The following is a 72089-nucleotide window of genomic DNA, read 5'->3' as shown; positions in this document are numbered from 1 at the left end:
AACTACCCGAAAACCCGAAAAATCGATCCGTAACCGTTCCGAAAATTAGGGTACATGTAGGGAATATTTCAAGCATTATCCCTATCTTGAACCATACAGTGATCATACACTAAAATACAGTAGCGTCCAAAGGGAAAGAAGATAGAGCAAAATAGTCGCCAACAAGTTTTAGGAACTTGTAAACCGTTCACGAAGTGAAGGTTACACCCCTTAACGATCCAGGAGATCGTCAACTCCAATAGGTCTGAAACCATGACCGGTAGTTTGGGGATGAAGGTACAAATCCAACCTAAAAGAGATTGAACCTGCCCTAATAATAGGCCTCTACTTTATTCTGATCGTATTTATGTGCGCTTTTTGACTAACATGCAATCAATAGGTTAACCCTAAACCTCTTTATCTATGTTGGTTGAATATTAATGCACAAATAAACCTATTATTGGCGATCACTTGAATTATAATCAAATTAACCCTAAACAAGATTATTAATTATCTTATTAAGCGTGATTACAAGTACCGATTCCCTTTAAATATGCATAAAAGGTGTGATCAAGCAATAAAAATAAATATGATCAAGCAACATAATAATCATAAATAATAACAATTAAAATCATAATTATAACAATAATAATAATCCTGTTAAAGCATAATAATAATAATAGCAAGATCCTAGGCATGATACTAACAAGATTAATAACAAACCCTAGCATGTCACTAAACAATAAAAATCAAAGTTTTATCCCTAACATGTTACTAACAAGAATATTAGAAAAAAAATAGGAAGCATCGCATAAATCACAATTGTCATATTTGATATTAGAAATTATAGTTGTTACCCTAAACATGATACTAGAAAGATCAAAATGCCCTAACATGACATTAGGAATCATAATAGTAACCTAGACATGATTTCTATATCATAATATCAATAAATCAATTAAAGCACTTACTTGGATGCCTCGTACCTCTTTCTATTAACAAAATACACACGTTAGTAACTTCAAGGAAAATAATAAAACAAACAATTAAATTAAATAATTGAAAAAGAGATTTGGGACCAAACCCTCAGAAATTAAAACCTTTCACGTCTAGGGCAAAGGCAACGTCGAACTTGGCTAGGTGTTTCTTGGTCTTGTGAATGCGGAATTTTGTATACGAAAGCTAGAGAGAAAGAAAGAGAGAGAAATCTTGAAAACTAGAGAGAATAAGAAAACTAGAGAATTGGTTATTGAAAACGGAGATTTTAGGAGGCTATTTATAGAGAAAATCAGCCGAACGGATAGAAAAACAAATCAGAGTTTCGACGAGAATAAAACTCGATTAGCGCTAGACGCTGGACACTAGCGTCGGGCGCCAAACATTAGCGCCAGGCGCTAATCCTTGTCGTCAGGCGCTAGTAATTAATTTCACGCGTTTTCTTAGTTTTGATAAAATTTAGCCGTACAGAAGGGCAAAATCGTATTTTCCTTAAAAACATTCTTTTATTCTGATTAAAACTTTAAAAATTCAACTAAAGTCAATTTATCAATGCTAATTGAATTAGGAATGAAAAGAACCTTCTAGAAGAATCTAGAAGACTAAAATCAATTCTAATTGCATTAGGAATGATAAATCTATATTAGGCCCTCCTCTAGATCATTGGCCGCACATAAAGATCAACCGGGCCTAGTTTAGTAATTTGGCCATAACTTCCTCATTATTCATCGGAATTGGGCTTATAATATATCGTTGGAAAGCTCTTTTCAAGCCCCATCCAATGATACCATTATTGGACCCTTGCCATGGACCAAACCGAAATAGATTGGCTGTTTTATTAAAATAGGTTAGAAAAGAAATATTTCCAAAAACAGAAAGAAGAGATATTTTAATTAAAAACATCCTCATCACTAGACTTTTCACACTTTCGCTTTATTCGATAATCAAATGACATGAAAGTCATTCATCACTGGGTTTGGTTTTGGGGAGACACATTTGGGTGTCTACAGAAGCCCCCACTTTGACTGAGTTTGGAGAAACGCAAGTTTCGAAAACAAAAGTCAAAGTATCGATAGGGACGGAGAATGATTCAGAACGTTCTGCGATCCTAAATCATTCTTGTAACGCCGACACCTGCAAAACTAGCGTTAGTTAAAACAGATAAAAGATTTAAGAAACGCGTATCTTGCACTGTCGAGCACGCATCTCTAGAAGTAACCGATTTGTTGTTGTTGCTGTATTTGTTGTGACAACCTTCCACAAGCCAGGGAACGCCATCCTGCTGTTTGTTTTGACGGTCTTCTGCAAGCTAGAGAATACCACCTGAAGACTGTTATGCTTGTAACTGCCTCCAATTCCGCCGTGATAGACTTTTCCAAGCTAGAGAACCCCATCAAAGATTGTTTCGCCTGAACGACCTTCTAGCGCTTTGTGACCATCTTCCGCAAGCCAGGGAACACGATCGAAGATAACTTCGCTTGAAATCACCTCCATTTGTTTGTGACAACTCTCCGCAATCTAGGGAACGCTGTCAAAGACATCCTCGCCTGAAGCTTACCGAAGACCCACGCATGTCGATCTTTTGCTTTTGCCATGCCTGTATGTCGGCGCTTTTGCTGCTTTTGAACCTGCACGTCGGTGCTTTCTGAATTGTGAACCAGTATGTCGGTGCCTCTGTTGATTGAACCATTACGTCGGTGCCTTTGCTGTATGAACCATTACGTCGGTGCTTTGCGATGAGCCAATGCTTAGGCGCTTTAAGCTAAGTGAGACGATCATTTAGCAGGTCGATCACTTTATGAAATTGTAATCAAGCCGATCACTAAATCATGTCAAATTTCTTAGAGGGGCTAACTGGCGTACCAAGGAACCCAAAATTGCCGTACGAGGTCAAAATAACTGCTCTAAGTAGCTGAGTGTGCCGTCGCCACTGAAATTCTACTGGCGCCACAAATTTGGCTCTAGCGCCAGGCGCTTGAACTAGAGCCAGGCGCTAAACCTTATCGTCTGGCGCCAAAGCCTGTCACTTGGCGCTAGAGTCGGGATTTCCGTATATATCCCTTTCTTCGTCATTTCCGCTGCTGCTGCTTGCTTTTGTTCGAAAAATCGCCGCTGAGCTTCAATTCACTCGTTCTTGCTCGTTTCTCAACCAAATTCACTCAAGTTTGTTGCAAATCGAAGCTTCTTTCATCTACTTTCCCGATCTATGTAAGTTTCCTTCAAACCCACTCCGGTTTTGATGAACTTCGCACATATTAGTTTACGAATTTCTTGAAAATTCAAAACTCATAATGCTTAATTCACTTTGTTTGTCAAATTTTATGCCATGAAATTGCTTGATTATGTTTATATATTGCCTTGGGAGTAATTTGAGACTTGTTTGACTCAATTTGGTGAAGAAACGAACACATCACCATTGTTGGACCTCTTAAGGTCGGGAATACAATGTAGCTTGTTCTTGATGTTTTTTCTAGAAATTCTTGTCCAATTTGTCACAATAATTACCATAGTATTGCAAGAAATTGTTTGGATGCTTGAAAAATGTCGTGCTTAATTTTAAATTGTGCTCTGTTTTAGTACCACATACTCTGTTTTTTTACGAACATAGTATCATGCGGCAAGGCGAACCTTAGATTCTATAGAACCTTAATTTATGATGATTTTGCACAATGTAGTATGGCTAGAAAGCGAGATTCGGGTTCACGGTCCCGAGACACACGACGGGAGCATGAGGCCGTAGAGGAGGACGCCGACCCATCCACTTCTCTCGGTCCCTTCCCTGAGTGGGATGAGCGGACTTTGTACTTCTCCCGCGTCCACCACATCTCTGAGAGGGTGCGACGTGGGAGTTGGTAGGACGCGCTACCATGGCTCGGGCTGCGATACCCTAGGCGACCTGTACAAGATGCACATCGGCGTCGATGGAGAGGTGAGACTTCTATGGGAGTCTTGCGGGTTGGCTGCGCTGTTCGAGACCTCGGAGGCCATGATTGCCTCTAACGGGGGTCACCACGTGGCTTGCGCCCTGGTGGAGTTCTTCTGGGACACCACCAACACTTTCTACTTCCCTTGGGGTGAGATGATGGTCACTCTGACCGACTTCAGTCTCATTACGGGACTGGAGTTTAGTTCCACTACGCTGTCGTTCGACAGCGACACCAGTGTCTTCTCTCTTGAGGTTGAGGAGCTGTTGGTTCTGATTTCTGTTCGGGATCGTGCTAAGGTAGAGTCGACTCAGTTCAGCGCTAAGAGCATTCGCCGATCGACTCTGGTGGCAGCTTTCGAGGATGATGCGACCACCCGAGAGCAGCGGGTGCGCATATTTGTGCTTATCTTGCTGTCAGGGACGTTTTCCCCTAACAAGGGTAGTAGAGTGCTATTTTACTACCTGCCTGCGGTCCATGATCTTCACCTGATCGGGACCTATGACTGGGCCAGCCTGGCCCATGCTGATTTGTCCGAGCGTTGCGAGACTCGTGCCGACACCGGTCCTTCACGGGGAACGTTGCTCTGTCCGGCTTCTGGAGAGTAGTAGAGGTATACTTTACCTCCCATAAAGTTTAGCTCTAAGATTTTGGTTAGCACTTGCTGATACTGTTTCCTTTTTTAGATCTGGTTTTACGAGTACTTTCCTTTAGTTGCGCCGGCGAGACCGTCGCCACGCGGGTTTCCGGTGAGCGCCTGTTGTGGGGGCCGCCGCGTTGGGACGTCTACTGCTTATGTCCGAGATCAAGTCCTCTCGGTATGGTTCTTTGCATAGTTGAACACTTTCGTATTACCTTTAGTAGATTCTTATCTCATAGGCGTTCTTTTCAGGAGCCTGACGTGTAGTACCGGCCGTGGAACGGCTTGGTTATCCCGAGATTAGCTGCGCAGTACACCGCTGAGCGTCGTTACTTTTTAGGGACATATGGAGCGATCGCATATCTTGGATAGAGGGTTGCTATTCAGCATTCCTCAGACACTTTCGTCATTTCTGCTCCTCCGCCACGTCATATGTTCAATGGCGCGAGGCTGGTGAGCATGTTAGAGAGGGCTGGCACCCCTTGGCGATCTTATGCGATCTCTGGGCGGTGCTATGAGGAGGAGCTGCTGCCACTGTTAGCTCCAGCCCCTGTTCTGGCTGAGGAGGTGGCGGTATGATTTTCATCTTTTACCTTTGGTTAAGTAGCCCCCAAGTGATATTTTACTTACCTTGATTTGCTTTCGTTAGGCTGGGCCTACTGAGTTCGTGGCACCTCATATGTCCATCCATTACTAGGGGACATACGGGCCGATCGAGGAGATGATTCCTCCGGCTCCTGAGGATGAGCGCTTCGTGGAGCGGTCGATTCCTCGCCACCAGTCTCGGGTAAGCTTTATTTATTTGCAATTTATTCATGTATGTTATGCATTGTTACTGATTTCATCTCTTTGACAGTTCTCGCGCGAGGTGGTCACGGCGATGGCACGATGTGTAGACGCCTTCCGGAGCCAGCTCGTTCGGATGAGGATTATAGCTACGTGCCGTCGCGACGACGCGGTTCAGGAGGTAGCCTTCCTTCTTATTTCTGCGTTATTGCTTCTATTTTTATTGTTTCTGACTTAGTTTCTTCTTGTAGGGTCAGCCCATTCCTTCTTGTACCCAGACAAGAACTGAGGTCCGGAGAGACCCGACGAGGTCTAGCTCGAGACGTCGCCGTACTGGTTCTGGCGGTCGGGGTGGTCGCTCTAAGGCTGCTCGGACCGAGGCGGTGGAGGGCTCAGGCTCTTCATCTGAGGGGGCACGTGCTGAGCCGGTAGGCCAGGAAGAGGCTACCTCGGCTCTTAGGGGTGGTGGGATGTACGAGGTCGGCTCGTCATCGCAGCAACCTCCGCAGCCTCAGCCTCATGGCGATCTTGGGTGGACGTGTCCTTTGTTGAGTTTTCCACCACCCGAGGAGACTGGAGCTGGAGCTGGTGGAGAGGTTACTCCTCGTACTGCGCAGTTTTATGATATTAATGGGCGTCTCTCATCATCTGCGTCCTCCGACGCCGTAGTTTATGCCTGTGTTTTTTTATTTTTGACTTGTATAGAACTTTGCCTTTATTAGACTCATTTATTAGACATATTTGTATATACTTATCATTTTGAGTTTATTTATTTAACATTTATTTTTCATTTTTATGTGCATATTTGTGTGTGCAGAGAATTGTGATAATTAATAATTTTGCACAAAAATTCCATCATCTTTATTATTGATGGAAGGTATCCGACTTTGTCCCCCAAAAAATGAAAAATGAAAAATAAAAATATTGGACTTACAAAAAACTTAAAATTAAGTTTAAATAAAATCCAAAAAATATAATTAAGTGTAGGCGTCGTTCGAAGTGCGCCTATGTTAAAGCATGTGGTGAATATGCTTGGAACTCATAGGAAGTGGGAATTGACATAATACGATTAGGGACAAGGAAAGTAGGGAGCTGCCAACAAGTTTTTAAGGAACTTGTAAACTGTTCACAGATCATAAAAGGCAACCACAATTAAAGGGACAACGATAGGCAACAACGATTGACCCGTGAAGGTTACATCCCATTCATAATCCATGAGATTACTAACTCCATATGGTTCGGAACCACGAAAGGAGGATCGGGGATGATGGTACGAAGTGAGTCATGGAGTCACATTCGCCCGTATTGGCCTCTACTCGATTCTTATTGTGAAAAGTGATTCCTGCGATCTCAAAGGCATGCAAACAAAGATTCAATTTGCTCCAAACTATCATTAAGCTAAATTGATTGAACATTAATGCAACATATAATTTAAAATATTATTGATCACTTTAACTAATAACAAGATTAAAAAGGAACCTAAACCGGTTGTCCAAATTATCTTATTAGGTGTGATTTTCAATTACATATTTCCTTTAAACATGCAATATGGTGATTAGTAATAACATTAGAATAAACATTAATATTGGAAGCAATTTAACCATAATATCATTAGTCAAATCAAATATAAAATAACCTAATCATGATACTAGCAACAAGAATAAAAATAAGAGTAATTAAGTGAATCAATTACTCACTTTCCGCGTTTCCTTGAATTGCTACATCGTGAATAACTGTTAGTAACTTCTATATAAAAAATATAAATCAAATGAAAATTAAATTAAATTAGAGTTGATTTGGTCCAAATCCTCAGTCAATTATACCTTTCACGCCTTGGTTTAAGTATAGAACTTTGGGTATTGTATGAACTCCTTGGAGTGCTTAATTAGGGAAAGTATTTTGAGAGAATAGGATGGCTAGTATTTAGGCTAAAGAGGGAGAAGAGAATTATTTTATGATCAAGCTTGTTGATCCTTGTAAAAAGGGTGATTTGACCTCTATTTATAGAGAAAAAAAAGGGTCGAAGAATTAAGATAAGATCCGAATTAAATCGGAATAAAACTCAATAGACAACAGTTTTTGTGGTTTTTGTTTTTATCATATCTTTTGATCCAGAAATTAGAATAAGATGAATAAGATATCGTTGGAAACCTCATGAAGTCTACTTTCTAAATCAATTAGAATCAAATTAAAATATTTTATAGAACAAAATATATGGCCGAAATAGTGGGACGGTGTCAGTTTTGGATAGAGTTTGACATTTTATTCATATCTTTTCCGTTATAGCTCGGAATTGATATTATAATATATCATTGGAAAGATAATTTCAAGAGCTATCCAACCATATAAAATTTGGATAAAAACTATGAGGTAATAAAATAATATCTATCTATCTTTAAACGTCTTTCAATTCTGATATAAATAGGATTTTCAAAAAAAGGAGTTTTATTCAATTTCAAACTCTTTAATCTTATCTTTTCAAAACGGATAATTAAGATCTTTTAGAAACTTATAGAAGTTTCCAATGAATCCTAATTGGTTTAGGAATGGGATTAAATAGTTTGGACCCTCCACACGATCATTGGGTCGTAGGTATGATGGGCTTAGGTTCGGTTTAATATTTTGGTCATACCTTATTCGTTATAACTCGGATTTGGGCTTATAATATATCGTTGGAAAACTCTTTTAAATCCCCATCCAAATATTCAATCATTGGACCCATATTATGGACCAAAATAAACTGGATTAAACGTTTTTATAAAAAGGACACGAAATGAATGATTTTAAAGGACACGAAATGAATTATTTTGGGTTTAAAGGCACGAAAAGAGGAAAATAAGTTATGGTTTGGGGAAATGGGCTAGGAATTGGTTTGGTTTATGAAATGGAAATATGAATTTAAGAACTCCAAAAATTAAATACTCAACCCGACCAGTAATGGCGGTGAAACGTTGTTCATCATCGGGTTTGGTTTTGGGGAGACATTTTTAGGTGTCTACAGAAGCCCCCACTTTGACTGAGTTTGTAGAAACGTCAGTTTCAAAAACGATAGTCAAAGTAGTCAATAGGGACGGAGAATGATTTAAGACGTTCTGCGATCCTAAATCACTCTGTATACGCCGATACTTGCAGAAAAATGTTAGTTCCACAGATAAAAGAGTAAAGGAATAGAATTCTTATCTGACACCAGTGTATCGGTGACAAATGAGTTTGGTAGCTTCTTATGCTTGAAGGAATCCACCGAATGACGTTTGTTGAAATGCTTTCCATGCTTGAGGAAAGCCGACATATGAGTTTGGTAGCTTTCTAAGCCTGAAGAAACCTACCGGATGACACTTTCCATGCTTGAGGAAAGTCGACATATGATTTTGGCGTTTTTATATGCTTGAAGAAATCCACCGATAATGCGTTCCATGCTTGAGGAAAGCCGACAAAGGAATTTGGCGGTTTTCTATGCTTGAAGAAATCCACCGGATAATACTTTCCATGCTTGAGGAAAGTCGACAGATGATGAGATTGCAAGTCTCTATGTATCGAGAACCTTGCGTCATGAAATGATGGTGGTTCGATTGTCCCCGAACGTGGGCTATAGATGGTCCGCTTGTCCCCGTACGTGGGCTGTGGTTGGTTTGCTTGTCCCCGAATGTGGGCTGTAGATGGTCCGCTTGTCCCCGGACGTGGGCTGTAGATGGTTCGTTTATCCCCGGACGTGGGCTGTAGATGGTCCGCTTGTCCCCGGACGTGGGTTGTATATGGTCCACTTGTCCCCGGACGTGGGCTGTAGATGGTCTGCTTGTCCCGGACGTGGGCTGTAAATGGTCCGCTTGTCCCCGGACGTGGGTTGTAAATGGCCCGCTTGTCCCCGAACGTGGGCTGTAGATAAAAACCTGCAAAATAAAATTTGCCAAGGGACTCGTATATATTGTGATTGACTTGACCAACTGACTTGACCAAGTTTGACTTGACATGACATGACATGTGTATGACTTGTGATTGTGTGTGTCTTGAGTGAGTGTGTGCACTGACACAAGCAATTAAAAATGCAAAAGAAAAAATTTCCCGTCATTTTTGTCATGAGTGGAGGGTACCGACTTTCTTCCGAGAAAGAAAGACGTGAAAAATGAAGTTTTGTTTTTGAACTTCCCCAAAATAAAAGTCATGATAAGAAAAGGGAAGAAGTTTTGAACTTCCTTGTTGAGCAAGACGAAATGAATCACATGGATTTTCTTCTTGTCATATTGAACTGCCCGTCTTGAGTATAATGTATGCATGATGTATGTTCTTAGGCTAGGAGGCTAAGGACAATTACGTCATGTGACACGATAGATGAATGAACTTAGGTCATGGAGCTAAGCATCACATATGGTGTAAAGAAACGATCTTGAACGTTACTTAGGTTTGGAAGCTAAGCACGTATATAGATGAAGTGATCGATGAGTATCTCATAATGAATGTCACATAGGTCAAGGAGCTAAGCACAATATGCGATGTATGAAACAATGAACATTTCTTAGGTCTAGAAGCTAGGCAAGTATACAATGTCTCTTTTGATGTTGTCTTGAAAGATGACAAAACATGCGCATCGTTGAAGTAAGATTTCATGATAGAAGGTTCCTAGAAGGAAATATGATATGGATATGTATGTGTGAGTGAAGTGTGTGAATGTGATACTAAGGATGGCTGCAAGGGTTACAGTGATGGAAATAGATGTGAGAAGAGTCAAAGATGATGACTCTTTAGGCTGGGTAGGCTAAATGATGTGGGTTCAAGCCCCCAAGTCTAGCTCTAAATGGGTAGGGGTAAGCATTGGATATTCTTTGACTCGATCATGCATGGATATGAATATGATTGTGGATATGAATGTGAATGTGGTCGCACCTTGATGTGAGGTTGCCTATGTATCCGTTAGGAATCAAGCCAACGTAGCTCTAATCAAACTTTGCACAAGTGTATGTACACCTCAAAGAGGTCTTTCAAGGGTTGTAATGTGGTTAAGATGATGGTTTAAGGGAGAAAAGGGGTAAAAGGCTCAAGACCCGAGAGAATCCTTAAGACGTGTAATTGTGAATTGGACTTTGCAAGTTTTATTTTCAACATTTTTTTGTTTTGAATTTCTTTTTTTTCTTTTTCTTTTGAATCAATGTAGGCAATCTCAGATCATGCGGTCCATCACTCACTTAGCATTCATGTTTCTCAGGCACGGTACCAAGCACTCGATGAGAGACGAAATTTGAGACGTTCATGTCAAAGACATTGGAACACTTGCCTTTAGACATTGTTTTATTGTTATTTTGCTGCTTTTTTTTTTTTACTTGATTTTTAAATGTTATACAAATTGCACATCTTCCAATTCCAGGGTTGAGTGAATGTGGGTTGAAAAATTGAAGGCCAAACGTTAGACGAGGCTCAAAGTGGTTGATGAAAAATGGATATGTGACTGAATGGTTAATTGGGAATGAATGGGTTGCAAAGGTGCCTCAAGTCGTTGGTGTACCTTGTGTTTAGTTCGCCATTTTTTTTTTTTTTTTTTGCTAATCACATGATCGAATGTAAGAAAGAGATGCTCATTTATGAAGAAGGTAAGAAATGTGACACATAGACACATGAATAAGGAGCCCTATGCTAGACTTTTTAGGGGGAAGGGTTTGAAACAAAAGAAGAAGAAAACATGAAATCTTGGTGAGAAGCTTGCATCGTGCTTTGTCTTCATGACTGTTTATGAGTTACTTCTTGCCGCCTACTGAGGAAAAAAGTTTCTTGTTGTTGATGCTTTGATTGGAAGGAAAGAAGAAAGGAATGACGTTCCCCTTATTCTTCCAACTATTGCCTATTGATTTTAAACTCAAGTACTGTGTAAGGACGAACTCATCTAATGCATTAACTCAATACTCAGATTGGAAAGGAAGAGTGTATGAAATTTTTTTGAAAACTTATGGGAAATACTCCACTCATTCCTATTACGACAGAAAGCGATGCATGCATGGTCCTAGTATATGATCATAAACAATATAGTGCATTACTCGAAGACAAAGTGTGTAAAATGACTCAACATGTGTGATTGGATGAGTTTATTAAGACTCGTGGTATGATCGCATGGCTAGACATGAGGACGCTGTGAAAAACAAAGGACCCAATGACCAAATAGCACGGAAGACTAAAAGACAAACTAACTTGATTAATTTTGTCCAATTTTAATGTTTATGCTATTTACTAGGTGAAAACGGTCCATTGGCAATCATTAGTCATAAATAAGATCAACCACAATCAAAGACAAAGAACACATGTTAAGGTTAGCACTAGGAAGAGAACTAGAATTCTAGAAGAGTTATGACTCATGGGTATAAAAAAAATAAATAAATAATTCTATAATTCTATGTTATACGAGTTGACACGGATTAAAGGACTTGTCTAAGACTAGCTTGACACGATTTTTTTATTTTTTTAAAAAAAAATACAAAAGGTAAAGCTAAAAAGACACCTAAACCGGATAGGATGTAGTATATTAGTTATAAATTTTGATCTGTGACTTTTATTTGGACGAAACCAACTCTAAATCAAAGATAAAACTCGGGGCTACAGATCCATAGGTGGTACGACACGTAACTCTTTCTAGAACTTTGGCTATGACCAAAACAAGTTGACTCTTGTGCAGTATACGGGAATTAAAATCCGGGTGACTCAAAAATTAAAAAAAAAAATCTATGGCTCGACTCTAATAATTAAAAAAAAAAAGGGTTTGATAAGAGAAAAAACAAATTTTAAAAGTAAAAAAAAAATGCACACATAAGCATATCGTCACGCATGATGCAATGAAGTTCGCAACCTAAAGTCAAGTTCTATGTTTGACTATGGTCAAGCTTTTGGGTGTCAAAGGGTACCATGGTTAAGAGTTTGGACGCGTTAGCAAGGCAGCCTCCCTCGAGGGTGTATGCCAACGGGCGGCTCCGCAAGTTCGTGATGAAATCGAACTCGACTCCATGGTTTGGGTGGATTTAAAAACTCGGATGAACCCTTATTGCCATGAGCGTTTTCGGGTTTATAGAGCATAAATCCCCCGGTCTAGCCACATACGTAGAACACGTACTATTGTGGCAAAATAGGTAACCTAAAAAAAATAAGAATATGTGACAATGCCAATTAAATCGTAGGAATACAATTCAAGAATATTTCAAGTCTCATCCACTCATCTCAATAAAATACCGATCACTCAAATCGATAAATAACCAAGAATCCTCCCCAGTGGAGTCGCCAAATTGTAGGCGTCGTTCGAAGTGCGCCTACGTTAAAGCATGTGGTGAATATGATTGGCACTCATAGGAAGTGGGAATTGACATAATACAATTAGGGACAAGGAAAGTAGGGAGCCGCCAACAAGTTTTTAAGGAACTTGTAAACCGTTCACGGATCATAAAAGGCAACCACGATTAAAGGGACAAAGATAGGCAACAACGATTGACCCGTGAAGGTTACATCCCATTCATAATCCATGAGATTACTAACTCCATATGGTTCGGAACCACGAAAGGAGGATCAGGGATGATGGTACGAAGTGAGTCATGGAGTCACATTCGCCCGTATTGGCCTCTACTCGATTCTTATAGTGAAAAGTGATTCCTGCGATCTCAAAGGCATGCAAACAAAGATTCAATTTGCTCCAAACTATAATTAAGCTAAATTGATTGAATATTAATGCAACATATAATTCTAAAATATTATTGATCATTTTAACTAATAACAAGATTAAAAAGGAACCTAAACCGGTTGTCCAAATTATCTTATTAGGCGTGATTTTCAATTACATATTCCCTTTAAACATGCAATATGGTGATTAGTAATAACAATAGAATAAACATTAATATTGGAAGCAATTTAACCATAATATCATTAGTCAAATCAAATATAAAATAACCTAATCATGATACTAATAACAAGAACAAAAATAAGAGTAATTAAGTGAATCAATTACTCACTTTCCACGTTTCCTTGAATTGCTACATCATGAATAACTGTTAGTAACTTCTATAAAAAAAAATATAAATCAAATGAAAATTAAATTAAATTAGAGTTGATTTGGTCCAAACCCTCAGTCAATTATACCTTTCACGCCTTGGTTTAAGTATAGAACTTTGGGTATTGTATGAACTCCTTGGAGTGCTTAATTAGGGAAAGTATTTTGAGAGAATAGGATGGCTAGTATTTAGGCTAAAGAGGGAGAATAGAATTATTTTATGATCAAGCTTGTTGATCCTTGGAAAAGGGGTGATATGACCTCTATTTATATAGAAAAAAAAGGGTCGAAGAATTAAGATAAGATCCGAATTAAATCGGAATAAAACTCGATAGACAACAGTTTTTGCGGTTTTTGTTTTTATCATATCTTTTGATCCAGAAATCGAAATAAGATGAATAAGATATCGTTGGAAAGCTCTTGAAGTCTACTTTATAACTAAATTAGAATCAAATTAAAATATTTTATAGAATAAAATATATGGCAGAAATAGTGGGACGGTGTCAGGTTTGGATAGAGTTTTACATTTTATTTATATCTTTTCCATTATAGCTCGGAATTGATATTATAATATATCATTGGAAAGATAATTTCAAGGGATATCCAACCATATAAAATTTGGATAAAAACTATGAGGCACGAAAATAATATCTGTTTATCTTTGAACGTCTTTCAATTCGGATATAAATAGGATTTTTTTTTAAAAAAGGAGTTTTATTCAATTTCAAACTCTTTAATCTTATCTTTTCAAAACGGATAATTAAGATCTTTTAGAAACTTATAGAAGTTTCCAATGAATTCTAATTGTTTTAGGAATGGGATTAAATAATTTGGACCCTCCACATGATCATTGGGTCGTAGGTAAGGTGGGCTTAGGTTCGGTTTGGGCTTGGTTTAATATTTTGGTCATAACTTATTCGTTATAACTCGGATTTGAGCTTATAATATATCGTTGGAAAGCTATTTTAAAGCCCCACCCAACTATTCAATCATTGGACCCAGATTATGGACCAAAATAAACTGGATTAAACGTTTTTATAAAAAGGACACGAAATGAATGATTTTAAAGGACACGAAATGAATTATTTTGGGTTTAAAGGCACGAAAAGAGGAAAATAAGTTATGGTTTGGGGAAATGGGATAGGAATTGGTTTAGTTTATGAAATGGAAATATGGATTTAAGCACTCCAAAAATTAAATACTCAACCCGACCAATAATGGCGGTGAAACGTTGTTCATCATCGGGTTTGGTTTTGGGGAGACAGTTTTAGGTGTCTACATTAATATAATTAATATATGTAATTTAAAAAAGGTTATAAAAAGGATAAAGAATCGTAAAGCATTGTTCAGCTTCGAATCAGCCAGAAAAACGCGGTTTTTGAAAAGCTCACTTAATAAGAAACGTCAGCTTCACCTGGCGCCACGCGTATTGCGTTGGCGCCAGACGCTACTTCTTAGCGCTTGGCGCCAGGTTCTGGCATTAGGCGCCAGACTCTGGCGTCTGGCGCTGATGAGCGCTGACTCCGAATCCTTTCTGGATTGAAACTGTGCCAATGTTTTGTATAAATATCCCCCCTGGTGTACCGATTTTCTTCATAATTTCAGCAGATTGAACATAGTCTTAGCTTTTGAAAAAAAATAGATAACCATGCCTTTAATCACTAAGAGTTTTACCAACTTCACTCATGAATGGTGTCGGTCTCTAACTGCCAAGGAGAGAAAGGAATTAGACTTTTTTCATATGGGGGGTATTTATGGTGTCAAGGGGGTAGATCTTGATGTATACTTCATTCATACCGCCTTAGAATATTGGGATATGGATACTCATTGTTTTAGAGTATGGTGTGATGAAATTAGCCCTTTGCCGGAGGAATTCGGTGCTATCTTAGGATTCCCTGCATTAGATCTTGCAATAATCCCTAGAATAACTGAATATTATTATAAGGATTTTGAGCGCTTCTTTAATTTAAAAGACAAAGATCTAACAAATATAGTAGATGGTAGCATAGTCAATTTGAAAGAATTTGCACGCCATTATTTTGATAGACCTTATTCTGAATCTTTTCATGTTTATAGAAGAAGGGATTTTCTCTTTTGCATGCTTGACCAATATCTTCTCACTAGTGGTAGAACTAATGAGGGTCAAGCAATTATATTAACTGTTTTGGAGCGGATTGAATCTGGAAGAAATCTAATGCCATTAATTGTTGGAGAGACTGTGCTTAGTCTTGATGAATTGAAGAGAAATTCAAAAGCACCTTTTCGAGGCTCTCCAATTTTATCAGGTAGAAAAATTACATTTTTAATTACAGAAATCAAAAATATATTTTTGTATAGTAATATTAATTTATTTGCATTGAATTTTTTTTGCAGATGTGGCTAATGGAGAGACTAGAATTAATTAGTCCTCCTGACAATGTTGAAAAATACACTCCAAATTGCTTTGTGAGAAGAAAGAAACACTTCTCTAAGATGGGGTGCCATGAATGGAAGAAAGTCTTTGCCTCTTGCAACTTTGCCATCAAGTGGATCATCCCTTGGTGGAAAATAGAGAAGATGGTTGGTGTCAACAAGCAACCCTTCTGTCGTCTTCCAAGCTTAACCAAGATTTCTTTTTATTATCCCTACAGGGTAAAAAGACAATACGGCCTACTTCAAACAATTCCTTCTTACGAATTCCCTATTTCTCAAGAAGTAGAAAAATTTGATGCTTATTGGAGCGCTAGACCTTTATGGGAAGTGATTACCAAAAAGATTCCTCCTTCCTTGCCTAATGATGTGAAGAGGTGGCTTCTCAATAAACCTTCAAAGGACATGAATTAAAACCAGAGTAAAACTGATGTGAAGAGTCGTCTAGGTGACAAAGTGATTCCCGTTAAGGAACACTTGGGTGAAAAGGTGAATTCAAAACACCTACGATGCCTAAGAAGAAGAGTTCTACAAAGGATAAAGGGAAAAAAAAGTTGACACTTCAGAGAAGAAGGCTTGGGTAGAGAAGAAACATGGAGTCCTAGCTAAGGGAGAAACTATTTACTCCAAAATTGAATGTAGATCCTCTAAAGGATGCCTACTAGCTAAAGCCATGGATGATGAAGAGGATGCAGACAAAAATTGGAAGAGAGCAAAGAAAGAGAAGAAAGATTAAAGCATTGCTTAACTTTCAACTATTAGACTTAGTTTTAAATTTAAAGTTAATTTGTTTTATTAAGCTTTATTTAAATTTCATCAATAATGTAACTTGTTAGTTTATTTTATTAATAAAATTTCAGCTTTTTAGTTAAATCATCTCCTTTAAATTTAATTTATTAAAGCAATGAAAATAGAAAATTTAATTTTCCAGAAATTTTTTCGAGTACGGAAGTCGAAAATTTTCCGAAAATCACCAAAATATTCCCAGGTGCTCCTAGAAAAAATGGCGCCGCTTCTGCACGATTGGCGCGAACTGTGGCAGTCTGGCGTCAGACGACAGACACTGTTGCCTGGCGCTAAAGTTAATCGGTTGGCGACATAACTTTTTCTGTGACGCCGATGCTTCGTCGAATTTATTTTTAAATCTGGGATGCGAGGTTTGCAAAAAGTAAAGTGGCCGCACCCGTAAAGGGTTGCCTACGTATCCTTTCTTAAGGAATCATGCCAAACGTAGCTCTCTTGAGTATCCTACTCAAGTACTTATGGGTAGTATTTTTTAAGTTGGTCAAGATTTGTCATGTTCGAGAACTCATTGCCATCCATATCAGTTAATTTTGCTGCACCTCCTGATAGGATTGTTTTGACAATATAGGGTCCAAACCAATTAGGCCTAAATTTACCCCTTGGATCTAAAACATTTTTCCTTAATGCTTTTAACACCAAGTCTCCTACTTTGATGCTTCTTGTTTTGACCTTCTTATTAAAATGTCTAGCCATGCGAGTTTGATAGCATTAAGTATGATGTAGAGCTTCTAGTCGTTTTTCATCAAGTAGAATTAGCTCCTCATATCTTGCCCTAGTCCATTCAACTTCATCGAGTTTACTTTCTAATGCAATGCGTAGAGATGGTATCTCTAGCTCTACAGGTTGTACGACATCCATTCCATAGACCAAGGAAAATGGCGTATTTCCTGTTGATGTGCGAATTGACGTGCGATAACCCCATAGTGCGAAATGGAGTTTGTCAGGCCAATTTTTGTAATTTTCTGTCATTTTCTCGATGATAGTCTTTAGATTTTTATTAGCCGCTTCAACTGCTCCGTTTGCTTGAAATCTATAAGGAGAAGAATGATGGTGTTGAATGCCATATTTTTGTAACAATTCTTCACACTCAGCTTGAAAGTGAGTTCCATTGTCACTTATCATTTCATGTGGGACTCCATATCGACAAATAATATTTCTTTCGATAAAGAGTGCTACATGTTTTGCAGTGAGTTTAGCATATGATTGTGCTTCGACCCACTTTGTGAAGTAATCAATTGCTACTAGGATGTATTCATGACCACCTGTTCCTGGGGGAGTAATTTTACCAATAATGTCAATTCCCCATGTAGAGAATGGCCATAATGAAGTGTAAGTGTAGAGTAGAGATGGAGGAACATGTTGTAAATTGGCATAAATTAGGCACTTAGGGCATCTTTTTACATATTGATGACAATCCCTATTCATGGTATTCCAATAGTATCCTTCTCGCATTATCTTTTGGACTAGCATTTTGTCATTTACGTGAGTTCTACAAATGCCTTCGTGGCCTATTCTCATAGCTCTTTGAGCATCCTTTTTTCCTACACATAAGAGAGCTTGATCCTTAGGTACCCTTTTATGTAACTCGTTGTCTATGAGTACGTATTGGGAAGCCAAGAGTCTCAATGCTCGTTTTGCTCTTTTATCAACATGAGGAGGGTATTCTCCTTTGGTGACATAATTAAGTATATCTGTATACCTCGGTTCTTCTTCTTCTTCTTCTTCTTCTTCTTCTTCTTCTTCTTCTTCTTCTTCTTCTTCTTCTTCTTCTTCTTCTTCTTCTTCTTCTTCTTCTTCTTCTTCTTCATCTTGGATCACTTCATCATCTTCTATAGCTTGAATATAAGCCGATTTATGCCTTTTTTCTATAGTTAGAGGCATTTGCTCGATTTTCGTAGGAATCCTAACCATCGAGGCTATTCTTGCCAAGGCATCAGCAAATTGATTTTCCTCTCTAGGTAGATATATGTATTCTACCTTTTCTAACTGATTGGTGAGAGTTTCCACATAAGTTTGGTAAGGGGCTAGACTTTCGCTCCTTACTTTCCATTTCTTAGAAATCTGGTTGATGATTAAGGAAGAGTCCCCAAATATTCGTAATTTCTTTACTCCCAATGCCAAAGTTGTTTCAAGGCATACCACGCATGCTTCGTATTCAGCAGCGTTGTTGGTAACGTCGAAATCTAGCTTTATGGAGATTGGAACATTCTCTTCTTTAGATGATACTAGTAATACTCCAATGCCACATCCCTTTTTGTTTGAGGCTCTATCGAAGTATAAGGTCCAAGTATCATCTTCTGTGACCATCAAGTCTTCGTCTGAAAATTCATTGTCGTGTATTGGCGTTGGATCTTCTATTGGAAAGTCAGTTAGAAAATCTGAGACCACAAATCCTTTGATAGCTTTTTGAGGCATGAATCTTACATCGAACTGGGCTAAGTTGACTATCCATCTTGATATGCGCCCATTGAGTGTAGATTTCTCAAATAAATACTTGAGTGGATCCGTTTGGGAAACTACAAAGACTGTATGCACGAGCATGTAATGTCTTAACTTAGTTGTGGCCTACACCAATGCGAGGCACAATTTCTCAAGTGGTGTATAGCGTACTTCATACTCGAGCATCTTTTTACTTAGATAGTAGATTGCATTTTCTTTACCTTCTACCTCTTGTGCAAGCATGGCTCCCATTGTTTCTTTGGTGATTGTTAAGTACAACCTAAGAGGTATTCCTGGAAGTGCTGGTGCTAATAAGGGAGGATTTGCGAGATAGGATTTGATCTTTTCAAAGGCTTTTTGACACTCATCGTCCCATATTACTGGTACATTCTTTTTAAGCTTCTTGAATATTGGTTCACATATTGCTGTCAATTTTTATATGAACCTACTTATGTATTGCAACCGGCCAATAAATCCTCAAATTTGCTTCTCGGTTTTGGGCGGTGGCATTGACATGATTGCCTTGATCTTGGTTGGGTCTATCTCTATTCCTCTAGAGCTTATGAAGTAACCCAAAAGCTTGCCTGAGGTGACTCCAAAAGCACACTTGGATGGGTTCAACCTCATGTTGTATTTCCTTAGCCTTTCAAAGAATTTTCTCAAGGATACTTGATGGCCTGGGCGATCTTTTGACTTCACAATCATATCGTCCACATATACTTCAACTTCTTTGAGCATCATGTCATGGAGCAAGGCAGTCGCTGCTCGTTGGTAAGTAGTTGTAGACACCCATTTGTGTCTCCTCAAAACCAAACCCGGTGATGAGTACCTTTCGCGTCGAATCATAATCGGATGAAGCGAAAGTGTGAAAAGTCTAGTGATGAGGATGTTTTTATTAAAATATCTCTTCTTTCCGTTTTTGAAAATATTTCTTTTCTTACCTTATTTATGAAAAACGTGCATTTTAGTTTAGTTTGGTCCATGATATGGGTCCCATAATGGTGTATTTGGATGGGGATTGAAAAGACCTTTCCAACGATATATTATAAGCCCAATTCCGATGAATAATGAGGAAATTATGGCCAAAATACTAAACTGGGTCCAAACCGGATCTTACCTACGACCCAATGATCATGTGGAGGGTCCAAAGGTCTAATCATATTCCTAAGCTAATTAGTATTAATTAGAACCTTCTATAAGTTTTTAAAAGATCTTAATTATCTTTTTTGAAAAGATAAGATAAAAGAATATGAGTTAAATAAAAACTTTCCTTTTAAAAACTTTCCTTTTCTTAAATCCTAATTCTATTCGAATTTAAAGATGTTCAAAGACAGTCTGATATTATTTTCGTGCCTCATAATATTTATCCAAATTTTATATGGTTGGATAGATCTTGAAATTATATTTCCAATGATATATTATAATATTAAATCCGAACTATAACGAAAAAGAAATGAATGAGATACAAAACTCTATCCAAAACTGACACCGTCCCACTATTTCGACCATATCTTTTTATCTACAAAAGATATTAATCGGATTCTAATTGGGTTGGAAAGTAGACTTCAAGATATTTCCATTGACATATTATATTTTTTATTTGGACTTATGGATCAAAAGATATGATAAAAACAAAATCCGCAAAAACTGTTGTCCGTCGATTTTTATTTCGATTTGAATTCGGATTCTTTTCTTATTCTTCAACTCTCTTTTTTCTCTATAAATAGAGGTCATATTTCTCCTTTTTCAATAATCAATTCTCATCAAGAATTTCTTGATTCTCTCTCTCTCTCTCTTTCTAGCCTAGCCTTTTACAAACACAATTTCTCATACATTAGCACGAGACACACCTAGCCAAGTTTGAAGTTGCTTTCGCCCTAGATGTGAAAGGTTTTAATTTATGAGGGTTTGATCTCAAATCTCTCTTTCAATTATTATTTAATTTAATTGTTTGATTATTATTTTCCTTGAAGTTACTAACGTGTGTATTTTGTTATTAAAAAGAGATATGAGACATCCAAGTAAGTGCTTTTAATTGATTTTATTGTTATTATGATATAGAAATCATGTCTTGGTTGTTTTTATGATTCCTAGTATCATGTTAGGATTTTTTCTTAATTTGATGTTTTGAATGACAACAATGATTCCTAGTATTATGTTTAGGGAAAAGGTTATAATATCAAATATGCTTATTATGATGCTTCTTATATTCTTTCCTAATATTCATGTTAGTATCATGTTAAGGCTAAAGCTTTAATTTTTATTGTTTAGTGACATGCTAGGATTTATTATTAATCTTGTTGGTATCATGCCTAGGATCTTGCTATTAATATTATGCTTTAACATGATTGTTTTAATCATGATTATTTTAATTATTTTTATTACTAGTCGTTGGAGCACGCGCGTTGCGCGTGCCCCCCCGACATTTAGATAAGGAAGCCTCGTTGAATTGTTATTGGGGTTATATATGCACCGATGTTCAAGTCACGTAAAGCTAAGGGCAACTTATAAATATGTTTTAACTACGAGCTTTGTGTTTAGTTTGCACGGGGTGCAACGTTCTTATTATCTTAGTGATGGATGTATACTGATACTGTAAACGATCAGTGATTGCTAGTAATTGTAAGGGTTAAGAAATCTGTCTTTGCTTAAGAAATGGTGGTAAACTATTATAAATGGGTCTCAGATGTGTGCACCCTTGATGCCTTATTGAAATGCAACTAAGCAAATGATGTATTATAAGACGACATAATGATAACTGGTATATATTGTATATACAAGGACATGTATGAAAAAGGAAGTTCTATACTTGAATTCTTCTAGAGTTCTAGTGGTAGGATATGTAAATTTGTAGACGGCCGTATTTGGAAAGTCATTGTGTGTGTTTTTTTGGTAAGATTCTGTTGTAATTGGTTTATGTATTTTTGAGTGGTCCATCCTGTTGTTTTGTTCTGCCTTCTATTTTCTATCTATTTCTCTTTTTTTTCGAAGTTTAAATTCTTGTGAGGCTGAGTGTTTAGTTTTTGCCTAAGACAATGGGGAGTACCGATAGCACAGCAACCTCCGAAAAAGCATTTACACCACCAACGTGGCGACTGAATCCGGCGCAATCAAAGGCAGAAAATATTGCACGCTTTCGGTTGTACGTTAGAGATGTGACGCAACAGATGAATAGGCATCTAGAATTGCTGCAGAAAAAGACGCTGAAGGTTGGGCCGTTAAAAGAAAAAGGCAATAAAACAAAAAGAGAAGCCGAGAGGGATGGCTGTGGAGAATGGCCTGTTATTGTTGTTGAATCAGACAGCGATGAAAGGAAACCAAACCTAATACAAAGAAGGTGAGACCAAGGAACGCAAAGAGACAGATGAAGAAAAGGAAAGTGAACGCGACTAATTGCATTCTGTTTGTTTTTAAAGGGGGGTTTTTAGGGTTTGGCTGTCGTTTACTTGCCTGTTTTTTAGGTGGTAGTTTATGGTTGGAAGCTATTTAGTAATGGTAGAATTTAATTGGTAGGTTGTGTTTTCTTGGAATATCTACTGTAATCAGTAAAACAAGCTAGGGTGTAATTACAATGAAATCAAGTTCTATTTTCTGAAGAATGGATGATGTTTATTATATAATTTGTGCTTTTGTAGATTCTGAATGGCAATTTGAAATGTATATGTGGTATAAATGGCTTATATAGTAACATCGTAGCAGTGTAGAAATTGTAACTATAAATATACACGATTTGATCCTGCCATGAGCTGAAGCTAATGAGCCTGCACTGTGCGAGATATATGGCATACTATACAGGCATTAATCTATTATAAAGAATAATTTGGTTAACTATTCGGTATATTATTGCACAACACTTGAGAGCATCGTGTTTATTGGAATACCTCAGAAATTTAGTCCTTAGGAATGTGAAGACTGCATGTGTGCTTATTGGCCTTTGTTAGACTAATGTACCAGCATATAAAGAGAATCTATAACAGGAGAAGCTATCTTTCTGCATGGTAATTATCTTGGTTAGGGTGTCTATAGTGCTGTAACATCTAATACCTGACTGAGTCTCAGTGTGTCTAATGTCTATAGACACTCACATGGCTACAGTTAGTGTGAAGCTTGTGACTATTATTTACTATGTTTTGCTGGGGTGTTTGTGTATAAAAGGCACTCAGATTTGCAGTGAGAGATAGTGTTCTTCTATAATAATGGTATGTTTGCTAAGTTTAGCAGTGGAAGATATCTGTTTTACTACTGAAATTGTAAAATTTACTTATATTTGTATTTGTTGTGCTGTTTTTGTGCAGGCAACCGATAATGCAATAATGAAATGGGTTCTGAGCATTGATCAGCAACATCAGAAATTAGTAGTATGGGGTTCTGTCCATAGCAATTTGGTTTTCAGTCACCTGTGCTTAGTTCACTACTAATCGTTTTAGTGCATGTGTATTTTTTTTTCAGGAAATTCCTAGTCGGTATCATCAATTTCTAGCATATCAGGGTGAAGCAGTCACCATTTATCGGGGTGCTGAAGGTCTGTCTTGGTCTGTGACTATTCAGAAGGGTGTGAACGCTAGCGAAGTTAGTTGCATGTATATGGATGAAGGCTGGAAAAACTTCATCGAAAATAATGATGTAGAAGTTGGAGACACGCTAATAATGTATTTTAAAGGCAATAGTGTGATTCACACCAGAATATACGCCTCCCATGGTAAAGAAAAGACACATTTAGGTACGTCGATACCATGAATTGCTACAGAAGAAAGAGCACTTCCACTAAGTAGGTTGGAGCTTGAAGTTCATCTAAGGCGGCTGATGCAGCAAAGAACCTCTTATCCATCATTTGAAGCTATAGTTTGTGCTCCATACGTCAAAGAAGGAACTCTTGTATGTGTCACAGTATAGTCTATATTTTTTCTGTGTTCATGGTTTACGTGTTCATGTTCTATTGTTTTGCAGTTGTTGATATATGAAAATGGTCTGTGAGGGCTAATTTCTTTAAATGATAATCTGTACAGGTTGTCCCTGCATCGTTTGCAAGCACTTATTTTCAGCATATGCAGCCAAGTACTGTTGTTCTCATTCGTCACAGACTTAGACAGTGGTGTGCCGAGCTGCATATTGCTCGACAGGGGAATGTAATAACAGGTTGTTCCCTGAGAAACGGTGTCAGGCTGTTCTATGAGGATGAGCGCATTATTAGTGGCGTAGGTGCATTAGTAGTTGTTTGGGTCCAATTTAGTCAAAATTGGGCCTAAGCACTAAATGATCCAATTAAAAGCCCAAGGTCAAGGTTCAACTCTCCAATTGTGCAAAAGTCAAAGGTCAGCCCACAAAGCAAGCCAATTGGGCTAAAGCCCAACCTCTCCATGTATGATGAGGTATAAAAGCCATCATATTGACACATTCACGGATGCAGGTTCATATTCACGTTCATATTCATATTCTAATTCATATGCTCATTCTTACATTCGGATATATTCCACAAAAGCCTCAAGCTACAAACTCTCTTGCATAGTGTCTTCCTTTTACACATTGTACTGACTTTAGCATCGGAGGGGCCTTCCTCGGCAACACCCCCGAGGCTAGTTTACGTGTGTTTACTGTGCAGGAAACCTTCGGCCCGACATAACTTGGACCGAATCCAGTCTTCTCCACTTCAGCGGACCTTCGGCAAGGTCCCATTGTTTTCACCCGAAACAGTAGTCTATCGTGAAGGATATCCTCTCCTATTCGAATTTCAGCTAGCACCACGCTAACAATGGTAGATTATTCGGTCATTTATTTCTGAAACACCTGTGGTTTTCATGGAAGTAGTACTTTTAAAAGGCTTATGTGTATGCTTGTGTTGTAACACTAATTTGATTACTATGTAAAAGTAAGGTGTATGTGTTTCTAATCTATTGTTTACTGTTATTCTATTGTAGGTTTTCTTATAACATATATTCTTCAATTTGTGAGTTGCATATAGGGTATCCTCTAAAGTTAGATTGCAACCTTGGTGGTTTGCCCAGATCCTGATAGTAGCTGTTGTTTTTATATATCTGACCAAATTAACTATGAGTTGAAAGTAGTTAGTTTTATTCTTGGTTGTTATCCGTGCTGTTAATAAGAAGAGTATTTAAGCATCTTGTGTCTTGTCACTGTAAAGGACACTTAGCAGACTATATAGTGAGGGAATCCTCTTTTGGAAAAGTGACAAAGGGTGGGTATGGATGAAAGGCAGTACTGCAGGCCTTATTTGGGTAAGTGTATGCAAGTATAAATAAGTGATATTAATATTCCCTACCTAAGAACTGTCTGATATCCAACTATTACTGTATTGACTACTTTCAAAGAAGTTAAAAAGGCTTCAGAAGCATAGAGATATAGAATCTTAAATCTCAGTTACTTTCTCAAGGGAAATGATGATATTAATGACCCTTTATTTTCTCATTAATATATACAAGTGTAGCCGCTTTAAGGTTATATTTTTTTTCTATATATAGTACTACTTTGTATCAGGTAGCAAGTACATAGGAACTCTGTGGGTTTCTGCAGGAATTAATGTGCAGCTGTTATAGAGAATAAGTGTCTTGCAAAAAAAAAAAAAGGTAGATTTTCCAATTGTGTTTACAGTTCCGTATGAAAATGATACTGAGCAACATGAGAAGCTGGTATGAAACTATCAACACTGTCTTTGTTGATGTATAATGTGGATCTATTGCACAAATTGTTTAGTTTTTATGTGTGACTTTATTTCTGGTGTTTTCTGGTGTGCATGTAGCGCATGCTTTGTTTAGTTTTTATGTGTGGCTATTACCTTGTCTTGTATTTCTAATGCGTAAAAAGTATCACATGTGCAGCGTATCCCTGATGGTTTCAGCGATGTGTTAGACGATGGCTTCTTTAGTATTCAGGTATTCATGGCTGGCTGGCTGTCAAAAATGCTGGTACGTTACTTCAGTCCACGAAGAATGTGGCAATGGCTGGGGTATGTATCTTGATGCAGGGTGGAATGATTTTGTTGAAGATAATGGGATAGAAGTAGGTGATGTCCTAACCTTCACTTATTTAGGAGATAGTTCGTTCACAGTCCGAATTCAGACTGGTAAGAAAGGAAAGAACATAGAAAGGAAAAAGCATTCTGAGGCCTCAGGCAGTTTTTATAAAAAACGTGGGCGGAAGCCAGCCGTTGAAGGGTCTTCAGCTAAAATGATTGAGACCAATGCTTGGCTCACTGAACTTGCCGCTACCTGTCATGAAGACTATTTCTTTTTCATCTTTTCAGCTGCATACATTGAGCAAGGAGTTATAGTATGCTTTTCATCTACTCTACTGTAGCTTGTAGAATATGTATTTCTTGTCTCTATTCTTGCTAATATTATTTTGTGTGCTGTGGTATTTTGGCAGAATGTTCCGCTGAATTTTGCTAACAGCATTTTCAAAATTTCCCTAGCACAACTGATATTATTCTGCAGAACTTTGATAGACAATTTAGCGCTCAGTTGAAGGTCGCAAAGGCTGGGAATACGATTATTCAGTGCTCAATAAAAAATGGCGTAAAGAAATTTGTTGATCATTACAATGTCCAAGTAGATGAAGGGTTGTTGATTAAATTCAGAGAAGGAAATCCTATAGTTTTTGATATTGATCTAGTGCTAGTGTAATAGGCTGACTCATTTGTGTTTTTAGAATGTTATGCTCTTAGGATTGTGTGTTCTTTCTTTGCTTGTATTCTATTGAGAGATTAATAAGGATAGTAGATTTGTTTTTGGATGAATTATTTCCCTATGTAATGTAATGCTATTAAACAGAGTTTAGGTTCTGTTTTTTGGAAATAATATGATATGACTTCTACTGCATTTCCTTTCCCTTAATTTTTGCTATTCTCTGTTATCGTAATTTCATATTCACCATTAATATCTAATTTGCCTGTAGGTATCTTGCATTGTAATCTAGACATGGTTAGCCAGTTAATTATCTGAGACCTCAGCAATTTTCTAAACATATTATGGACTTAGTTTTAAAATATTCAGCAGACAAAGTACAGGAGAAGTAAATAGAACACTTCTGAGAATTAAGCTTACATGGATATTTTACATACCAGGGTTCCTATACAGATAGTGCTGTCTGTCGAGCTGTAGCTGTTTTTTTTTAATACTTCTTTACAGTTTTGAGCACGGTAGAAGTCGAAGAACACATAGAATGGAAGATGTCAACTGTATGATTGTGAAAAACGATACCATTTAGGATTCTGAGTTAGGAACAGTTTGCATCTTTAGAAGCAGTGAAAACTATAATGTTAAATGAGACTTAAGTCATTAATCATTCTGTCTGTCATTAGCCTCCAGACAGTGGGATTCACAGGTAAACCAAAATAATGTGATAAGATTAGTTGGAGAATTACCATTCTTCATGTTTTATTGAAAAGTATTCAAATGTAGGTGAGAGTTGGTGGCTATTCTTCTTTTCTACCTTGATTTCTACTGGAGAATAAGGGCCACCATGCAACAGAAGGCAGCAAACAAGCGGCGAAAGGTAAGGAGTTGAAGCAACCCCCAAAAAAAGGCACAATTGTTAGACCTACACGAAATAGACTGGAACTCAGAAACTGCATCTAGGTTAGAAAGTGTAATGTACATATTATTCTGCTATTTTAAAAGGCTACAGATGAAATGCTGAGTAAAGCTTGATAGAAAGGACTTATAATAATGAAGGTTATATTATAGATAGGTATCCTGATTTAAGGATACAAGCTAATACATCATACTGATTCTGCTAGTACTATGTACATTATAAAAGGCTTAAGTTCTACTTAACTGGGTGTCTAAGACACAAGTGCAGATTAACTGCTATTACAAAAGCTTTCTGCTGTGCATATACTTGATGTTTATAGAGAACATACGATGTCCAAAATGTTCTTGCTAAACATCCAAAAGATATCTTAACCTTAGCAAAGTACTATACTATGGTACTTGATTCATTCTAACACTTAAACAACAAAAGGAGTTAAATACTTATACTTTTGAAATCTGCTTCATATGCAAGTTAGTAAGGAGATTTCGAGCTGCTTCTTTGTTTCCTAATTTTCTTTCTCTGCACTCTCTCTGAAAAGAGCTGTTCGGAGTTTCTTCCTTGGAGCCTCGTCTGTATCACTCAAGTCTTGTGTATCATCAGCAGGCATTGGCTCTTTGTTCTTAGCCTTGCTACGAGCACGAGCAAGAGTGGCCCATGTAGGAAGCTTTGTCACTGGTGCCGGTGCTTCAGAGATTGTAATACCCTTAGCTGGTGGCTAAAACGGGACATCAAAACAATCTGTCTCGAATGCCTGGGAAGCTAGTCTAAACTCATGAAACTGAGCTAAATCAGCGAGAACCTCATCAGTTGTTTCCGTGTTCTCCTCACTGCAATCAGTATCGCCCTCTAAGCTAGGGCCAGCAGGTGCTTTACCCTGGTCCTTAACTGCGGCAGCTGGTGCAACCTCGCTTACGAGCAGTTGCTGTCCTGCAAGCCGTTTCCCAGCCGTAGAAGGGAATTGACCTCTGTTCAAATTCGAAGATGATGAAGCTGGCACTTGGACACTTTTCGTGCATCTTCAACATCAACAGATTTCAATGTCCATAATAGAACACTGTTTCTCGCTAGCTCCAGAGTTGGAGTTACTTGAATACAAAAAGGTTCAACTGATAGCCTCTCCTTAACAACCCTAAAAGCGTCCAAATTGCCCTACAATGTTCAGCAGCATGTATTAATAGCAAGTATATATTATGTAGAGGATGCATAATCAATTCCCTTTTTATGTAAAATAACAAGCCAATTAACAGAAGGAATTATAGGTAATAATGTACTATATTCTTTTCCCGTGCAGGATTTGTTTACCAATAAATTATATAATCAGTGTTGCATGTATATCAAGCTGAACTACTATACATAACCACATACGGAGTTTTACAAAAATGCAAGATGCCAGAAATCATAGCAGTGGCAGAATTCCCTACATTGATTTTCATATCCCAAATTTCAGCTGTTGTCCTTCGGAAAAGCTTCTCCGTATCATCATTAAACGTTGTAAATGACATTGTCCCACTGTCATCAGCAGCTTCGAACTTGAAAGTAACTCTGTAGCAGTACACATGTTAGTTTAGTAAAATATTAGTATATATTTTATAACTGTGAAGGGAAAAAAGAAACAAAGCTTCGGCTAAAAGTATACTTATGAGCAACAGTACTGTCTGCTTTCTTGCAAGAATGTAAGGGAAGCAAGTCCCAAGTGCAAGATGTGATCGTTTTCCACAGCCAAGACACCCTATGTATGCATTAACTCTCTGTAAGTTGGCCTCTGGTATTGTGACTCTGATCCAAGCTACCTCATCTGGTGTTGCATTAGCTGCCTGCATCAATGTTGCCAACAGGATAATACTAAGCAGGTATAATATTTGTCCTAAATGCTATATATCACGAGAATCTTTTTCCATTTATAATAAACTTAGTAAGTTAAGGACCTTCTTGCTTCTTAGCTCAGTTATTGTTATAATTTTCTTTTCAGCACTTGGATATCTGACATTGAGAATTCTTTCTTGCATGTCTTGCAGCACATGCTGATATAAGCTAACCCTGAAACAGAATAGGTAGCCTTAGTTAACTTGTTATTATATGCTTATAAAATATTCTTATGTAGCACCTACCATTCTCGAAGCATATCTGCCCGTGGTCCTTTAGGGTTCAGAATGATTCTGGTCGACATGGTTGTGTTCAGAGTGAATCCTGTTGCCAAGTATTAATAAGTTTATTCTCTGATGTTGAACGGCAGTTAGAAAACGTTAATTATCCTAAGTGATCTGACCTCTTGTGTGTCGGGTTTTGAGAGCAGTAAAGCCAACGACATTGAATTTTTCGGCCCAATTACTCATAGCATCACATGGTTTGCCTATGAGGTCATTCCACGCTGAAATAGTCATAGCATGGTCTTAGCTGATTTGCAAATGAGTACTTAGTGTTAGTAATATGCTTCAGCTGTTAGGTAAATGGTAAGATATGCAACCTTTTAGAAACTATATTTACCTTGTATCTGTAACAGAAATCTCTCGCACTGGACTATCCCAACCACGTGTATTAGGTATCAGACTTGGTGCCTCTTCAACAAACAGTACAACACCAACTATATCTGGTTTAGGACATAAGTAAAAAGTAAGTGCAATAGAATGCATGCATACAGTGTCATTTTTGAAAGTGCAAATAAAACCATAGATATGCGTAGACTGATAGATAATAAGCACTACCAAATCTTCCATTTGGATCAGGTGATCGTGGAATACTTGGCAGTGGCTGGTATTTTGGCTCAATCGGTCCACTTTCTGGATTTAAACGTTGAATAATAGTTTTTTGTCCGACTGTCATCTGGTATGGGAGTTCTTGTTCGTTGAATTTATACTGTTCTTCCACAGCTGTTATAGGGGCCTTGGATATTTCATATTGACCAGATGGTTTTAGAACATCCTCATACACTTCAATCTGGTCTCCAAACAGTGCACAGCGCATCTTGTTTTTCTGGAAAGATACATAACATACTCATTAAGGAGAGGAATACTTAGCAGAATTATACAACTTTATACAGGGAACAAAGGCATGCTTAAGTAAGTAGTCTACTTGTAACCATGCTCATTACAGTAGATATTCCAAAAAAACACAAGTTGTACATAACATACTGTATGTGCAGCAAGGAATCTACAGTGCTATAACTAGAAAATAAATGGTACATATGTTTCTACAATCTAAGCTTAGAAAATGTATATACCTTTTCATCCTCTAAGATGATTGTTTGAAAAACCACACTTGGCTTTTTAGGAGAAGGCTGAGCTCTTCCCTTTTTAGTGATAGTAACTTTAACTTTATAGTCCTTACTTTGAGTAGTGAGTTTATCTAGGTACACAGGTTCAAGTTTCATTCTTGGTGGTGTATTCATGATCTGCAATTCATGAAAATGGAAAATTGGTCAGGAGAAAAATCATAACAAGGCATATATATAGTGTACATGTAGATTTAAAAGCTGAACTTGTAATACTTCACAGAGTGTGAGAATGAGGTAGAATAAAAGGGCATGTAAAAAGAGTGGGAGATATACACACAGTGATCAGTGTAGTTTACAGTGATGGCATATATAATTGTTCTTGTTTTTCAATTAAGTAGTTATTTCTGTTTGAAATAGTATTTCATGAACAATATCTAAGGACAAATGATGCCAAAAAATGAACAAATATAATAGCTTCATAAACGCAGCAACATGAGATAGAGCATGAGCTGAAGTGACTGTACAAGAACAAAGAAAGAAACAGACAGCAGTATATACAAATACAAATTCATTCACTAGAAATAATTCTAGTATACCAAAAGAAGTAAAATAAGTACGAGGTATGCATATATCATAATGGAATTCTTATTTTGTTTTTTTTTTTAAAAAAAGGATAGCTAAGTATGTGGGTGATTGTTACAGCAGGTGATGTAAAGGCTACTATAAAAGGTACAGAGAAGAAGAAGAATATACAACAATCAAGGCTGAAAAGTAAGAGAATAATATGGTGCTTCAAAAGTCTCCAACCCATATGGTATTTATAGCAAAGGCTGGAAAGCAAAAGGATCTAGGTTTTTTGTTGTTTCAACAGTAACCGTTCCCAAACAGTAAACAACTTCCTTTCTTTTATTTGTTTACAGCTTGCAAGCACTAAAGATTAGTTTAGTATCTTTTCTTAAACTATAAGTAAAAAGATCCTAATTATTATGGCTATTATATGACAAGGCATATTTAAATGAAAGAAAAGTTTTCTTTTCTGTGGCTAAAACTAAAAGCAAGTACAGCTTCAAATATAATACTATTTTTCTTACTATGAATAGTTAGTTTGACTTGTACTTTCTAGTTGCTATCTCCAAGGTGAAATGTATATGCCTTTTAAACCGTAAAACTACTTTGCTATTCAGAAAATGTAGTGCTATTGTTATTTTATGGGCTACACTAACAAAGCCCATTTACATGTTATGTAATACAAAGCCCAAATTATAACCTCACAACAAAATCACAAGAAACACTTTTATTACCAACGAAAGTATTGCACGGTATACGTTAAATATACATTTGGCGTAGTAATTGCTAGACAAAGCCCAAATTATAACCTCCCAACAAAAGCACAAGAAACACTATTATTACCAACGGAAGTATTACACGGTATACGTTAAATATATATTAGGCGTAATAATTGGTAGTAAGTATGGATTAGCAAAAGCATGTTAAGCATAGACTTGATGCATAGTAGATATACGTTCCTACTAAACAAAGTATGTATAGCGAAGCATAACTTACCTTGTAGCATACATTTTCGCCGATAAATACATGCCTTCACTTGCTGATTCTGCTGCTTTCTGCAAGGTAAGCACAAACAAATTAAAGACTGGGATACAATCTCTATATATCTGAAGTAAGAGCAGCTTTCTATTAACAGCAGAATTATTCAATTAGGCATCACTTACTATGAATCTATTAGAACAAGCGCAGTGAAGAGCTTAGTACGATTAACTTCTGTCACTGAAGGTAGTAGGAATTCGAAGAGGGAATGACCAAAATGTGTGACCAACAACTGCAACCTATAAGCACTACCGTAACATCTCATAAGCATACAAGCATACACAGAGTCAGGGCAGGAAATGCCTAACCATAAGCTGAATAGTTATTTTTCTAAGCTATAATGCAGGGATTCCATCTATAACTCACAAAGCACATACTCTGAAGAACAGAAGCATAATCACAAAAAAAGGCATCCCTGATGTACTAAACCAGTACTGCAATTATAGTGCATTTATATACCTACAGTGTCCTCTGTAAAGGGAAATCGTTTGTGCATTTCGTGCAGCCTGCAATCACACCATAACACGTATCAGTAACACTATACCGTGCTCTAATATGTGAAGCGCAACAAAAGAATTTACCTCACTCTATTCAGAAACAGTCAGCATTGCCAACTCTGTTATGCCTGTGGCAGCTCACAAAATATACATGCAGTGCTCACTTTACATTCCATCGGTCTGAACAATGCCTGCCAGCAATAGGAGTTTATGAGATACTACATTTCTAACTGCATTAACAGAACATTGGTTAACACCAGCTGTAGTGAAAACGCAGACATCTGTTGATTTTTTAGCCCGTGAAAGGGCAACATAAAGCTTCCCATGGGAAAAACACGGGCGTGGCAAATAAATGGATACTTGGATAAGAGTCTGTCCTTGAGATTTGTTAATTGTCATTGCAAAGCTAAGTTTTACGGGAAATTGTTTTCGCTCAAACATGAACGGATACTTGATAGACTTAGAAGGCCTCAAGTTAATCCTGTGTATAAAAACATCCTCCCCTTTGTAGTGACCAACTGCTATAGTGCACTGAATTACATTTGGAAAAAACTTTCTACAAATTAACCTTGTACCGTTACATAGACCGGATGATGGAAGCAAATTCCTTAGCAGTATCACTGGGCAATTTTCCTTTAACACAAGCTCATGAGGACTCATTCCACCTGGGCAGAGCTTGTTAATAAATTATGTAGGATATATGCTGCATGTATCATTAACAACAGCATCAAAGCTCTTGTAAGTCACAGCCCGTCCAGGGAATTTTTCAATCATGAATGTGTTGATAGCATCCACATCATCATTCATGGGAGTCAGAATTGCCTTTTTTGTGAAAACCTCACTGTGAAATAAGCCATGCCCAATTTCTGGAAACGTTGTATCTGTAACAGCTGCAACCAAGTCTATAACGTCGTTTGTGCACTATACGATATGTTCTGGTAGCTCGACATAAGCATTTTCTGTTTGCTGCAGTTCACCGTTACCCAGACCAAGCAAAAAAGCAGCATATCCTAGGTCTTCTCTTGCCCGAATGTTTTCTGTCAGTCTGAACTTCACAAGCCTGGGCCACAGATAAGAAGTCACAATACTTGCCTCTACTGCCTCGCTCATTGTCTTTCGAGGGACCACTGGCAAGACTTGTCGGAAATCTCCTCCCAAAACCACCACTTTCCCTCCAAACACGACCTTATTTCCGCATATATCCTGCAATAAAAGGTCTAGAGATTCTACACTTTGCTTTTTTTCCATAGAAGCCTCGTCCCAGATTATCAGAGCGGTTTCCTTTAACAATGCAGCTAAACTTCCTTGCTTCGGAACATCACATGCCAGCGACCCTTCATCGTCAATTGGGATTTGAACCGTGAATGAGCAGTTCTTCCCGAAGGAATGTTAGCTGCAGCTATTCTTGATGTGGCCGTAGGTAAAACAATCTTGTTCATTTGTCGAATCTCTGCATATAGTGCATTGTAAAGAAAATTTTTTCCTGTACCTCCTGGACCATCAATAAAGAAAGCACCGCCTTTTTGCTGTAAGACATGTTCCATTATGCACTCGAAAGCAGCATTTTGTTCAGAGTTTAACCTTGAGCGACAACTTAAGCACTCTTCTGGGATCGGTGCGTTCAGAGCATCTATAATATCCTTCGTACGTCTAAACTCATCACTGACCTGTGATACTAATTCCTCCAGGCTAAAAAAGGCAAGGGATTTTCCCATGGCTTCCAGGTGCTGTTCAACTGCTCGAACAGTAAGCTGGTGTATCCTTAGAGGTTGATTTGGGAACCTATGAGAGTAATCTTCAGCAAGAAAAGAATAATAAGAATTCCATAAAGCAGCGGGATCTCTTGGCTGACAAAACATTAACACCGTTGCAAATAGGCGCCGCAAAGCAGCAGGCATATGAGTGTCACGTGCCTCAGCCATAGTCGAATTGGCTGTGTCATCGTCTTCTATAAGCCCTTATTTTAATGAAGCTTCCTGAAAAGTCGGATACAAACAACCATCAACAGTACGCAGAGCTTTAAAAGACTTAGGACTTCTTACATTGAGCAGTAGGAGCCTAAGAAAGAAGCATTCTCCTTCTGCAGGAAACACAAATTCCAGGCGGCCAACTGAAATCCTGTTCTGTACTCTTTGTTTTCATCTCTTATCACCCTGATGCCATGTATAATGCTCGCAAAATTCACCATATAGATACCCCAAGCCATGTTCAGTATCAGTGTTCATTGCAAAAAAATCAGTTAATTGAGTTCTTGAGCGTTTATCATCCAAAACAACAGAGCGCAGTTTTTCATGCGGGCGCACATGAACAGTCTGCATGTATGGCAAATGGACTTGTAAAGAAAAAACAGAAGGGTGCATCTCAAATAGGTCAAAGCTAAAAATTCTCCATGCAGCTTTACAAGGAGATACCCATCTACCTGATTGATATTGATGAATTTCATCTACAGGTTCACTATAAGAACCAACAACATTATACGAAATCCTATCATGACCCTTATACACATACTTGTATAGATACTTTACTGCTTTAATGGTCGAACACACCTCAACATTCAAGTGACAATCAAAGAGCATTGACAAATAAGGGTTATAGGGAATGACCCACTGATTGTCTAATTGTGCATTTCTTATGGTTACCTGCTCCCCAGTTACTCTTCGACGGTAGATAGGATATCCATCTTTATTATTAGTCGTTTCATTACAAAATTGCTTAGGGTACTTGTTTTTACAACTGCGTTGCACGCCGGTTTTCTTCATACATGGACAATCCGGATTAAGGATACCACAAGGACCATGCATCATATGTGCCAACACAATTCTTCTCAAGACACCATTAGTCGGAGCAGGTATTTCAGCACAAACGAATCGATCGTAGTCAGTAGGGCACTTGAGCTTGTATTCAGGTTTCAGAATAATCAGGAAATGAGCATGTGGCAGCCCTCTTTTCTAAAACTCGACTACATATACCATTGCAGCCACTTCCCTGAATATTTTATTCTCCATGATTTCTCTTCTCAAGGCTACCAATTTTGCTCTAAAAATCCTAGCAACCAAATCAGGTCTATCTTGTGCCGCCTCACCAGCAGCTAGCTCGGCTTTTATTTCAGGCCAATTAGCATTACAAGTAATTGTAACAAAAAGATCTGGTTTACCAAATCTCTGTACTAAAGCCATAGCATTTAAATACCGCTTCTTCATATCCCGAGGACCGCCAATATAAGTAGGAGGTAATATAACCCTACGGCCAACATTTTCTCCAAGAGTCTCCCCTGAATCCAGTGAATCCAAAATCCCTTTATACAGATCAGCTCTGATGGTGTCTTGATTATTTCGGAAGTAATCAAGTCTTGTATTTTCAATCTTCACATACATATCCACTATGTATTGCTGAAAACACCTTCCCACTCGCAAAAGCATGTTATTAGGCCTGATCTGTAGCCTATAGGCATAATACTCTCTAGCAGATATGAATTTGTCTGCTCTAGTGTTTTTCTTCTTTGCACCTGCAATTAAGAAACGAAAAGGAATATTTCAAGGTGACAGTTGCAGAAGGGCATCAAACACTAAAAGAGAAGAATAAAGTCTAGAATTCTTACGGGTTTCTTCCTGCTCTAATAACTCAGCTGCAGTATGAACAGCACAGGACATTATAGGATCCGGAACCAGATCTGCCGATCTTCGAGACGGGTGAGAATTTTTTTTAAGTCCTTGAGTCCACCCACACTCACCTGAGGAAATATTAAAGGATACTGAAGCGGATCATAGCATCCATAATTATGATATATTCGATGAGATTTATCAGAGCGTCCACTAACTAATATATGAGGGCCCAAGCTCTGGCTAGACGAAGCACTCTCCGGCCAGATAGCAGCAACTTCATCAATAGCAGGAGCATAATAAACACGCTGATCAAGCACTGGCGCTTGATTTAAAACAATTCTTGTATCTGCATGAATGACCCTGTCCCTTAAAGTCCGGAAGAATACAGCATAGGGATTATGCATAGATACTTGCATCAGAATGCTAATCACATCTTCTCTTATTTCAGGGAAACAACCAACCCTATTTTCTAATTCATGCTGACCATCATAGAAGTACAATTGGAGATACTTTGGATTGTCATTGTCAGGCAATAAATCCGGGACAAAATGATACATCTGACCGTGCAGTTTAAAAAGATAAATCCCTTTGTGTGTGTTTGCATAATAATGACCCCCAAGCAAACTAAACGCGAACAAGTTGTTGTATAATCTAGCATACTTTCTGAAATGCACAGCACCCTCATCCTTTGAAGTAAACAAATAAGCAAGTTCAGGAGGATACTCAGTCGCAGCTATCGTGATGTCTCCATTCCCACAGCAGAAGTGCAAGGATTCAAACATAAATTTTTTTGCACCGCATTTGTGACAGGAAAAAGGCACGGCAAGTCTAAAAGGCTCCGTTGGTAGCTGTCGATCCATAGCAGCACCAAGAACATCTAATTTAAAGTAACACAAAAGGAACAGACCAATAAGATACCTAGCCCTAATAGAATATGCTTAGAACAGACATAATAAGTTACCTTGTACACCAGGGATGGCCCTTTTTTTTTACGAAGAACATATATTCCTCCTTCTGGTACACTGCATGACATATATGTTCTATTATGGTATCTATATCACAAATACCAAACAAACACCCTCAGGAGTGCAGTAATCTGAAAGCACAACTAATAAGAGGAAAAAAGAAAAAGTGCTCATAGATGTATCAAAGATAAACGTAATAGTGCCTGGACATCGAATACAGATACCTATTCAAATATGGCGCAGCTGTTCCCTGCATACACTTCTGCCTCTTTGATTTCCGACACCGTGGAGGTTGTGCAGGAGCAGACTGGCTGGCCACTAAGCACGGGCTACATTTAAAGGAAAACTTTTAAGAAAACTGATTCCAAATACAAGAACAACTCATTCTGACCCATCTACCTCAACTGGATATGCATACCTAGCAAATGCTGATTGTGATGTCCTCTGTGCAGCCTTATTTACTCTACTGCAGCTTTTCTTAGACAGCCGAGGGATGCCATAACGGCAATCTAACAAACACCAGAGTAAAGTGGCCAAAGGAGCACACAAATTAGAATTCAACTGTAGCAAACAAATTAAAGGACAAACTTTTCAAAAAAAGACAATACCCATTTTTCACAGCTCCAGAACAGGCTATCAAACCTGGAATACTACAACATTGCACACAGCTTTTCGTAGAGGAAATCTGTCGTTAATGTTACATCAGTAATCGGGGAGTAGGGAAACTACTAAAGGGAGACATCACTTTTAACGGTAAGAAGACAAAAGGTAAGCAGTGCAACATGTGAGAGTACAAGGCATAACACAAATAGTAACTGATTTCATTAAAAGGAAGCCATAACAAGCAGTACATTCAGGTAGTTTGATTCAGTACATCAACAGAAACAAAAAGCTACATAATACCAGCTAATACTTGCACCTAAAACAGACATCAATATTAGGCAAGAGCGAACTACATAGGCACTACATTACTTAAACAACACCAACATTTGCCTACATATCATGAAACCTTTGTACACTAAAGGTAGCTAGATTTACTACACATAACTATTCAACCCTAGCACACTTGTAAACATTAGCTAATTCACTCAGGCCAGTAACAAGCTGATCAGAAACATGGACCCCCACACCACTCGTAGGCAGGTCCTTTCTATCCATGGGACGCTTAGCTGGAACAGTTGGCGGAAGAGCAAGAACCGGAATCTGGTTTGCTTCATCTGTTGGTGTCACACATTCATCACTAACCAAACAGGAAGCAGCCTCAGGTTGCCTAGAATTCCCTCCTAAACATTGGACATGGCCTTTCAAAACCAAATACCTCTCTCTTATCAAGGAACAATCTGCGCTTAGCTTGGCAACAGAACCGTAATTGACATCAACAATCTCTAAATGGAGCACAGAAGATATAAAAAAACAGGCCTTCTTAGCAACCCGCTGTTGAGCGATATCTTTTTCAGCACAAGGATCACTGAAAATGCACTCCATCCCAATACTATTATGAGGACAAGTGACCATTAACCAAGACATATAGCCATGTCCTTCTAACTGGGTGGTCTCAATACCAGTGACAGTTACACCGGTTTTCCTAACTAAAACTCCCAAAAATTGCACAAAATCAAATCCAACATGAATCTCATGAAATGGCACATCCTCCCGTGTGATGCATTCAGCACGTATGCGACTCAAGTCCTCTCTGTCCTGTACTAATTCAGCACATAAATTTTTATACAATTTCACACACAAATGATACATCTTCATACGCTCATATGTGAAATCAGACACCCGAACACTAAAACGGCAGACTAATCTTTTCACAGCCTTGTGAGCTGCTCTATCACAAGACTCTTCAACCGTAGTGGCATCTCCACCATAAAAGATAAACTTTGTACGAGAATTAGGCGTATTAACCCGCACAAAGACATTATTCTTAGCAGCATCTATAAATCCATACACCGGAGATGGAAACTGCAACCAAGAAACAACCTTTTCCAAGATAGGTTGAAAAGGAACACACACTCTGTTTGATCGTCTAGCCATAACCTGTAATGGCAAAATCAATGTTCAGGACAAAAACGATGAAGAATAAAACACTTATTCTTCTTCAAAGTAATACAACTGGACCCAACCCATAAGACATACCAAAAGGCAGACAGAAATCTACCCGCTGTAAAACTAACCTAAAGAAATCCTAAATGAAAAGACAAAGATCCTACACACAATACCAGATTATCTTTGCACCTCTGAAAACTGTAGAACCGAGCAAGTGTACAAACAATGTTCTATAATTCTGAACCGGCCTCTTTTCTCTAAAGGCCCAACTACAACCTACATTTTCCTGGCCTACCTTAATAGAGTCGATCACCTAGGCAATACTTCAATATCCCTTCAAAAGAAGTGTAAAAGCAACAAACAAGCAATCACCTAAAACATCTCTTTTTCCAATCTATCAAATCCTATAGTAATCTGAAAACAGCAAACGCATCATATGAAATCAACATATAATGATTGTGTTTCACTAAAACCAACAAAAGCAAAGCAGAACAACACAGCATAAAGAACAAGCACCGAAGGCACATTACGATTACTGAGGAATAAAAATTACCTTTAGAAGTCCTCCAGACACACGAGAACAAACCGAGGTCCCGCAGCAAAATCACAAACAATTCTTGCACCAACCCTGTAACCCCACAAAAGGCGAAAGTAAGAACATCTAAAGGCAACCATAAACCATTTGATATACCAAACCACACTTTATTTCCTAGCAATCCAAACTGCACCACAGCAACTAAATTAGTAACACATGGCAGAGCAGTGTCATAAGGACGAAAGCACCAAAGTCACAGAAAATCACGCATTGCAACTATATGTAGTCATCTATTTTGAATTTAAGATTCAATCTGGGCAGCAGATCCATTTTAAATTTAAGATTCAATTTGGGCAGCAGATCTAGAATACAATCCATACAGACACATTTAAAATGCACATTAGGTAACTTAATGTCGTCCGAACAAAGACCAACCTCCCAAATGAAGCCTTCAGCACAGAAATTTAAAGCCACCCACACCCAGATTATGGAAACCCAACAAGTCTATATATAGCCTATGGCAAAGAAAGCCACCGCCATTGATAAAAAGGAAACCTTGAACAGTACCAGGACACTGAAGTAGTGCCCAAGTAAGGCAATCCATTCCTAGAAAGCCGAAGCAGTAATTCTAATCCTAAGCTAACATGCAATTGAAAACAAACATCAAGGACTGCAATATATCCAGCAAAAGGGAAAATAAACCATACCAGACGGTCTCGTCCAGGCTGCCAAACCCAACACCTTACCTCCGAACCTCATCCTTCAGACTTACAACGCGAAAAGCAAACCCCAGAGCACACAACCAAACGAACCTCCGAAAGTAATTCCTACAACATACAAGGACACCTTAGCTGGCAACCAAAGAAGGATGTCAACAATAGCTGTATCCTCCGTGAAAAATGGCAAGCAAATGCACCAAGCTAAGGAAGGGTAAATTCGGCAACTCATTAAATGTAAGGGTGTCTTTGTAATAGCATCAAAAAGAACTATTCATGAGCACAGTGTTTGCTTTTGCATATTTTGTAAGGTCTGTAGATTATGATGATGATTATTATTATGATGATTATTATTTTGATTTATTATGTTGCTTGATATATATTTATTGTTATTGCTTGATCACACCTTTTATGCATGTTTAAAGGGAATTTGTACTTGTAATCACGCTTTATAAGATAATTAATAATCTTGTTTAGGGTTAATTTGATTATAATTCAAGTGATCTCAAATAATAGTTTTGTTTGTGCATTAATATTCAACCAACATAGATAAACAGGTTTAGGGTAATCCTATAGATTGCATGTTAGTCAGAAAGCGCACATGAATACGATCAGAATAAAATAGAGGCTTATCATTAGGGCAGGTTCAATCTCTTTTAGGTTGGATTTGTACCTTCATCCCCAAACTATCAGTCATGGTTCCAGGACCCATTGGAGCTGACGATCTCTTGGATCGTAAAGGGGTGTAACCTTCACCTCGTGAACGGTTTACAAGTTCCTAAAACTTGTTGGCGACTCTTTTGCTCTATCTTCTTTTCCTTTGGACGCCACCGTACTTTAGTGTATGATCACAGTGGGGTTCAATCTAGGGGTAATGCTTGAAATATTCCCTACAGTAGCACCCGCGTTTTTCAACCAGAATGGCATTATCGTGTAGCAGTAAGTACCCCATGGTGTTATGAAGGTTGTTTTCTCCATGTCTTCTTCTTCCATGAGAATTTGATTGTATCCCACGTATCCTTTCATGAACGAGAGAAGTGCATGATTCGTTGTATTATCTACTAAAATATCAATGTGTTGTAAAGGGATGTCGTCCTTTCGGACTTGCCTTATTTAGATCTCGATAGTCGACACACATTCTTACCCTTCCATCCTTTTTTGGAACTGGGACGACGTTGGCCACCCATTCGGGGTATTTGGATACCCTGATAAAACCTGCAGTTATTTGTTTTTGAACTTCTTCTTTTATTTTAAGAGCTACGTCGGGTTTCATTCGACGCAACTTTTGTTTTACAGGTTTCATTCCTGGAATTAGCGGTATAGTGTGTTGAGCTATTTCTCTATTAATACCTGGCATATCTTCATATGACCAAGAAAGTACATCGATAAATTCTTTAAGTAGATTGATTAAATCGGTTCTTTCTTGTTCATTAAGTGTTAATCCGATTTTAACTTCTCTTTTAAGGGTTGAATCATTTGAGATATCAACCGTCTCAGTTTCCTCGATTATCGGTGTTTTCTTTTCAAGTGTTCCATTGCTTTAATAAGGTCTTTGTCATTTTCATTGTTAGTTAAGCAATGCTCATCATCTTGGGTTAAAGAAAAGCACGAGGAGTAAGTGGAAGAAGACATATTATTGAACTCAGAAATCATTACATCAAAGAGAGAGATATCCTCAGGGACTTGATTGTTAACTATCCTAGGGGAAGAGATAGAAGAAGGGGGTGCTACAACTAAGGATTTAGACTCTACAGGAAAAGACTCTGACTCTGACTCTGACTCTGACTCAGACGACTCTTCAAACATCGGTCCTGGCCATGTCGTTATGGAAATTCTCCTTCCACTTGGAGTGGTCACCTTGATTGTCTTGCGCCACCCTTGTAATGATCCTTCTACTGGAGTGATGAGCTTTGAGGGTTCAAAGTTCTCGCTTTGTAGGATTGTTTGGATGAGCGAGGTGTTATCCTCTATGTACTTCGAGTCATCTTTTTCTCGCCCAAATAGTAATCCCATGACATTAAAGTTAAAGCATGGGGGTGCTTTCTCCTTGTGGATAGGAGTTGGGATTTCATCTAGAAAATAGCAATCTAGGAAAATTTCGAATCCCAGTTTCCTTATGCCATTTACAACAAAAGGTTCGGGAAATTCATAATACGGATAGCCCTCTCCTTCTTTAATGAATTTTCTATTGAGAGTAAGAGGATATTGATCCATTGGGATTGCTTTCTTTTGGATGCGAGCGTTCTTACACGCCTTAGACTTTTCCTGGGCTCGCTTGAGATCTTCCCGAGTCGGTTCGAAACCAAGTCTGAAAGTGTTTAACTTAGGGAGGCCAAGTAATTCCAGCGATTTTGCTATTCCTTTCTTCTTTCCTAGAGTCATTCTAGGAAAATTCCCTTGTTTCTTTATAATAGCATTTACTGTCATATTGGAGTGGGGGTCGTGGCAGAGAGGGGTCCTTTCATCCTCCTAGATTAAGGAGACCTCTTCATTAAATTCCCACAAGTCTTCATCGTCTTCATCGTGCTCCACATTAAGGATCGGATTTTCTATAGCTTTAATCCTCATGGGTGAAGCATCGATCGTAATAGGAATTCCTCCAACTATGGCCTTTACCTGTTGGTGGAGGAATGAAGGGACGACCTTTAGGTCATGAAGCCAAGGGCGTCCCAACAATAAGTTGAATGAAGCTTTGATGTCTACCACTTGAAATGTAGTAGCGTGTTCTATCGCTCCCGCTGTTATATTCATGGTAATCTTGCCAAGAGCTTGACGACGAGTGTTGTCATAAGCTCTTATTCCTTGTGTTGACGGGGTTAATTCTTCATCCCTTATGCCTAGCATCCTCGCAGTTCTGAGTGGACAGACATTAATTGCCGATCCATTGTCTACAAGAGTCATAGGGACGTTCATTCTCTAGCAAACTACTGTGAGGTTTAGTGCCTTATAATGCTTGTCACCTTCTAGAGGTAAATCCTTGTCAGAAAAGGTGATCAAGTTGATATGACTAGGGAGATCACTCGTAAGGAAGTTAGCCAACCCCTCAGGAGTGGTGTTAGAGTCTATCCCTATCTTATCCAAGGCATTCATTACTGCCAACCTATGTTCTCGTGATGTTGCTAGAAGTTTCCATACATTCATCTCAACCTTGGTTTTCTTGAACTGTTTGACAATATCATTGTCTTCTATGATAGGTATGGGAACTTGCTGCGTAGTCGGTATAGGTTGTGTTGAAACGGGAGGTTGCATTCTCCCTGAACTTGTGAGGACGTCTATTGATGAATCCTCTTCCTCCAAAAATCGCTTATTGGGTATATGACTAAAAGTGGAGGTTCTTCCATATCCTTAAGATAGACGTCTTCATCATCGCTGTCCAAACCCCATTGATGCTAATGTCTTATTCTTGTGGAATTTGGACTAGCTTTTTATCATCAATCATTTTCTGAATTAAATCTTTAAATTTAAAACAGTTTTTAATAGTGTGACCCCCCTGATTGATGGTATTGACAGTAGAACCTATCTGTCCTTTTTAGCGATTCAAATGGTCTCGATTCGATAGGTTTAACCTTGCCACCCTCGAAAAGCATGTTAAACATTTCAGTGTAGGAAGTCTCAATTGGAGTATAGAGTTTATTACTCTTCTTGGGTTTGTCAATTACTTGCAAAGAGAAGGGTTTCTTCTTCGTGGGTGGAACCTTGTCACACTTTTTCTGAAGCTCCTCTAATTGTTTCTTTGCGACTTAGAGAGCTTCACGTAGCAAGCTTGGTCCCTCCCACATGGACCATATAAGCAACCATACATCTTCTTTGCTTGCCGGTTCAGGAAAGTCATCCATGGCATCGAAAAAGATCTCCTCCTCTTTTTCGATAGCATGAATTTCTTCAATAGGTTTGATGAGAGATGAGGGACCAACCTCATTTTCTTCATCAGAGATGGCCAAGGAATGAGCGAGAGGTGCATTGTCAATGCTTGGCTTCTTGCTGGAAGGAGGCAATGGCAGTTTGTTGTTATTGATTAAATCTTGGATGGCTTCCCAAGCTTCCAACAATTTTCAGTAAGATGGCCCCTACCTTGGTGATATTTGCAATGTGCATTGGGGTTCCAGTTAGTTATTCTCTTCTCGACTGGTGGGTCCCCAAATGGTCCAATAGGAGTTATAAGACCTTTTGCATTGAGTCGGTCAAATGCGGTGTCATAACTCATACCTATAGGAGTAAAGTTCCTCCTAAATGGTTTCTTTTGTCCTTGGTTATTCATAGCAAGGACTTCACTAATTCACTTAAATTAAAGGTGCTAACATTGTTTGAGTGGGTGGTTTTAGAAGAAGAAGGATTGTCGTTCTTCTTGCCTTTCCAGCCACTGTTGGAGTTACTGTTAGCAGCTTTCAGCTTAGCCAGGTCGTCTTCAATATTAATTCCAATGTCATAGACGGCCTTGAAGGTATGGAGCTTATTCTGGTATTTGAGATGCTTGGAGTACTTTTCTTGAAGTTTCTTGATGAACAACCTCACAGATTATTTCTCGCTTGGTACTTCAATCATCTTAGCAGAGGTTTCTCTCCATTTGTTGAAGAAAGAGGTGAAACCTTCATTCTCCTTTTGCTTGAGTATTTCAATTTCCCTATAATCAGTTTCTACTTGAATATTGCACTTGTACCTATTAATGAAAGCATTTACTATTGACTCCCAAGTAGAGGTTCTTTCTTTCTCAAGAGAGAAGAACCATTGTTGGCAAACAGCTTCAAGAGATAGAGAAGAGAAAGAGGGAAATACCTTCTTGTCAATACCCTTAATACTCATTATTGTTTCGAAAGCTCTTAGATGAAAGTAGGGGTTGTTAGTCGCTTTGAATTTTGGGATGTCGTTGGCATTGAACTTCTGCGGAAGAAGATCCTTGTCCACCGAGACCCCCTTGTGAGCTAATGCCTTGAAACTTGCAGTCACTAGACAACTTGCTCAAAATTTCTTGCATGAGGTCCATGGTAGGCGGTCGCACACCTAGCAAAAATAACCTAACTAACCACTACTACGTAGACTGGCAAGTAAGGGTTGAATCCCAAGAGACTATGGTTCACCAATAACTATTTAGACTCAAGTAATTACTAAGGAGAATTCAACAATGATCGATTAACTAAAGAACTAATGTATGGAAAATTCGAAAATAAACTAAAGAATATGAAGAAATCAAATAATTAAAACATCCAAGATCAAGTATCACCACAATTACGAATGATGCAATTATATTTCTACCCCTAACATACAATTCCAATTTAATGGGGAAAAGTAAACCCTAATCAATACCAAGGACCTCTCTCGAGTATCAATGGCTTCTCTGACATACAATCAAGCCTATTCTCATGGTATCATACATATTAGAGACATTAAACACATTACTCTCACTTCCCAATCATCAACCTAACTATTCTCATGTTCAAAATCAAACCCTAAATTGATCTACTCAAATCCGTTTAAATCCAACTCTCGTTGTGATAGAAACAATGGAATAATCACAATACTAAGATTATGTCTAACCTAGTATTGGCATAATCACAATCAAATTAGCATAGCAATTGCAAAAGTCATTAGAGAATTTAAAGATTTAATTCATGCATCAATCATAATTGGGCTACCCAAGATCTTGGAATAGAAAATCTACTCACACATATTGAAAGAAACAATAACAATCATAAATATGGAAAACATAATTGAAAAGCAATTATAATTGAAAGATAATGAAGTAGAAGTGAATACCAAGGATTCTTCAATTGAAAGGAATTAAATTGTTGAAGAACAATGCTCAAATCTAATGGAAAGAATTACAATTGCTTCAAAATATAAAACTAGAAATCTAGAGAGAGAAAGAGGACTAAAGGAAAAATTAAAACTCCTTTTCTAAAGAAGATTACAAGGGGTATTTATACCCTTAATGACCTAAAAAAGATAAAATAATAATTCGGAGCTGCGCATAACAGTGCCCGGACTGCCCGGGTTGTGCCTGCCCGATCGGGCACTTAGGATTAAAGTTGCTAAAATTGCTTCCGCTGGAGTTCTTCTTCGCCCGGTCCAACCGGGCAGGTTGAGCCCGATCGGGCGCGAGACCAAAATCATCCTGCTGCCTTCTCTTGAGCTTCGTAGCAATGTCAAGCTTCTTCTACCACGCGCCCGGTCTGACCGGGCATGGGATGCCCGATCGGGCACATGGCACTGCCATTAGCCTGACTTCCTCTATTGTGCCCGATCTGACCGGGCATTCCTAGCCCGGTCGGGCACAGCTATAAATGCTGCTTTTCTTCCTCTTTTCTCCTTAGTCTTGGTTCTTTGTTTAGCTTGCTTATACGTCCTCGTCCACTAACATCTCCAAATTGCTCTAAACATGTCCGAATTGTACGGAAAACTCCAAATTCCTGTAAAACTTATAAAAATACACCGAACACACTAGAGAAAAGATTGTTAGCGGGAAATGGCTCGAAAGAGCCTAAAACCATGCAAAAACGTAATGAAAAGTTGGGAAGATATATGTATAAAACGTGTATATCAGTCCATCTGTTGTTGCTTCACAAGATCATCGATTTTGAGGGTTAAAACCTTCAACGCCTCAGTCACAGTAATCAATTGGTTCCTGAGCTCATTAACTTCCTCGTGAGTTGCCATTATCTTCTTAGCTTTCCTTTTTTGAGCGATTGGTTTGTCGAAAAGTTGAACTTGAATAAAAAGGTTGTCTTTGATCAAACACCCTTCCTTTCTTGACCACGTGCTGTAAATTAAACCATTTTTGTTTTAATGACTTGACTCAAATTGACTTTGACTTTACGAGTTTAGAGAAAGAAAAAGCAAAAATAAGGTGTATGTTTTTGGCAAAAATAAGGTGTATATTTTTGGGAATTAAGTATAGGGTTCAAACAAGTGGTTTAATTGGAGGATTAATACCCGACTTACCCCTCTAAAAAATGACGGAAAAACACGCGCATACAAAACTCTCTTAGACATGGTCAAAGTGTGCATAACTATTAGTGTGTGCTTTATATGGTGAGTGCAAGTGACATGCTTTGACTCTTGTGTAAGACCATGGGACTTAGTGCCTAGACTCGATTAAGGACTTGACACGGTATTATTACCAGTAAAAATTAACCGAATTGATTAGCAAATTGTTCAATTAGACACAAGGTGATGACTTAGCAATAAACCGAACTATCGCCAAAACGACAGGACTGGCGCCTTTTTTTGCAGTGTAGCGCCTAGCGACAGTCATTAATCAGTTTATTTAGTCATGCACTATGCTCCATAGAGTGGCGCTGTAGTTTAAATCTCAGCGTCATTGTTGGAACGTCGATCTGGAACTGTTTTCGGTATTTTTACTCTACAGGGTATGCCTAAAGTCGTACTAAGTCAACTCTGATTAAATTATTAGACTTTAGTTACTCAAATTAATTAATTAATTAATTAGGCAAAGTTCTTTTAGTCATTAATCAATTTATTTAGTCTTAACACAAGTCAAACAAACTGTTAGGAAAAAACACATAGAGTATGCACAACAAATAATGCACAATTAGTCAAGTAGGCACGATATGATGCAATGAATTTGCAACTTAACCATGGCTTTAGTTCTCTAAAGTTCGGGATATGGGTTAGTCAAAGAGGGTCCATGGTTAATTGTCCGGATGCACTGCGCGGAAGCCTAACCGTGAAGGGTTAATAATCCGGATGCACCGCGCGGAAGCCTGACCGTGAAGGGTTGGCGCGAGTGGATGGGACACCGCGAGTAAAGAAAAACTCGATTCCATGGTTTGATGATCTCCACATTCTCGGATGTACCCTTTGTTGCACATAGCGTTCAATAAGGTAAATGGAGCATGAATTCCCAAAGGGTTATGTCCATATGAGAACACATATGGGTTTCATAAAAGTGAGAAAAACTCAATCAGGAAGTAGGATCGAGCAAACATTGCTAAACACTGGTCAAAATAGAACACATATTTCTGGCTCGGTATTAGAAAAACTTGGCGCCAGCAAACAGAGGCCGGCGCCAACGATTTGGCTTTAGCGCCTAACGATAGTCGCCTGGCGCCAGAGTCAAATCAGTGACGCTAGACTTTGTTTTATGACGCTAGTTCCTACATGCCTCAGCAGCTTTCTGTGCTCGATAAAATTTTCCAGTTTTGCGCAACATTATTTCGATCCTAGTTGTGAAAGATATTCTTCAAATTTTCGACGTGTAAAAATCCTATGTTTTAACTCATTACGGATGGTCTTTCCAATGAGATCTTTTTTATGAATATAACAATAATGTTAATCAAAATTACGCACATGAAATACTTAAAACTTTTCGAGTCTCATCCACTCATTCTAAATCATTGCCGAAATAAATTGCAGGAATTAAAATAGAAATCCTCCCCATTTGAGTCGCCAAAAACTGTAGGCAATATTTCAAGCATTATCCCTAGCTTGAACCCCACTGTGATCATACACTAAAGTACGGTGGCGTCCAAAGGGAAATAAGATAGAGCAAAAGAGTCGCCAACAAGTTTTAGGAACTTGTAAACCGTTCACGAGGTGAAGGTTACACCCCTTAACGATCCAGGAGATCGTCAACTCCAATAGGTCTGGAACCATGACTGTAGTTCGGGGATGAAGGTACAAATCCAACCTAAAAGAGATTGAACCTGCCCTAATAATAGGCCTCTACTTTATTCTGATCGTATTCATGTGCGCTTTCTGACTAACATGCAATCAATAGGTTAACCCTAAACCTCTTTATCTATGTTGGTTGAATATTAATGCACAAATAAACTTATTATTGGTGATCACTTGAATTATAATCAAATTAACCCTAAACAAGATTATAAATTATCTTATTAAGCGTGATTACAAGTACCAATTCCCTTTAAACATGCATAAAAGGTGTGATCAAGCAATAAAAATAAATATGATTAAGCAACATAATAATCATAAATAATAACAATTAAAATCATAATTATAACAATAATAATAATCATGTTAAAGCATAATAATAATAATAGCAAGATCCTAGGCAAGATACTAACAAGATTAATAACAAACCCTAGCATGTCACTAAACAATAAAAATCAAAGCTTTAGCCCTAACATGATACTAACATGAATATTAGAAAGTGAATAGAAAGCATCGCATAAATCACAATTGTCATATTTGATATTAGAAATTATAGTTGTTACCCTAAACATGATACTAGAAATATCAAAACGCCCTAACATGACACTAGGAATCATAATAGCAACCTAGACATGATTTCTATATCATAATATCAATAAATCAATTAAAGCACTTACTTAGATGCCTCGTACCTCTTTCTAATAACAAAATACACACGTTAGTAACTTCAAGGAAAATAATAAAACAAACAATTAAATTAAATAATTGAAAAAGAGATTTGGGACCAAACCCTCAGAAATTAAAACCTTTCACGTCTAGGGCGAAGGCAACTTCGAACTTGGCTAGGTGTTTCTTGGTCTTGTGGATGCGGAATTTTGTATGCGAAAGCTAGAGAGAAAGAAAGAGAGAGAAATCTTGAAAACTAGAGAGAATAAGAAAACTAGAGAATTGGTTATTGAAAACGGAGATTTTAGGAGGCTATTTATAGAGAAAATCAGTCGTACGGATAAAAAAAACAAATCAGAGTTTCGACGAGAATAAAACTCGATTAGCGCCAGACGCTGGACACGCGCCAGGCGCTAATCCTTGTTGCCAGGTGATAGTAATTAATTTCACGCGTTTTCTTAGTTTTGATAAAATTTTGCCGTACAGAAGGGCAAAATCGTATTTTACTTAAAAACATTCTTTTATTCTAATTAAAACTCTAAAAATTCAACTAAAGTCAATTTATCAATGCTAATTGAATTAGGAATTAAAAGAACCTTCTAGAAGAATCTAGAAGACTAAAATCAATTCTAATTGCATTAGGAATGATAAATCTATATTAGGCCCTCCTCTAGATCATTAGGCCGCACATAAAGATCAACCGAGCCTAGTTTAGTAATTTGGCCATAACTTCCTCATTATTCATCGGAATTGGGCTTATAATCTATCGTTGGAAAGCTCTTTTCAAGCCCCATACAACGATACCATTATTGGACCCTTGCCATGGACCAAACCAAACTGGATTGGATATTTTCTTAAAATAGGTTAGAAAAGAAATATTTTCAAAAACAGAAAGAAGAGATATTTTAATTAAAACATCCTCATCACTAGACTTTTCACACTTTTGCTTTGTTCGATAATCAAATGACATGAAAGACATTCATCACTGGGTTTGGTTTTGGGGAGACACATTTGGGTGTCTACAGTGTCCGATCCGATAACCATAACGGTTCGGGTACCCGTTCCGATAATTTGTTATCGGGTATGGTTATGGGTATCATTTTAAAATTAACGGTTAACCGATTCGATAAGCATTTTTTTTTGCTTTTTTTACCTACTTAAATTTATTAATATAAATCTAAACTTTTAATTTACTTCATAATCACTTTATAATATCAATGATTAGTAATATTATTAATAAATTGGTCAAGATCATATGGTATTGTTTTTAATTAGTTGTAAATTATATCATCATAACTACATTATTAAGTTTAATTATCATTATTAAATATCTTATTGGATACCCGATAACCGATCCGAAAATTCAGGTACCCAAAATCCGGGTACCCGAACTTATCGGTTCCGGTTATGGGTATCAATTTTAGTGATTTTGGTTATCGGGTACCCGAACCGTTAGTACTAACGGTACGGGTACTCGTCCCATGCTCACCCCTAGGGATAATGAGGATAAGATGGTAGGATAAGGATAAGGATAAGGAATTATTAGGTGGGATAAGGATAAAAATTATGCTATCCATTGTTTGGAATAAGTTGGGTATTAAATTGGGATAAGTAGTAAATTTACTTAACTATCCTTACTAACTTTTCTCCTCTCTCCTTTTCCTTCCCTTTCATTAAGGGTAATATTGTCTTTTACCTTTTAATTTTTGTCCCCAACCCTTATACTTGCCCCCCTTGTTATAGAAATAGAGGAATAAGCCTATATTTAGTCCTCATCCCTTTCCTATGGGATAACTTGTATCCCCTCAAACAAACAAGGGATAATGGGACATGAGGGATTTTAAATCCTTATCCCATCAATAATCCCTCCAAATAAACATGCTATTAATGTCTTAATGGTATAGTGATACATTTTTGTGTACTATTATACATGTAGTGCTTTTTTTTCTATTATATTTTCCACCCTCATGTTCCCATTATTTAAAAAAAATGACATCCTATTTACATACCAAATACATAAGCCATATGCACCAATACTTCTCCTTTTTTTACTATCTATTTTAGACTCTTACTTTGTTAGTATCTTTAATAATGTTTTGTGTTTTAGAAAAACTAGTCCAGACCCTTCGCGTGCGATGCATGCGGTCCAATTTGCAAAACGTGATGGAAGTTGATTTGGGTATTTCTACCCCGCCAATTGGCCCAATCAGAGCACGACACAAGTCACTAAAAGAGGTGTCCAAATGGACTTCCCAGGTGTTGACACGTGTCATGCAGATATGGCCTCTGGGAATGATGGTCTTTAAGGCCCAAATCCCAAGGGAGCCTCAAAATAGTGCTGCCCTAAATCCTAGGTCATCAAACCCTAGGACAAGGCACACCTTTCTAGGACCGGAGATTCCCCCATTTGTCGGGGCACGTCTTAATCATTACATCATTTATTGCTCTCGAAAACACAGAACACTTGATCTCGGAATCCGAGAAGATGTTTACCTTCTACACATTTTACTCCGAATCCGTACTAACTTAACCTTCGGAGGCGGACCTCCGAACATCCGGAACTCCGTTGTTTTGCAGGTACAGGCAGCTTTGTTGGACCCGGTCTTCAAGTTGTGACTCTCCCAAGAGACACAATAACATCCGAAACATTTGGCACTGTCTGTGGGGAGAGTACCTCAAAGATGGTTTCACAAGAGCTTGTACCACTTCTAGAGACCAACTGGCCAACGGTAGATGCAGAGGTCCACTCGGACCATTACTCTAGTGACGACTATGAAGTCGACACCTATGTGGCTCATGATGGGTCATTCATCTTTAAGAGCATCCGTAAAAAACAAAGACGGGAATGGAACATTGACCAGGCGGGTACAAGCAAGCCCTTTGGACAGTCGTCTGATTAGACTGAGGCGGCATGATCAACCCCAGTCACCCGAGACAAGCTCATGAAATTCATGACAAGCTTCAAGGGTGAAATCAAGAAATTAATCACCAATAGGACGGCTGCTCCTAGGAAGGAACAGTCGGCAAAAAATCAGCTCAGGCTGAGAAAGCAAGGTCAGTCAGGGACCGACAACCTACTCTTCACCCTGCTAAGAAGGAGAAGGCTTAGCCCCAAGTTGATCTCTCCAAAATCCGTTTCCTAGAAACGGTAAAGAGAAAGGCCATCCGGCATGTGCAGTCGGACGACAGCAAAAAGACCTTCTCTGATGCTCGACATTACATTGAGCAAAAGAAGAACCAGCTGTTGTCTGAGTCGGGATCCACATCGACTTATCCGGATAGATTCAAGAATACCTCAGTGAGGAATTCGCAATCTGTACATGGGACTCTGTTAAGCGGCTCTTCAGTCCACACGGGACCCCATGTAATAAACTCGGCACAATATGTGGCCCAGCTATTATGTAGGCCGCCTGCTTTACCCTACATCCATTCTGCCTTCTTCGAAGGACAGGCATCATACAATTACCAGGCTATGGACTGGCCGCTTCGGCTATAAAACCTTGGAGAACAACCTTCTGCATTCTCTAGGGAGATAGCTGAGGCTGAACAGCCGGCCAAGGTTAAGAATATGTTGGTAGGGACCTATGTTGGTAGGGACCTATGACGGTACCTCCAACCTAGAAGATCACCTTCTGGCATACACCCACCTCATGTATTTATAGGGGTTGGATGATGCCGCTTCGTGTCGCTGCTTCCCAGCAACCCTAAATGACATAGCCCAACAGTGGTTCGGCAACCTGCCGGCTGGATGCATAAACAACTTTAAGACGCTGGTGTTCTTGTTTGCTTCCAACTTCTCTATGAACATCCCTACAAAGAAAACAAGTCTCGCCCTGAGCAATGTGAAGCAGGGAGATAGAGAAGGATTACACTCCTACGTCAGGCGGTTCAATCTGGTGAGAATCCATATTCATGGGCTGTCTAACGAGGTAGCCTATGCATACTTCTTCACGGGTCTGAAGGATGGGTCCACTTTCATGTTCGACCTCGTCCGCAAGAAAATCTTTACCCTCCAAGGAGCCTTGATGGAGACAGAAGCCTATATACAAGCGACTGAACTCTGCTCCTAAAATAAGAAGTCGGACTCTAAAAAGTCTGACGGGTTGAAGGAGAGTCGGCCTGCTCAGCCAGCTTAAAAACCTGAAGAAAGAAAGAAGAAAAAAGAGATATGGGCGGCTGATAACTTTGATCAGCCGGCCCAGAAGAAGAAAAAAGAATGAAAATCGTACGTTTCAAGGTACGGGTTTAACAAGGACAGCTACTCCATCCTCATGGAGATAAAGGATTGACTGATCCTAGAGAAGTCGACTCCAATGAAAGGTTCCGCTGAAAATCGAAACAATAATAAACATTGCCACTACCATGAGGACGTCGACCATGACACCAACGACTGTTTCAGCCTCAAGCGGACACTGGACCGTTTTGATTGACCATTAAGTTGGCCGCATTTTGATTGACACAGGTAGCTCCTCCGACATCATCAGCTATAAGTGCCTTTCCAACCTCAAGTATAAGCCATATAGCATGCTTGATGTCTCCCATCCTCTTGTTGGATTTGGGGGAGGAATGGTGCACCTAGTCGGACGGATAGATCTCTTTGTCCGGCTGGGAGAGAAGAGCAACAGACAGCACATGACCATCCGGTTTTTAGTGGTCGAAGAGCTGACCGCCTACAATCTCATTCTCGGCTAACCCACTTTGAATGAGTGCAAGGCCGTTGTAGGTGTCGTTCGAAGCGCGCCTACGTTAAAGCATGTTGTGAATATGCTTGGCACTCATAGAAAGTGGAAATTGACATAACACGATTAGGGATAAGGAAAGTAGGGAGCCGCCAATAAGTTTTTAAGGAACTTGTAAACCGTTCACGGATCATAAAAAGGCAACCACGATAAGGGACAACGATAGGAAACAACGATTGACCTGTGAAGGCTACACCCCATTCATAATCCATGAGATAACTAACTCCATATGGTTCGGAACCACAAAAGGAGGATCGGGGATGATGGTATGAAGTGATTCATGGAGTCACATTCGCCCGTATTGGCCTCTACTCGATTCTTATAGTGAAAAGTGATTCCTGCGATCTCAAAGGCATGCAAACAAAGATTCAATTTGCTCCAAACTATTATTATGCTAAATTGGTTTAATATTAATGCAACATATAATTCTAAAATATTAGTGATCACTTGACTAAACAACAAGATTAAAAAGGAACCTAAACCGGTTGTCCAAATTATCTTATTAGGCGTGATTTTCAACTACATATTCCCTTTAACATGCAATATGGTGATCAATAAATATAGTAAAATAAACATTAATATTGGAAGCAATTTAACAATAATAGCGTTAGTCAAATCAAATATAAAATAACCTAATCATGATACTAGCAATATTAAAATAAAATAAGAGTAATTAAATTAATTAATTACTCACATTCTGCGCATTCCTTTAAATTGCTACATCATGAATAAACTGTTAGTAACTTCAATAAAAATATAAAGCAAATGAAAATTAAATTAAATTAAATAAAAAGTAGATTTGATTTGGTCCAAACCCTCAGTTATTTGTACCTTTTACGCCTTGGTTTAAGGTCGGAACCTCGGGTGTCGTATGGACTCCTTGGAGTGCTTAAGGGAAAAATGGTGTAATTAGGAATATAGGTTTAAGGTTAGAATATGTGAGAGAGAGAGAGAGAGAGAGAAGAGAATAATTTTGGTGTAAAAGAGAGAAAGAGAGAAGGATTTGATGCCCCGAACTGCAGAAAGGGGGTTCCTATTTATAGGGAAAATGAGCAGAGGGAACACACGGAACCCTAAAAAGGTAAAAGCCCTAAAAAATAACACCGCGACACGGCAGAGAACACCGTGACACGCTGCTAGGAACTGTCAGACAGGGGAAGGCATCGTCAGACGAGGGGAAAATCTCGTGATGCGGTGGACAACTGGAGTGACGCGGGAAATATTTGACCTACGGGAAGTGAAAACACGTGAAGGGTTTACGCGGAAAAGACACGAGAAAATTCTGTGACACGGCACACGTACCGTGACACGGCAGTGTCCACCGTGGAACGGTACAGTACACTGTGTCACAGTATGGGAAAACGCGGAAATTACACGGAAAAAGCACCGTGACACGGTGAGAAATGTCGTGTCACGGCAGCAGGTTCCGTGTCACGGCAACAGGTACCGTGCCACGGTTGAATATGACGCAAAAAAGCTTCAAAAATAGCACCGTAACACGATGTACAGTACCATGTCACGGTACCAGGCACCGTCAGACGGGTCACACTCCCGTGACACGGTGCTTTTGCATTGTGCGCGGTGATTCCAGTTTTTTACCCGTTTTCAAAATCATCATAACTTTTGATCCGTAACTTGGAATAAGGCAAATAATATATCATTGGAAATCTTATCAAGTTTAATTTCTAAAAAATTGTAATCAAGTCAAAATGATTTTTATATTTTAAGATATGGTCGTTTTAGTGGAAGGGTGTCGGTTTTGGGCCGAGTTTAGTGTTTTGCTCATATCTTTTTCGTTATAGCTCGGAATTGGGCTTATGATATATGGTTGGAAATATTATTTCAAGGCCTATCCAACCAAATAATAATTGGATCAAAATTATAAGACAAAAAAATCAGTTTCTCTCGGTTTTGCGATGTGGACACGAAAAGTGGATAACAAGTTATAGTTTAGGGAAATGAGCTAGGAAATGGATTGGTTTATGAAATGTATTGGATAGAAAATGGATTTAAGCACTCCAAATATTTAATACTCAACCTGACCAATAATGGCGGTGAAAGGTGTTCATCATCGGGTTTGGTTTTAGCGAGACATTTTTAGGTGTCTACAACCGTCATCATCCCTACTCTCATATTGGTCAAGTATGAAAGGGATGATGGCTCTGTTGGCTCCCTGAACGGAGATCAGAAGACGGTTAGAGAGTGCTATATCTCGGAAGTCAAACCTGCGGCTGCAGCAGCCGGATAGGGGAAGAAGACAATAGACCTTGATGATATCAAGGATGAACATCCGGCCTGTAGACACCTACAAATGTCTCCCCAAAACCAAACCCAATGATGAACATCCTTTCACCACTATTATTGGTCGGGTTAAGTGTATAACTTTTGGAGTGCTTAATCTATATTCAATCCCAATGCGTTTCATAAACCAACCCAATTTCTAGCCCATTTCCCCAAACCATAACTTATTTCCCTCTGTTAGTGCCTTTAAACCAAAAAAAATTCATTTCATGTCCCTTAAATTCATTCATTTCGTGTCCTTTTTATAGAAACGTTTAGACCAGTTTATTTTTGTCCATAATCTGGGTCCAATGATTAAATAGTTGGATGGGGTTTGAAAAGAGATTTCCAGCTTATAATTCCAAATCCGAGTTATAACGAATAAGTTATGGTCAAAATACTAAACTGAGCCTAAATCGAACCTAAGCCCACCTTACCTATGACCCACTGATCATGTGGAGGGTCCAAAGGATTTATTCCCATTCTTAAACCAATTAGGATCAATTAGAAGCTTCTATAAGTTACTAAAATATCTTAATTATCCTTTTGAAAATATAAAATTAAAGAGTTTAAAATTGAATAAAACTGCTCTTTTTGAAACTCCTAATTTTATTCAAATTGAGAGATGTTCAAAGATAGTCATATATGATTTTGTGCCTCATAGTTTTTATCCAAATCTTAGATGGTTTGATATCCCTTGAAATTATATTTCCAATGATATATTATAATATTAATTCTGAGTTATAACAAAAAGATATGAATGAAATATCAAACTTTATCCAAATCTGACACCGTCTCACTATTTCGGTCATATCTATTATTCTACAAAATATTTTAATATGATTCTAATTGAATTAGAAAGTAGACTTCAACAGATTCCAATGACATATTATTCATCTTATTTCGATTTTCTGGATCAAAAGATATGATAAAAACAAAAACCGTAAAAACAGTTGTTTATCGCAAGAGTTTTATTCTGATTCGAATTTGATCTTTTCTTGATTTTTTCGACCCTTCTTTTTTCTTTATAAATAGAGGTCATATCACCCCTTTTTCAATCGTCAACAAGCTTGATCACAAAATCATTCTCTTCTCCCTCTTTAGCCTAAATACTAGCCACTCTATTCTCTCATAATACTTCTCCTAAGCACTCTTAAGCACTCCAACTTGACCCGAGGTTATGTCCTTAAACCAAGGCATGAAAGGTAGAATTAACTGGATGTTTGGACAAAAAAAAAAACTCTAATTTTTATTCAATTTAATTATTTCAATTTGATTTGTATTTTTATTGAATTTTCTAACAGTTTATTCATGATGTGGCAATTCAAGGAAACGCGAAAAAGTGAGTAATTAATCACTTAATTACTCTTATTATTATTCTTGTTGCTAGTATCATGATTAGGTTTATTATGATTTGATTTGACTAACAATTTATTGTTTAATTGCTTCCAATATTAATGTTGATTTTATTATACTTATTGATCACCATATTGCATGTTTAAAGGAAATATGTAATATCACGCCTAATAATATAATTTTGACGACCGGTTTAGGTTTCTTTTTAATCTAGGTGTTTAATCAAGTGATCACAATATTTTAGAATTATATGTTTCATTAATATTCAACCAATTTAGCATAATAATAGTTTGGAGTGAATTGAATCTTTGTTTGCATGCCTTTGAGATCGCAGGGAATACTTTTCACTATAAGAATCGAGTAGAGGCCAATACAGGAGAATGTGACTTCATTACTCACTTCGTACCATCATCCCCGATCCTCTTTTTGTGGTTTCGAACCATATGGAGTTAGTAATCTCATGGTTATGAAAGGGGTGTAACCTTCATGGGTCAATCGTTGTTGCCTATCGTTGTTCCTTATTGTGGTTGTCTTAAATGATTCATGAACGGTTTACAAGTTCCTTATAAACTTGTAAGCGACTCCCTACTTTATTATTTGTCCCTAATCGTATATGTCAATTCCCAATTCCTATGAGTGCCAAGCATACTCACACATGCTTTAACGTAGGCGCACTTCAAATGACGCCTGCACGACCCCGCCAATCTCAAAGAAAAGGAAGACTGATTAGCTAGTGGTGGTAGAAAAGGAAAAGTAATAGCAATCACTGACCGAGGAACGGTTTAACGATCTCCGTCCCCAGCCGGCTGGTGAGCACATTGATATTCCTCTAGACGACAGTCGTCTAGGGTGAACTGTTAAGGTGAGGACGGTTGCTTTTGCAAAGATGGGTGAAGACTTGCACCAACTGCTAAAAGAATTCAAAGACATTTTTTCCATTGAAGTGGAAGAGATGCCAAGCATCAGCCCGGATCTTGTTGTCCACAAATTCACATTGGATCTAAAAAATAAGCCCATCCGGAAAAAGAAAAAAATCACGGCGAGGAGAAAAGCCTGGTGACAGCCGTCGAAGTAAAAAAGCTTTTAGACGCTGGTTCATTCGGCCATGTAACTTCCCTGATTGGGATGCGAATGTTGTGCTCGTGAAGAAGCCGAATGGTACCTAGCACATGTGTGTTGATTACACTGACTTGAATAGAGCATGTTCGAAGGATATTTATCCAGTTCCAAAGATCAACAGCCTAGTCGACTTTTCAGCCGAACATGCCCTGATCTGATGAGTTTTATGGACGCCTACTGAAGTTTTCACCAGATTCCCCTGTAGAAAAAGGATCAAGAAAAGACAACATTCGTCACTTATCAGGGGCTATTCTGTTACACCGTGATGCCGTTTGGCTTGAAGAATGCGTCTGCTACTTTCCAACGAATGAATACAGTATTCATTAATCAGATTGGGAGGAATGTAGAGGCGTACATCGATGACATGGTATTCAAATCCAAGCAACAAGCGGATCACCTTGCTGACCTCCGAGAAACATTCGCCACACTCATCAGGCAGTATAAAGTCATGCTTAATCCCAAGAAGTATGTCTTTGGTGTTGAGTATGGGAAGTTTTCTCGGATTCCTGATTGACTAAAGGGGGATAGAGGCCAACCTTGAAAAAATACATGCGGTCATTGACATGTAGTCATCCTGCACTATCAAAGAAGTACAGAATTAACAGTTTGTCTGGCAGCCCTGGGGAGATTCCTTAGCCGGTCAGGTGACAAGGGCCTCTACTTCTTCCAGGCAATCAGACGAACTTCTAAAAATTGAAGCAACATTTTCACTCTTTGCCAAGGCTGGTGAACCCTCTTCCCAAAGAGACGCTTTACATTTAAGTTCTCCATAGAAACAGGAATAGAGTTAAGAGAACTTAAATAAGTATTCGAGATTAATCGATTAAATTCATTGGGAATTTGGAGAGTGACCACTAACTCCATCGGTTCTAGTATCGGCTCCACCCATGAGTCCATGTTGACCTCCATTATGTGAGGAAGGGGGTTAGCTATTCCCATGTATGGGACCTCCATTGGTTGTCCAACACATAGTGTTTTCATCAGAGGGATCTCTAGGAGAATCACATTCGAAGGTTGGGGAAATATGTGATTGTTCATTAGTGATATCTGTTAAGTGTATATGTTTTTGGCTTTCTATAATAGCGTTTTCTTTTCCAGTAGTAGGTGCCTCTTTATTAACTTCTCTCGTAGCTTCTAGGTTCGTAATAGGGTTCAACGGTGTTGCCGATATTTTGGTCAAGGACTGCTGACTTTTTTGAGAATCTTTTCTATATTTTTTGAAGGAGTCCAAATTTTTTCCCCTTGATTATCTTTACCAAAAGAAAAGGGGATATCTTTCGAAATCTTATCAAATGGATTTTGAGAATTATCCCCAAGATTTATTGTTGCCATATGAGAGTTTTTTCCTTATTTTTCTCCCCTGATTCCTTAGAAAGAGTAACTTGATCAGCTTGAATTGAGTTATTTCCTTCTTGCAAATTATCTTCCTCATTCCTTTCCTAGTTTAGCGCCTCAAATCTTGAGCCCAACCCATTGCCAGTTGCATGATTAACTGGATTACCATTGACCTTTTCTTGAGGGTCTTCTTTTGAAAGATTATTTCCATTTTTTCTGATCACTGGAGCTGTTTTTTTTTCTGGGATTTTTCTTACGAACTAGTTTCTTAACAAGCATCCCCGAGCCAAAATCATCTACTTCTTCAGGTTTATGTTCCGGAGGTTTATACCCTGGCCCAAGACAGCTAATTGATCATTAGAGTTATCAATTGCCATCTCTACATTCTGGTTCAACTCACAGTGATCATCCAAGTGCCCAAGTTTCCCACATTTGTAGCAGATCATCTTGATACCTTCATACTGTATTCTCCAAAATTTTCCTTTTAGCCAAAATTTAGCTAATAGAGGTTTTGATAGATCAATCTCCACACTTAATCGCGTGAACTGACCCTTCTTTAGCATATGCTATTGATCTATCTACTTTGATAACCTTACCAATCTTAGACCCAATTTTCTTCAAGAACTCCTTATCAAAGTATTCAACAGCAAGAATAGGAATTCTTACTCAAGCCGTGAGAACATTGATTGATGCTTCTTCTGGGATAAAATTTGGTGTCAATTTTCTAATTGTGAGATATTTATCATCAATCAACCATGGACCAAATGATCGACATTGCTAACCTTGCTATGAAATACTTACAACCAATATCAGTGAGATTCATTTCACCCTTGAGTTGCCATTTCCTCTTTAGTCGTTTGATGTCCTACTCCCTCCGTTTTTAAATACTTGCTTCATTTCCTTATTTGAAAAGCTTTTACAATATTTAATTAATTTCTCTCACCAAGTGGACCCAACAATATTAATTTCATATTCTCTCACCTTCAATTTCTCCACTACTTTTGGGTTTTTACATTTTTTTATTCTTCCACCAACCCCACTACCTCTATATATTACTTCCCCCGTTCTATTAATATTGCAACAATGGATTTTTTGCACTATTCATCACTCTTGTTTGACCATATAATATGAGTTATACGTTAAGCAAAATATAGTCAAGTGGGATCTTGTTGGATTCGTCTCATTTAATACTTTCACAATATCAACTTTTTATAATTTTTACTCATATACAATTATAGATATTTAGCATATAAAATGTGTTTTGGGATGCGTAATTTTCTCCTTGTTGCAATATTAACAGAACGGAGGAAGTATTACTTTATCCAAATTTCGCACGTGGAGAAAGTGAGCAAGTATGTAAAAACGGAGGGAGTAATAATTGAGGTATGTCTCCAAGGCTTGCACATGGATTTTTTTTCTTCCTTGGTGAGAAGAATAACAGGGCATCTCTTACTGTCAATTACATCCTCCGGTGCTTCATCGTCATCCGAAACCTCCATTTCATCATCTAGATCGAAATGCCCAGCTGCGTATCCCTTATTAAATCCCTAAAGGATTTTTGTTTGGCACCATTGTTTTGTATAGGAGGATTTAGACTCCCCTGCTTATATCTCCATTATCGGGTTGACTTAAGCTCTGTTTTTCAGCATTATCTATCTCCATGGATTTTTCCATGTTATCAGAATCCTTTCCAAAGATCAAATGGGTGATTTTGCGCTTAGGTTTCTTATTAGATCTTGTTAGTTGATTAATCATTTCAAGGAGATTATGGGGTTGTAGGAAGGTAGTCATCGAGAGAGTTTTCAGAGAGATGGATCCTTTGGATATACAAATTATACAAGTTTTGGTGTGTGAAGATAATATTTAGGAAAAGGAGGTGTAAATTTAAACTAATGCTCCGTACTTTTTAAAACAAGTTTACTCTAAACCCTTAAAAGATGTGCGCTGCCCCATAATTGGACGATTGTATAAAGACTCAACCCATTTAGGGGTGTTTGGTTCGCAAACTGGTATGGGGTTGGAATCAGGAATGAAACCATAGTGGTATGGGTTTGGAACTTGATTCTTAATACCATATGTTTGGTATAATCATGAAATGCAATGTTTTTCTTTTATTTAAACCTAAATGTATCGGAATGAGCCAAACGCACCTCCCCCCAAGGTTTCTAAACCCCATACCTTGGGGGTTTGAGCTATGGGTTTGAAACTCATAAAATCATAAAACAAACATAAGGTATGGGTTTAAACCATTCTAAACCCATACCTTATACCTTAATTATGTGAACTTAACACCCCCTTAATGCTTTCACAAAAAAAAAAAAAAAAAAAAAAAAAAAAAAAACATTTATTTATTAGACGGATGTATCCGTTTAATAACTGTGACGGGTCATAGGGATCCATAGAATTGCTCTCTCTCATATTAGTCGATACCCATTGAAGCGCACTCAACGTTCTCCACTGAAGCGCAGTTGGCGTTCACCCTTGAATCTCTTGTATCCCCCCATTGAAGCACCTTCTGAGGTAAGTTGTTTGTATTTGTTATCATCATATCAAATATCCCTAAAATTATGAGATCGATAATTGAATCAAATATCCCTATAATTATGAATCAAATTTGGTTGCTAATGTATTGCACAACACTTTAATGTTAGGATTTAACTATGAAATCAGCGCTCTTTTCCCTCCTGCCCTGCCTCAGGGACGGCCTGATCTAGTGCTTATATTAGTCAAGTTATGAATAATTATAATAAGCGATTTCATTGCTATAAATTTGCTATTCTTATTATATTCTAAGCGAGGTGAATTTAAAGTGAATTTTCGATCCTACTTTGATTAATTAAGTTTAAATATTGAGGAATGTTTACTTGATTATTCAATTTAATTGAAGGAATGCGCTTTTTATTTATTTTTATTTATTCAAGATGACCTGATTAGTGACAGATTACTTTGGTTTAAATTTTGTTTAGGGGTTTGGAAATTTGAATTGATAACACTATGAGAAAGGGATCAAATACGCGTGGTGGTCGTAGCGCTCTTAGGATTTTACAGCAACACTTTGAGGATTGTAACTTTGAGAGTGAGGAGGATGCTGTGATATATCTACGTAAGACATATCCGGAGTACAGGAGGTGGAAAACCGCAATACTCACCAAAAATGTTAGAGAGGCCCTTTCCCAGCTTAAGCGGAATAATAGTAGTGGCGGTAGAGATGGTCAAGTTCGACAATCAACATCGACTTCAGCATTATCATCTTCATCCCCTGATTCAAGTTATGAGGAGGATTCCAGTCCGAAGTTGGACTTGATGAAAACAATGTTAAGGGAAGCCTATTGTCCTGATAAAACAGAAGAGAGTATGGAGGAGAAAAATGAGAAAACTATAGAATTATTTGAAAAAAAGAAATTGAGAATATTGTGATGCTTGAGAAAAATGGAGGAACAGGAAGTAAAAATATGGATTTAGATGATGGTAGAGATCAGGTGCACACGCATCCCATGTTTAAGGATTTTGGTGGCATGCGTGAAGTATTGGAGGAATTAAAATACAATGTGCTTATCCCACTTCGTTACCCTGAACTCCTCAACCGACTGTGTCAGTTACATGCAGGGCCACCAACAGGAATTCTATTGCACGGGCCTCCTGGGTGTGGTAAGACCATGTTAGCTCAAGCTATTGCTAATGAAGCTGGCGTTCCTTTGTATCAGATTGCATCGACTGAGATTGTATCTGGTGTTTCAGGTATGTCAAATCAGAACTAGCTTATACTATGTATGTTTTTGATATCTTTTGTAGCCTTTAAAGAGCCCTACTATTGTTGGTAAAACCGTATATGGGAGAGAAAAGGATGAAAATACACATTTCTTGCGACATTTCTTTCTTTCTGTTCATATTTGAGTTTTTTTTATTTTAAAAAATGGGGCATAGGACGGTAATTTTGTCACCTTCTTAATATGTCGTTAAGTTAATGAATGGAATAAAGCAATCAAAATTTGATTTTCTTGGCCTACCATCTATTTAAATTAGGGTTGGGTAAAAGGTTTTTTGTAAAGAAGAAAGGCTATGTGAGTATGTGACATTGCTTATGGTGTCGGCAGTGTGTCGTTGTGCAACTTAAGTTTTCATCTTAAGGCTTTGCATCTTCATGATGTCTTCTTTGGCCTTGCATCTGATGGTAAATGATATTTATGTTAGGATTTACTTTAGCTGTACTTGATGCTTCTTGTGTTTCATATTGAAGGTGAGTCAGAAGGAAACATTCGTGAGCTTTTCTTAAAAGCTCGTAGGACTGCTCCTTCAATAATATTCATTGACGAGATTGATGCCATTGCGGAGAAAAGAGAGAGCTCGCAGAAAAGGCAAGAAGGGCGAATTGTCACTCAGTTATTGAAATGCATGGATACTATATGTGAGAATGCTTCTGTAGCTGGTCAAAAGATTTCTGTGAGTGGGAGTAAAGTACATTCATCTCCAGCAGTTCCGGAGATTTCAGTTTCTGAGAACAAACGAGGCCATGTTCTTGTTATTGGAGCAACCAACCGTCCAAATGCTCTTGACCCTGCATTGAGGCGACCTGGAAGATTTAACTGGGAGATTGAACTAGGAGTTCCAGATGAAAATGCAAGGTTTGAGATACTGTCAGTCTTGACACGTGATCTTGGTGTTCAAGAGGGTTTGAACCTTAGAAAGTTGGCTAGGGACACAGCAGGGTTTGTTGGAGCTGACCTGGAAGATTATGTTAGAAAAGCTTCTGTACATGCTATGAGGAAGATGATAAACTTAAAGAAGGATGAGGGTCTTAAGGAGTGTGCAGTTGGGCCCCAAGATGACAATTGGTGGAAGCAACTACGTTTTATGCCTGGAGAAATGGAAACACTCTGTCCCAAAATGTCAGATTTTGAGGTAATTCAATGTCACTTTCCTGTAAATGTTTTCGTAAGTGAAAAAAAAGTTTTGTTCCATTGTATAACTTGCTACTTCTGCCATTTATTGTCATGAAATGTTTATTAGTTTATGGATATAGGTGCTTTTCCAAGTATGTTGATGTTTTTTCTTTTCCTCCTGGACTATCTATTGATTTAGGTTGCATTTAAGAATGTTCAACCGTCTTTAAAGAGGGAAGGTTTCTCTGCAGTTCCTAATGTGAAATGGGAAGATGTTGGAGGCCTTGGCACCATAAGGCAGGAGTTCCAGAGCTGTATAGTTGATCCTATTAGAAATCCTGAAGATTATGAGGTAATTAATTATACTTGATATTTTTTTTTTCAAGTATTCTGGTCTTGTCAAATTTATTAGTTTGATTATACCGTTTATATTTATTAGATTGCACGTACTCTTAACCAACACACATTTTGACTGGTGAACTTCTGTGATTGTTCTTCTATTTTTAATGTTAATTTATATTTTTTCCTTCTAATAGGTCTTAATTGGCTTGTTTTACGTAGTCATTTTTTCTTTAATATCTTTAATCATTAAAATGTGTAAGATGTGATTTTGTGTTTTGCAGTCACTAACACTAATGTGGAGTAGCATTCTAGACTTTGTTATTCGAGAATTACTGATAACTGAGTTGTTATCAATTAGAATAGGCTTCATATGCAACTTTTATTTACTTATTTATATTTATTTTTTATTTTGAATAATCATGTGCAATGTGCAGTTTGTATTTTCCAATGAAATTAGTATTTGGTTTACTTAGGATTGTTGTATGTGTTGCAATGGTTTACCATTTGTCTACATTCTATTTAGGCCCCGTTTGGTTTGGTGTAAAACATTTTCAATGAAAAAATTGTTATCATGGAAAACATACTTTCAAGGAAAACCACACTTGCAAGATAGTTTTCCTTTGTTTGGTTCTTACAAGAAAAGTTAAAGAGAAATGAAAAATAGGAGGGGAAATGTGGGTATGGATGAGAAGAAAGTGAAAAGAGGAAGGAAAATGAGGCTTCCCTTGTTTTGGAAAGGAAAATGTTTTCCACCATTATAGATGCAATTTTCCACCATTGAGAAATTATTTTCCACCCTGTCACAAACCAATCAAGGTAAATGGGATAATCATTTTCTGTGAAAACATTTTACATCAAACCAAACAGGGCCTTAATGACTTGTAGCCATTTATAATTAGTAGTTCATTTTAGACATTATTTAAAGTGGTCAATGATGTTTTTTCAAAAATTTTATGGTAAAAATTACAAGTCAATTAGCTGTCAAGAATTTTATAGTTTAACAATGCATCAATTAGCTGTCAAAATTAAAAACAAAATGAATAAAAGTGCAGCATTAGCTATTATTTTTCAAGTAAAAGCTCTACACTACAGGCCATATTAAACTATCAACACACGACACAATGTGGGTAGGAACTTGAATATTGTGGTTTTGTCTACTTAATTGGGCTTATGGAGCTATGGGTTTACCAAATTTAAGTTCAACCGTTGTAAAGTTGTAGTAAAAAAAAAAGATATGGTTGTAAGTGCTAAGTTGGGTGGGTAAAGCAGGACTGGGTAGGTGGGTATTACTTTCAATCCACCACCTAACCACTACCCATGGTGGGTATGACTATTGTACCCATACCTTACCCACCCCACTGACGTGGTGTGGAACCAGCATTTTTGTACCCACTTGCATCCCTATCGTAGATACTTCTCCATTCTATACATGTGTAAGAAGTTGATAATGGTACATGGTTTGATTGATTTTCAGGAAGTTGAAGAGTTTTTTTTTAACATTATTTTATTAATTTATTGAGGAAAGCACATGTATTTCAGTACAACTAGTAGGTTCTTGTTGATGAGTGTTTCATGGTAAGCTGCTGTCCTTTTTAATTAAGAGAGGTTTATCTGCTTTTTAAACCCTACTTGCTTTGCTGCTTGTACAGAAATCACTGGGAATCCTTGCGCTTCCCATGATATTTTGTCTTTTTTCAAACTGACTTTATAATGAGTCATTGCAGCTAGAAATTTTTTACACCTTTTCAACTATCAAGCCAGTGTGATTGTTGATCTGGTTCCCATGTCTGCTTTTATGAGCAGCATCTTATGTCTGATGATTTTTGTATATTGACTCTTATTTCTGCTGATATTATTCAGGGATTTGGACTAGATTTGCCAGCAGGATTCTTGCTTTATGGTCCCCCTGGCTGTGGTAAAACGCTGATTGCCAAGGCTGTTGCTAATGAGGCTGGCGCAAGTTTCATATACATCAAGGTCTATTTTCACTGCCCCCTGCTGTAAATTCCCAGCTCACCCCCCCCCCCCCCCGGGTCTGTTTGCATCTTTGCTTTCTAGGGATTGGGCCTTTAAAGCATACTCACCTTGCTATGAAGTACTGAAAGTTCTTTTTTTTTTTTTTTTTTTTTTTTTTTTTTTTTTTTTTTTAAATAAAAATAAATAACATTACCAGGGTCCTGAACTTATGGACAAATATGTTGGTGAAAGTGAATTGGCTGTTCGCAAGATCTTTAATCGTGCAAGGACATGTTCTCCATGTATTCTCTTCTTTGATGAGGTATGAATAATTTTTCTTGAAGTTATAATTATTGTTTTAAATGTTCACATTGTTGTTGCTCGTTGCTAGTTTCCTTTGTTGGCTGCTAAAATATAGCCAAGAGAGGCAAATTTGAACAGCCTTTCGGCCAAGCATTATGATGAAATATCGTAAAGGCAAATTGTAGTGTAATAGGCAATGGGTTTATCTACATGATGAGGTCGCTATTGCTTTTTTTCATGAAACAGTTGGGACATTGTCTTTTTTGAGAGGAGAGAAAGGAGGGGGGGTTTGATCAAGCTTTCGGCTTTGCATTATGATGGGATATCTGAAAGGAAAGTTGTTGTGTAATAGGCAATGACTTTATCTAGGTCACTATTGCTTTTCTTGTTTTTCTTCATGAAATTTGCTAGATAGTTGGAGTTTTTTTTTTTTTTTTGTTTGGGGTGAGGTTTTTTTTTTTTTGGGGGGGGGGGTTGAGGGTGCGGGGTTTATATGGTGCTCTGTGACACTTTTGTAATTATTCTTTCCTACCTACAGTGTTTGGTGTGGCTGGAAATACAAAGCCTGAAGTGGTAATATTATGTTAAGCCAAACATTAATTTCCCTAACCTATGCAAAAGTCTTGCAATCCTAAATCAACGCGGAGTATCAGTCTATATAATGTTTTTGATGCTTATATACGCCTTGAGGGCTGCATATAACATTACCCATTTTAAATTCCAATTTGCCCCAACCACAATTTAGTGACTAAATCATGTGAATCCCATTTATATGGAGAAGACATGTGAAAAATGATTTATTATTGATTGTATGTTCCTTTTTGAGATGAATAATGGGATGATTGTAGGCTTAAAGCCTTAATCACCTCAAAATACTTGCTTCCTTTTGATATGCTCCACTCATATTGCTCGTATCTATGATTTAACTTTCCACTCCCTCCCTTTTCTGGGTATTCATATTTGGAATTCCAACTTTCCTTATAATTTTGTGAATTGCTGCTTGAGAGTCTTAGCAAACAAATTCGTTCTTGTTTGAGATGTTAATTATTATCAGCTATGTCTCCTTTTATAGCCATCTACTATCCAATGCATGTGATCTAGTTCCATTTGTTTGGTCTCATCATGAAATACTATGTTTTTTGCAATATCTTTCACCTCTCAATCATCAAATCTAATCTTATTGGGTGTTTTCTTTAATCTCCTGTGTATATACATATTGATAGTAAGAATAATTCTACATTTCTAATAATGGATTGTTAGTGGACAGCTTGCCCAATCCGAGATATTAAAGCAATATTTAATACCTTTTGATCTTAATCTCTTGATTGTTTAATTGTCAAGTGACGGCCAAACAAAAGCTCAAAGTGGTTGCCCAGCTCACATTATTTACCTAGAGTTGAGATATATGCTCACTAATGCACTCTCATCCCAAAAAACTTATTGGAAACTTAAATTAAGATCTTAAGGCTCTCACCATGTCAAGGATGTAAAAATCCTTCCTTTTTATATGCCCATTCTTTTATATCGGTGTATTGCTAATTGTGTGTATCATAAGATTCATAACAAGAATAGGACTACAAGATAAATTCAGGAATCAAATTCAATTGACATTTGAAAATGCTGAACTTGTCACAGGTGGATGCTTTGACTGCAAATCGTGGAGAATCTAGTGGGGTTACTGATAGGATACTTAAGCAGGTTCTTCTCTTTGTACCACTGTATTGTTTTGGTTTATTTTTCACATGGGCACTCAGATGTTTAAAATCTTAAATCGTCATTGCAGCTTCTTATTGAGCTAGATGGTGCAGAGGAAAGGCGGGGGGTTTATGTCATTGGTGCTACAAATCGGTATACTTTTTTTTTATTACTTATCACCGCTAGCAATATGGTTTATCAATGCGAAAATCCTCCTATATGACAGTCTTTATCTGGATGTTCTAGACCTGAGTGGATAGATCGTGCTTTATTGAGGCCTGGAAGATTCGAGGAACAATTATACATTCCTCTGCCTAGTCCACAGGAACGTGGCTTGATATTGAAAGCTCTTGCAAGAAAGAAACCTATAGATACCGATGTGGATTTACTTGCTATTGCAGAGAGAACAGCTTGTGATCATTTTAGTGGCGCTGACCTTGCTTTCCTGGTTTGTTCACTCCATTCCTTGTTTCTTATCTTTGCTATGTCTTTATCACAATTCTGGTACTCCTACATCCTTCAGTGGATGTTCATTAAAATGTTGATATTCCTTTCAATTAGCAATATAGGCTAAGTATCTTTTGTTTTTTTTTTTTTTTTTTTTGGAATACTGCTAGATGCGGCAAGCCGGTAGGTTTGCTCATGACGAGATGCGATTATTGAAGCAAAAGGGTGCAGGTGCCATTCCTTGGATAATTAATTATAGTCATTTTGAAAAAGCATTGGTGGGATTGAAACCTTCTGTTAACAAAAAGGTATAATTGTTTTAATTGCGTCATTGGTGTTTTAAACTAAAAAAAATGACTGTCTAACATGTCTTTAATATTCTCTTATTTCTACGTGGGGGAGCAGCAAAGAGATTTCTATGATAATTGGTCACGCAATTTTTCGAACCTAACCAATGTCGAGACAAAAGCACTGAACACATGTGGAGGTATAAATTACTTGCCTTCATTGAGTTTGTTCTCTATAGTTTATATCTTAACATAGTCATATAGTTTCATTGCCATGTTTTAAGGCTATGTTTAGCTCACCTAAAATCTGGTCTGAATTTATCTGTTCAAATATACTCTTATCTGATTTTTTTCAAGTTAAGAATGTAAATAAAATTAGGAAAATTTGCGAGGAAGGTCCTTTTATGAGGTCGACCTTGTGTGGAAGGTCCTTTTATGAAAAAGGTGGCACGAAAGGTCCTTATATGAACATTGGGTTGCGAGGAGGGTCCTTTGACCAACTTTCGGTGTTGACCAATTTTTTCCGGCCATTTAAAATCACGTGCAAATCACGTGACCCCTTAAGTTACCCTTTTTTTCCCTTTCCCCTCTTTTCTCATAATTTTCCCTCTTTCCCCATTTCTCCCTTATGAAACCCTAATTTCAGAACAAAATTAATCCTAAATTTTCAATTCTTATCCCTAAAATTACAATTGAAGGCCAATCAAAGCCATTCAATCATAGCCGGTGTTGCGTGCTCTTCTTTCCTCCTCACCTTAGTGTTGTTAGTTGCTTGAACTTTTCCCCATCATCTTCTTCGTTCTTTAAATTTCGCCGGTTATTGGTGGGTGGGTGTTCGTGGGGGTTGTGGGGTTGGGTTCTAGGGGGGTGGATGTTCGAGGTGTGGGTTTTAATGGGTGGTTTTCGTAGGTGGCTGATTTTGGTTCTGGGGAAATCAAACACCATAACAATTAACAACCATAATTCTAATTCTAATTGTTGTTTCCAAGCTTAATTTAAAGGGGGAAAAGGGAAATCAAGGGAAAAAGGAAAAAAAAAAACCTCATTTAAGTGGTCACGTGCACATCACATGATTATTTTTGGCCGGAAAAAATTGGTCAACGCCGGATTTTGGTCAAAGGACCCTCCTCGCAACCCAATGTTCATATAAGGACCTTTCGTGCCACCTTTTTCATAAAAAAACCTTCCACACAAGGTCGACCTCATAAAATGACCTTCCTTGCAAATTTTCCATTAAATTATGACTATTTATTTATTTTGATAGGAATATTATTATTACTCTTATTCAAATAAATAAGAGTGGTAAAAAGGCGGATTGGTGTAAGGAATAACATAAGAGTGGGT

The 72089-nt window shown here is 37.9% G+C and overlaps 5 protein-coding genes across 6 annotated transcripts in view; 1 reads left to right on the top strand and 4 right to left on the bottom strand.

The window, feature by feature from the left end:
* Positions 1-27707: 27707 nt before the first annotated feature.
* Positions 27708-31154, bottom strand: LOC110690191. The gene is made up of 9 exons (XM_021867025.1): positions 30750-31154; positions 30235-30502; positions 30017-30119; positions 29799-29926; positions 29641-29719; positions 29458-29569; positions 29169-29346; positions 28954-29074; positions 27708-28681 (listed from the first exon to the last, which is right to left on the bottom strand). Exons 4-8 carry the CDS (start codon positions 29911-29913, stop codon positions 28962-28964), a joined length of 597 nt encoding a protein of 198 aa, XP_021722717.1. The 5' UTR covers positions 29914-29926; positions 30017-30119; positions 30235-30502; positions 30750-31154; the 3' UTR covers positions 27708-28681; positions 28954-28961.
* A 2378-nt stretch (positions 31155-33532) lies between these two features.
* LOC110690170 lies at positions 33533-34093 on the bottom strand. The gene is made up of 2 exons (XM_021867001.1): positions 33829-34093; positions 33533-33735 (listed from the first exon to the last, which is right to left on the bottom strand). The coding sequence occupies exons 1-2, from the start codon at positions 34091-34093 to the stop codon at positions 33533-33535; spliced, it is 468 nt and encodes a 155-aa protein (XP_021722693.1).
* An 890-nt stretch (positions 34094-34983) lies between these two features.
* On the bottom strand, positions 34984-38024 carry LOC110690169. Its single transcript, XM_021867000.1, has 8 exons — positions 38021-38024; positions 37831-37921; positions 37637-37741; positions 37441-37499; positions 36576-37324; positions 36467-36470; positions 35815-36350; positions 34984-35733 (listed from the first exon to the last, which is right to left on the bottom strand). The coding sequence occupies exons 1-8, from the start codon at positions 38022-38024 to the stop codon at positions 34984-34986; spliced, it is 2298 nt and encodes a 765-aa protein (XP_021722692.1).
* A 187-nt stretch (positions 38025-38211) lies between these two features.
* Positions 38212-40848, bottom strand: LOC110690190. Of its 2 annotated transcripts, none has more exons than XM_021867023.1 (3): positions 40704-40848; positions 40015-40089; positions 38212-39452 (listed from the first exon to the last, which is right to left on the bottom strand). In XM_021867023.1, exon 3 carries the CDS (start codon positions 39447-39449, stop codon positions 38460-38462), a length of 990 nt encoding a protein of 329 aa, XP_021722715.1. In that variant the 5' UTR covers positions 39450-39452; positions 40015-40089; positions 40704-40848; the 3' UTR covers positions 38212-38459. The 2 variants fall into 2 exon arrangements, with proteins under 2 accessions (XP_021722715.1, XP_021722716.1); XM_021867024.1 differs by lacking the exon at positions 40704-40848 and adding an exon at positions 40432-40683.
* A 21842-nt stretch (positions 40849-62690) lies between these two features.
* LOC110690127 (cell division control protein 48 homolog C-like) overlaps positions 62691-72089 on the top strand; it is an 11890-nt gene continuing 2491 nt past the window's right edge. Inside the window, exons 1-11 of the mRNA XM_021866956.1 lie at positions 62691-63355; positions 63802-64573; positions 65073-65734; positions 65915-66067; positions 67918-68034; positions 68231-68335; positions 69952-70014; positions 70100-70164; positions 70258-70459; positions 70629-70766; positions 70864-70945. Coding sequence (XP_021722648.1) covers positions 64252-64573; positions 65073-65734; positions 65915-66067; positions 67918-68034; positions 68231-68335; positions 69952-70014; positions 70100-70164; positions 70258-70459; positions 70629-70766; positions 70864-70945 — 1909 coding nt within the window. The 5' untranslated portion in view covers positions 62691-63355; positions 63802-64251. The remainder of the gene's footprint in view (positions 63356-63801; positions 64574-65072; positions 65735-65914; positions 66068-67917; positions 68035-68230; positions 68336-69951; positions 70015-70099; positions 70165-70257; positions 70460-70628; positions 70767-70863; positions 70946-72089) is intronic.

The sequence above is a fragment of the Chenopodium quinoa genome, unplaced genomic scaffold (genome assembly GCF_001683475.1).
Source record: "Chenopodium quinoa cultivar QQ74 unplaced genomic scaffold, ASM168347v1, whole genome shotgun sequence".
In the NCBI taxonomy this organism is placed as follows: domain Eukaryota; kingdom Viridiplantae; phylum Streptophyta; class Magnoliopsida; order Caryophyllales; family Amaranthaceae; genus Chenopodium; species Chenopodium quinoa.
This window is presented reverse-complemented; position numbering and strand designations above follow the sequence as displayed.

Bases quoted from the DNA above. Each gene is read 5' to 3' on its own strand.
- LOC110690191 (XM_021867025.1), bottom strand. From the start codon at position 29,913: ATGACTATTTCAGCGTGGAATGACCTCATAGGCAAACCATGTGATGCT. The intron at 29,720-29,798 runs GTCAGATCACTT...ACTTGGCAACAG, and splicing joins CAAAACCCGACACACAAGAG to GATTCACTCTGAACACAACC. The intron at 29,075-29,168 runs GTATACTTTTAG...GTACTGCTACAG, and splicing joins GACAGTACTGTTGCTCATAA to AGTTACTTTCAAGTTCGAAG.
- LOC110690169 (XM_021867000.1), bottom strand. The intron at 37,500-37,636 runs GTATCTGTATTC...TTTGTGATATAG, and splicing joins GCTGCGCCATATTTGAATAG to ATACCATAATAGAACATATA. The intron at 35,734-35,814 runs GTATATGTAGTC...TACAAGCTCAAG, and splicing joins TCAGGGAAGTGGCTGCAATG to TGCCCTACTGACTACGATCG.
- LOC110690190 (XM_021867023.1), bottom strand. From the start codon at position 39,449: ATGGCTAGACGATCAAACAGAGTGTGTGTTCCTTTTCAACCTATCTTG.
- LOC110690170 (XM_021867001.1), bottom strand. From the start codon at position 34,093: ATGGAAAAAAAGCAAAGTGTAGAATCTCTAGACCTTTTATTGCAGGAT. The intron at 33,736-33,828 runs GTAACGGTGAAC...ACTTGGTTGCAG, and splicing joins TGCTTTTTTGCTTGGTCTGG to CTGTTACAGATACAACGTTT.